Here is a 72,089-nt window from a genome sequence, read left to right as displayed (position 1 = left end):
TACACTCATTTTCAGTCTATTCTGAATACCTCACACCTCACAATATTATTTTTAGTCCTAAAATTTGCACCGAGGTCGCTGTGTGAGTAAGATAAGCGACCCTAGTGGCCGACACAAACACCGGGCCCATCTAGGAGTGGCACTGCAGTGTCACGCAGGATGTCCCTTCCAAAAAACCCTCCCCAAACAGCACATGACGCAAAGAAAAAAAGAGGCGCAATGAGGTAGCTGTGTGAGTAAGATTAGCGACCCTAGTGGCCGACACAAACACCGGGCCCATCTAGGAGTGGCACTGCAGTGTCACGCAGGATGGCCCTTCCAAAAAACCCTCCCCAAACAGCACATGACGCAAAGAAAAAAAGAGGCGCAATGAGGTAGCTGTGTGAGTAAGATTAGCGACCCTAGTGGCCGACACAAACACCGGGCCCATCTAGGAGTGGCACTGCAGTGTCACGCAGGATGGCCCTTCCAAAAAACCCTCCCCAAACAGCACATGACGCAAAGAAAAAAAGAGGCGCAATGAGGTAGCTGTGTGAGTAAGATTAGCGACCCTAGTGGCCGACACAAACACCGGGCCCATCTAGGAGTGGCACTGCAGTGTCACGCAGGATGGCCCTTCCAAAAAACCCTCCCCAAACAGCACATGACGCAAAGAAAAAAAGAGGCGCAATGAGGTAGCTGTGTGAGTAAGATTAGCGACCCTAGTGGCCGACACAAACACCGGGCACATCTAGGAGTGGCACTGCAGTGTCACGCAGGATGTCCCTTCCAAAAAACCCTCCCCAAACAGCACATGACGCAAAGAAAAAAAGAGGCGCAATGAGGTAGCTGACTGTGTGAGTAAGATTAGCGACCCTAGTGGCCGACATAAACACCGGGCCCATCTAGGAGTGGCACTGCAGTGTCACGCAGGATGTCCCTTCCAAAAAACCCTCCCCAAACAGCACATGACGCAAAGAAAAAAAGAGGCGCAATGAGGTAGCTGACTGTGTGAGTAAGATTAGCGACCCTAGTGGCCGACACAAACACCGGGCCCATCTAGGAGTGGCACTGCAGTGTCACGCAGGATGTCCCTTCCAAAAAACCCTCCCCAATCAGCACATGATGCAAAGAAAAAGAAAAGAAAAAAGAGATGCAAGATGGAATTGTCCTTGGGCCCTCCCACCCACCCTTATGTTGTATAAACAAAACAGGACATGCACACTTTAACCAACCCATCATTTCAGTGACAGGGTCTGCCACACGACTGTGACTGATATGACGGGTTGGTTTGGACCCCCCCCAAAAAAGAAGCAATTAATCTCTCCTTGCACAAACTGGCTCTACAGAGGCAAGATGTCCACCTCATCTTCACCCTCCGATATATCACCGTGTACATCCCCCTCCTCACAGATTATCAATTCGTCCCCACTGGAATCCACCATCTCAGCTCCCTGTGTACTTTGTGGAGGCAATTGCTGCTGGTCAATGTCTCCGCGGAGGAATTGATTATAATTCATTTTAATGAACATCATCTTCTCCACATTTTCTGGATGTAACCTCGTACGCCGATTGCTGACAAGGTGAGCGGCGGCACTAAACACTCTTTCGGAGTACACACTTGTGGGAGGGCAACTTAGGTAGAATAAAGCCAGTTTGTGCAAGGGCCTCCAAATTGCCTCTTTTTCCTGCCAGTATAAGTACGGACTGTGTGACGTGCCTACTTGGATGCGGTCACTCATATAATCCTCCACCATTCTATCAATGTTGAGAGAATCATATGCAGTGACAGTAGACGACATGTCCGTAATCGTTGTCAGGTCCTTCAGTCCGGACCAGATGTCAGCATCAGCAGTCGCTCCAGACTGCCCTGCATCACCGCCAGTGGGTGGGCTCGGAATTCTGAGCCTTTTCCTCGCACCCCCAGTTGCGGGAGAATGTGAAGGAGGAGATGTTGACAGGTCGCGTTCCGCTTGACTTGACAATTTTGTCACCAGCAGGTCTTTCAACCCCAGCAGACCTGTGTCTGCCGGAAAGAGAGATCCAAGGTAGGCTTTAAATCTAGGATCGAGCACGGTGGCCAAAATGTAGTGCTCTGATTTCAACAGATTGACCACCCGTGAATCCTTGTTAAGCGAATTAAGGGCTGCATCCACAAGTCCCACATGCCTAGCGGAATCGCTCCGTGTTAGCTCCTCCTTCAATGCCTCCAGCTTCTTCTGCAAAAGCCTGATGAGGGGAATGACCTGACTCAGGCTGGCAGTGTCTGAACTGACTTCACGTGTGGCAAGTTCAAAGGGCATCAGAACCTTGCACAACGTTGAAATAATTCTCCACTGCACTTGAGACAGGTGCATTCCACCTACTATATCGTGCTCAATTGTATAGGCTTGAATGGCCTTTTGCTGCTCCTCCAACCTCTGAAGCATATAGAGGGTTGAATTCCACCTCGTTACCACTTCTTGCTTCAGATGATGGCAGGGCAGGTTCAGTAGTTTTTGGTGGTGCTCCAGTTTTCTGTACGTGGTGCCTGTACGCCGAAAGTGTCCCGCAATTCTTCTGGCCACCGACAGCATCTCTTGCACGCCCCTGTCGTTTTTTAAAAAATTCTGCACCACCAAATTCAAGGTATGTGCAAAACATGGGACGTGCTGGAATTGGCCCAGATTTAATGCACACACAATATTGCTGGCGTTGTCCGATGCCACAAATCCACAGGAGAGTCCAATTGGGGTAAGCCATTCCGCGATGATCTTCCTCAGTTGCCGTAAGAGGTTTTCAGCTGTGTGCGTATTCTGGAAAGCGGTGATACAAAGCGTAGCCTGCCTAGGAAAGAGTTGGCGTTTGCGAGATGCTGCTACTGGTGCCGCCGCTGCTGTTCTTGCGGCGGGAGTCCATACATCTGCCCAGTGGGCTGTCACAGTCATATAGTCCTGACCCTGCCCTGCTCCACTTGTCCACATGTCCGTGGTTAAGTGGACATTGGGTACAGCTGCATTTTTTAGGACACTGGTGACTCTTTTTCTGAGGTCTGTGTACATTTTCGGTATCGCCTGCCTAGAGAAATGGAACCTAGATGGTATTTGGTACCGGGGACACAGTACCTCCAACAAGTCTCTAGTTGGCTCTGCAGTAATGATGGATACCGGAACCACGTTTCTCACCACCCAGGATGCCAAGGCCTCAGTTATCCGCTTTGCAGTAGGATGACTGCTGTGATATTTCATCTTCCTCGCAAAGGACTGTTGGACAGTCAATTGCTTACTGGAAGTAGTACAAGTGGTCTTCCGACTTCCCCTCTGGGATGACCATCGACTCCCAGCGGCAACAACAGCAGCGCCAGCAGCAGTAGGCGTTACACGCAAGGATGCATCGGAGGAATCCCAGGCAGGAGAGGACTCGTCAGAATTGCCAGTGACATGGCCTGCAGGACTATTGGCATTCCTGGGGAAGGAGGAAATTGACACTGAGGGAGTTGGTGGGGTGGTTTGCGTGAGCTTGGTTACAAGAGGAAGGGATTTACTGGTCAGTGGACTGCTTCCGCTGTCACCCAAAGTTTTTGAACTTGTCACTGACTTATTATGAATGCGCTGCAGGTGACGTATAAGGGAGGATGTTCCGAGGTGGTTAACGTCCTTACCCCTACTTATTACAGCTTGACAAAGGGAACACACGGCTTGACACCTGTTGTCCGCATTTCTGGTGAAATACCTCCACACCGAAGAGCTGATTTTTTTGGTATTTTCACCTGGCATGTCAACGGCCATATTCCTCCCACGGACAACAGGTGTCTCCCCGGGTGCCTGACTTAAACAAACCACCTCACCATCAGAATCCTCCTGGTCAATTTCCTCCCCAGCGCCAGCAACACCCATATCCTCCTCATCCTGGTGTACTTCAACACTGACATCTTCAATCTGACTATCAGGAACTGGACTGCGGGTGCTCCTTCCAGCACTTGCAGGGGGCGTGCAAATGGTGGAAGGCGCATGCTCTTCACGTCCAGTGTTGGGAAGGTCAGGCATCGCAACCGACACAATTGGACTCTCCTTGTGGATTTGGGATTTCAAAGAACGCACAGTTCTTTGCGGTGCTTTTGCCAGCTTGAGTCTTTTCAGTTTTCTAGCGAGAGGCTGAGTGCTTCCATCCTCATGTGAAGCTGAACCACTAGCCATGAACATAGGCCAGGGCCTCAGCCGTTCCTTGCCACTCCGTGTGGTAAATGGCATATTGGCAAGTTTACGCTTCTCCTCCGACAATTTTATTTTAGGTTTTGGAGTCCTTTTTTTACTGATATTTGGTGTTTTGGTTTTGACATGCTCTGTACTATGCCATTGGGCATCGGCCTTGGCAGACGACGTTGCTGGCATTTCATCGTCTCGGCCATGACTAGTGGCAGCAGCTTCAGCACGAGGTGGAAGTGGATCTTGATCTTTCCCTAATTTTGGAACCTCAACATTTTTGTTCTCCATATTTTAATAGGCACAACTAAAAGGCACCTCAGGTAAACAATGGAGATGGATGGATTGGATACTAGTATACAATTATGGACGGGCTGCCGAGTGCCGACACAGAGGTAGCCACAGCCGTGAACTACCGCACTGTACTGTGTCTGCTGCTAATATATAGACTGGTTGATAAAGAGATAGTATACTCGTAACTAGTATGTATGTATAAAGAAAGAAAAAAAAACCACGGTTAGGTGGTATATACAATTATGGACGGGCTGCCGAGTGCCGACACAGAGGTAGCCACAGCCGTGAACTACCGCACTGTACTGTGTCTGCTGCTAATATATAGACTGGTTGATAAAGAGATAGTATACTCGTAACTAGTATGTATGTATAAAGAAAGAAAAAAAAACCACGGTTAGGTGGTATATACAATTATGGACGGGCTGCCGAGTGCCGACACAGAGGTAGCCACAGCCGTGAACTACCGCACTGTACTGTGTCTGCTGCTAATATATAGACTGGTTGATAAAGAGATAGTATACTCGTAACTAGTATGTATGTATAAAGAAAGAAAAAAAAACCACGGTTAGGTGGTATATACAATTATGGACGGGCTGCCGAGTGCCGACACAGAGGTAGCCACAGCCGTGAACTACCGCACTGTACTGTGTCTGCTGCTAATATATAGACTGGTTGATAAAGAGATAGTATACTCGTAACTAGTATGTATGTATAAAGAAAGAAAAAAAAAAACACGGTTAGGTGGTATATACAATCATGGATGGGCTGCCGAGTGCCGACACAGAGGTAGCCACAGCCGTGAACTACCGCACTGTACTGTGTCTGCTGCTAATATATAGACTGGTTGATAAAGAGATAGTATACTCGTAACTAGTATGTATGTATAAAGAAAGAAAAAAAAACCACGGTTAGGTGGTATATACAATTATGGACGGGCTGCCGAGTGCCGACACAGAGGTAGCCACAGCCGTGAACTACCGCACTGTACTGTGTCTGCTGCTAATATATAGACTGGTTGATAAAGAGATAGTATACTCGTAACTAGTATGTATGTATAAAGAAAGAAAAAAAAACCACGGTTAGGTGGTATATACAATTATGGACGGGCTGCCGAGTGCCGACACAGAGGTAGCCACAGCCGTGAACTACCGCACTGTACTGTGTCTGCTGCTAATATATAGACTGGTTGATAAAGAGATAGTATACTCGTAACTAGTATGTATGTATAAAGAAAGAAAAAAAAACCACGGTTAGGTGGTATATACAATTATGGACGGGCTGCCGAGTGCCGACACAGAGGTAGCCACAGCCGTGAACTACCGCACTGTACTGTGTCTGCTGCTAATATATAGACTGGTTGATAAAGAGATAGTATACTCGTAACTAGTATGTATGTATAAAGAAAGAAAAAAAAACCACGGTTAGGTGGTATATACAATTATGGACGGGCTGCCGAGTGCCGACACAGAGGTAGCCACAGCCGTGAACTACCGCACTGTACTGTGTCTGCTGCTAATATATAGACTGGTTGATAAAGAGATAGTATACTCGTAACTAGTATGTATGTATAAAGAAAGAAAAAAAAACCACGGTTAGGTGGTATATACAATTATGGACGGGCTGCCGAGTGCCGACACAGAGGTAGCCACAGCCGTGAACTACCGCACTGTACTGTGTCTGCTGCTAATATATAGACTGGTTGATAAAGAGATAGTATACTCGTAACTAGTATGTATGTATAAAGAAAGAAAAAAAAACCACGGTTAGGTGGTATATACAATTATGGACGGGCTGCCGAGTGCCGACACAGAGGTAGCCACAGCCGTGAACTACCGCACTGTACTGTGTCTGCTGCTAATATATAGACTGGTTGATAAAGAGATAGTATACTCGTTACTAGTATGTATGTATAAAGAAAGAAAAAAAAACCACGGTTAGGTCACTGGTATATACAATTATGGACGGGCTGCCGAGTGCCGACACAGAGGTAGCCACAGCCGTGAACTACCGCACTGTACTGTGTCTGCTGCTAATATAGACTGGTTGATAAAGAGATAGTATACTACTAATATTATATACTGGTGGTCAGGTCACTGGTCACTAGTCACACTGGCAGTGGCACTCCTGCAGCAAAAGTGTGCACTGTTTAATTTTAATATAATATTATGTACTCCTGGCTCCTGCTATAACCTATAACTGGCACTGCAGTAGTGCTCCCCAGTCTCCCCCACAATTATAAGCTGTGTGAGCTGAGCAGTCAGACAGATATATAATATATATAGATGATGCAGCACACTGGCCTGAGCCTGAGCAGTGCACACAGATATGGTATGTGACTGAGTCACTGTGTGCTGTGTATCGCTTTTTTCAGGCAGAGAACGGATTATAAATAAAAGTGGTGGTCACTGGTCACTATCAGCAAAACTCTGCACTGTACACTACTGAGTACTCCTAATGCTCCCCAAAATTAGTAAATCAAGTGTCTCTCTAATCTATTCTAATTCTAAACGGAGAGGACGCCAGCCACGTCCTCTCCCTATCAATCTCAATGCACGTGTGAAAATGGCGGCGACGCGCGGCTCCTTATATAGAATCCGAGTCTCGCGATAGAATCCGAGCCTCGCGAGAATCCGACAGCGTCATGATGACGTTCGGGCGCGCTCGGGTTAACCGAGCAAGGCGGGAAGATCCGAGTCGCTCGGACCCGTGAAAAAAAACATGAAGTTCTGGCGGGTTCGGATTCAGAGAAACCGAACCCGCTCATCTCTAATAAATAGGAGACATTATTTATGGAATTGAAACATATTTGTATATTTTATGGCAGCTCTGTATAGGGCACAGTGGGTAGACAGAGAGATATACTCATAGTGAAATAGTATTGTGTATCCATCACATTCATTGGGTTGTGTATATATCTATGTATACTTACTCAGTTCGATTAAGAGCGAATACAGTATATATATTATAGAGATGTGTGGGTTCGGATTTATTCGGCTCTTAACGCGAGTTCGGATTTATCCGGATATTTCTTATTGGCTATCCAAAACACATAACATTCGAGAGTCAACAAGACGCCATTTTGAGATCCGAATAAATCCGGATAAATCCGAACCTACATATCTCTAATATATACAGTATATATATATATATATATATGGGGGGGACACGATAGGAGAAGGGGGTAGTGCGAGGTACATTTATGAGCTCCACATTTCTGGGAAAGGGACGTGGGCATCACGTCAAGTTATTGCATCTGGTTGGCTTCTCCCTCCCCCCCCACCCCCCCACCACGTGGATCCTCCTACGCACACAGATCAAATTGATCAGTGTAAGCTAGCAATGTCGTTTGGTCGCTCCCAGAGGTTTTATTTAATCATATAAGATGCACATTTTGAGCAAGAAAGCGGCTCGGCTTGAATTTGTCACCTTAGGCCTGGCGCGATGGGAGGGGCTGATTGGTGTTAATGAAGCCACTGTGTATCAGGGGAGATCTGCAGCTCCCGCCGGGCCATCCTTACCTTCAGTTTTATGTTGTTATATACAGGGCTGGATTAAGGTCTGTGGGGGCCCCATGGCAACAAACTTGTGGGGGCCCCTATCAATAAAAGTGATACAGTGGCAATGTTATAAAAAAAGAAAAAAGTATAATGTATCAAACAGCATTGTGATCTTATTCAATCCCTGCGCTTCTCCGCTTGGACGCCTGCTCTTCCTCATGGAAAGACTCTGATTTGGAACACAGCTATTTTTTGGATTTAGTATTCAGATGATGCAGCTAAAATATATAGGGAAATACAATATTTAGCCATTTTTGGGGATACATCTGGTTCATCATTGCCAGGATGGAAATCCTTTCATCTATTAATTCATTACTTCCGTTATAAGTATTGTCTTGGAATTAATAATAAATCATTGGAACAATAATTCCAAGACAATACAAATAACATACAGTAAGTAATGGATTAATAGATAAAAGGATTTCCAGCCTGGCAATGATGAACCTGAGTTATCCCCCCACATTATTGTATTTTCCCTATATATTTTTATTCACTTTCACCATCTGCAGATACCATCGCTCCTTTTATTCACTTTCACCATCTGCAGACACCATCGCTCCTTTTATTCACTTTCACCATCTGCAGATACCATCGCTCCTTTTATTCACTTTCACCATCTGCAGATACCATCGCTCCTTTTATTCACTTTCACCATCTGCAGATACCATCGCTCCTTTTATTCACTTTCACCATCTGCAGATATCATCGCTCCTTTTATTCACTTTCACCATCTGCAGATGCCATCGCTCCTTTTATTCACTTTCACCATCTGCAGATGCCATCGCTCCTTTTATTCACTTTCACCATCTGCAGATGCCATCGCTCCTTTTATTCACTTTCACCATCTGCAGATGCCATCGCTCCTTTTATTCACTTTCACCATCTGCAGATGCCATCGCTCCTTTTATTCACTTTCACCATCTGCAGATGCCATCGCTCCTTTTATTCACTTTCACCATCTGCAGATGCCATCGCTCCTTTTATTCACTTTCACCATCTGCAGATACCATCGCTCCTTTTATTCACTTTCACCATCTGCAGATGCCATCGCTCCTTTTATTCACTTTCACCATCTGCAGATGCCATCGCTCCTTTTATTCACTTTCACCATCTGCAGATACCATCGCTCCTTTTATTCACTTTCACCATCTGCAGATACCATCGCTCCTTTTATTCACTTTCACCATCTGCAGATACCATCGCTCCTTTTATTCACTTTCACCATCTGCAGATGCCATCGCTCATTTTATTCACTTTCACCATCTGCAGATGCCATCGCTCCTTTTATTCACTTTCACCATCTGCAGATACCATCGCTCCTTTTATTCACTTTCACCATCTGCAGATGCCATCGCTTCTTTTATTCACTTTCACCATCTGCAGATACCATCGCTCCTTTTATTCACTTTCACCATCTGCAGATACCATCGCTCCTTTTATTCACTTTCACCATCTGCAGATGCCATCGCTCCTTTTATTCACTTTCACCATCTGCAGATGCCATCGCTCCTTTTATTCACTTTCACCATCTGCAGATGCCATCGCTCCTTTTATTCACTTTCACCATCTGCAGATGCCATCGCTCCTTTTATTCACTTTCACCATCTGCAGATGCCATCGCTCCTTTTATTCACTTTCACCATCTGCAGATGCCATCGCTCCTTTTATTCACTTTCACCATCTGCAGATGCCATCGCTCCTTTTATTCACTTTCACCATCTGCAGATGCCATCGCTCCTTTTATTCACTTTCACCATCTGCAGATGCCATCGCTCCTTTTATTCACTTTCACCATCTGCAGATGCCATCGCTCCTTTTATTCACTTTCACCATCTGCAGATGCCATCGCTCCTTTTATTCACTTTCACCATCTGCAGATGCCATCGCTCCTTTTATTCACTTTCACCATCTGCAGATACCATCGCTCCTTTTATTCACTTTCACCATCTGCAGATGCCATCGCTCCTTTTATTCACTTTCACCATCTGCAGATGCCATCGCTCCTTTTATTCACTTTCACCATCTGCAGATACCATCGCTCCTTTTATTCACTTTCACCATCTGCAGATACCATCGCTCCTTTTATTCACTTTCACCATCTGCAGATACCATCGCTCCTTTTATTCACTTTCACCATCTGCAGATACCATCGCTCCTTTTATTCACTTTCACCATCTGCAGATGCCATCGCTCCTTCCCTATATTGTAATCATTGTGTGAGAACATAACACATTTTGTATATAGGATCATTTTCCCATAAATGTAAAAAAAAAAGTGACCACACATCTTAATGTGTTTTTGATATGTGCACATGCCCCTTTCACATTGCACACTGACCCGTGTCGACCAGGCAATATGCCGACTCGATACCGGGTTATTTTAGCGAAGTGAAAGGGGTAGTAGGAAGAATGACTGGTTCAATATGAATTAATATGTTACATTTTATCAAGAATTAGTGCATGTGCACATATCATAACCACAATAAGATGTATACTTAACATTTTTGCATTAATAGGAACGTCATTGCTATTTTATTTTCTAATAATAAAGGCTACCAAGCAGCAGAGCAATTTAAAAACTTCCCACACACGAGTGAATGTTATAATTTGTGCACTGTAGTGAGTGCACCGCACCAACACGCGTCAGCACTGTACCGGGGGGAAGGGAGGGGGGACCAACCTACCATTCCAATCCGCCACCGGCCACCAGCGACGCTGAGGTCGACTGAGCTCTGAATAAGATGGAGCCTCACTCAGCAGACAGTTTCCATCGGGCCGCTGTCTGCTCTCTGTGAAAGTCAGTGTCTCACGGGATCCAGTGCTCCTCGGCGGCCAAAGCCGGAAAGGGGATTTTAATAGTGCCGCCAACGTAATGTGTGGGGGCCCTGGGACGACCGCCCTTATCGCCCCTCCTTTAATCCGGCTATGGTTATATATAATCTGCTTGCGTCTTGATTCCTTCAATGTACAGTACTATGTCTCAGCACTTTATATATTATTAGTAATATAACAGCACAAGCATGTTATGCTTTGCATATAACAAACGTTTTAATAATGCACACCAGTCTCTGTCCTGTACAGGAATGCACTCTAGGATTCCTTTAATAAAATACTGAAACAGTGAGTTTTTGTTTGTGGGAGAACAATGAAGCACCCAGAGGAAAAACATGCAAACATGGAGAAAAAATGCAAACACGGAGAAAACATGCAAATGCCACAGAGACAATGTCCTGGTGAGAATAGAATGCTGGACCCCCCGCACTGCAAGCCAGCAATGATAGATCCTGCACCATCGTGCACTGGGTCACTGCAGAACACAGGACACTGGCCACGCTAGCGCAGTGAGGGTGCGCACCGGGAGAGAAGAGCAGGAGGAGTCTGTAACTGCTGTATGGTTAGAAAAAATTGCAACTAATTTTATTTATCCTATTCGGAAGTTATTTTTACATTTTGAGGTTGCACAATCGTGTTGGTAGCTGGTCCTTACTGTATATCCCGAGAACTCACTGTCACTGTTCTCTGTGTACAACAGAAGATGCAGCAATGGTGACTTCTATGTTGCAGGCTGTACTACAGCTCGTCACGTCATGTCTGGACACATGCAGCGTTTATTTGCAGCTGAATGATGTGAGTGGGGACTGCTCTGCTCTTCCTTACTGCTGCTCATTCAAATTTTCACGTATTTTAATTATTATTTTGTATTATTTTGGTTATTATTTTTCCTAGGGCCGTAACTAGGTGTGTGCGGCATGTGCTTCGCACATAGCACTGCAGGGTTAGGGACGCTGTTGGCAGCACTTGTCAATTATGAATTATCTAATTACTATCACTTGCATCTTCCCCCCTTTTTGAAGCCCAGCCTCTCCTGACCGCCCCGGTCTCCTACCCCCACCCCCTTTTTTGCTAATACCTATACAGTATTCATGGACTTGACTTGATAACTTGATAATTGTTCAGTCGCACTGTCCTTTAGTACATTTTGAGATGCTGATGTGCCCAGGATTTGAACCCATTGCCTACGACACTGCAGCCAGACACTCTATTCATTCAGCTATCTGCCCTTGCATAGAAAGCTAGAGAATTCCAAGCTAGAGAGTTGTAACTATGTGAAGCTCACCTTGTACTTTGTGAAGGGGGGATCAGCGCTGTGTTCTGGCAAAGTAGTAGTTGAAGAAGATAAAGGGGGAAAGGAGAATAATCTTTTTTCAGGTGCACTCATTCCCTTCCACACAATAACAATGTATTTCTGATATATCTTCCGTTATTATTTATTTCTCATATATATTATAAAAAATATCAACACCGACTGTATATGGAATCTATTTATTTTATTGTATTGATGTTCCACGTAGTGTGTCATATATAACCCAACAGGGTTACAGAAAGCGAAATATGTTTAAAACATTGTTAATATGTAAAAAAAAAATCTACATTAACAATACATACCTATTCCCTGTATAAAGTAATTCTTAGTGCGGGATTCTCTTTGGTCTACAGATCTATGTAGTGTGTGGCTGCAAGGGATTGGATGTTTGGATGCATGCTGCATGCACCCGCCTCGATTGTGGTGCTGGTTATTTTTTTACGTCTTACAGGTAGCTTCATATAGTTAGAAATCTCATAGTTTTTATGTGGTATCAAGTGACTCGGTGGGTGGGGTGTTTGGCTGGGATGCATTAGGTTGTGGGTTTGAGTCCTGGGTGTGGCAGTATATTGAAATGTGCTATTTAATGAGGGGTATTGTGGCTGAATGGTGGCAAGCTCTCGGGTTGAGTGTATGAATGTGGTATAAAGAGGATTTGTGTCCAAATCCATTTTCATGCAGTGTTCTATAGGTGTGTGGTGTGTGTGTGTGTGTGTGTGTGTGTCATGACACTTTCCGGCGAGGCCTGCTGCCCTGGGCTTAAGGCAACCCCCCTTACATATTTAAGGTAGCCGCTGCAGCTGGTCTCCAATGTTTAGATGAAGACCCTCTACATCTGGTGTAGCACGGTTGTATAATGGTTAGCATTACAGCATCACAGCCCCTCCAAACACATACTGGTAGGTTAATTGTGTGTATTTGTGTCCATGTGATAGGGAATATTGGCCCTCATTCCGAGTTGATCACTCGCTAGCTACTTTTAGCAGCCGTGCAAACACATAGTCGCCGCACACTGGGGAGTGTATTTTCGCTTTGCAAGAGTGCGAACGCCTGTGCAGCAGAGCGCCTGCAAAAACATTTTGTGTAGAACAAGACCAGCCCTGTAGTTACTTATTCCGTGTGATGATTGCTGCGACGAGTGAGGCGGTAATGACGTTGGATACCCAACCTGCAAACGCCCGGCCACGCCTGAGTTTTTCAAACACTTCCAGAAAACGGTCAATGGACACCCAGAAACTCCCACTTCCTGTCAATCTCCTTGCGTCCGCCATTGCGACTGAAAGCGTCGCTAGAACCTGTGCAAAACCATGATGCTCTTTGTACCCGTACGACGCGCATGTGCGTTGCGGTGCATACACATGCACAGTTTTGCCATTTTATCAACTGATCACTACACATCGAACAACAGCAGCTAGCGATCAACTCGGAATGAGGGCCATAGAGTGTAAGCTCCAGTGGGGCAGGGACTGATGTGAGTGGCTGACATACTGTACTCCCTATAAAGCGCTACTTAATGGGGGTCATTCCGACCCGATCGCTCGCCGCAGTTTGTTGCAGCGCAGCGATCAGGTCGGAACTGCGCATGCGGTGCATGGCAGCCATTGTTGCCTAGCAATCGCCTCTGAGGCAGAGGCGGTCACTGGGCAGGAGACCGCCGTTTAGGGGGAGAGGTCTGGCTAACGCAGGTGTGGCCGGACCATTGGGGGGGGGGGGGGGGGCGGGCCGCGGCGGCTGCGTGACGTCACACGCAGCCGCTGTGGGCCGGGGAGTGATGAGTAGCTCCCGGCCAGCACGCTAAAGCTGCGCCGGTTGGGAGCTACTCTTGTACGGGAGCTACTCCGTATGAGCATGGTGCTGTACCCTAGTGGTGGCCGGGGGAAGGGGGGGAGGATTTGGCCAATTAGCTTATGGTGATAGCGCTGGCCTTACTCCACCGGTCCCCACTGCCCTCGTTCTGTTTAGACCCCATAGTGTAATGTAAGCGCAGTCTCCAGCACATGTAAGAGAGTGATTGCAATTGTAGCACCTTCTATCAGCCTGCACCACTGTACAGAGCGAGGCCGGCGAGTAACTGTACCTCGGAGGTAGGGCGAGGACTGATGGGAAGGATTTATTCTCTCTTTACAGCGCTGTGTAATTAACGGTGACATTAAACACATAATAATAATAATAGTAGTAATAATAATAATAATACTGTCACTGTGCAAAACAGCCGCCACAGATCACTCGTCTGCCACTAGTACATAGTACAACTGTGATCCTTAGCTCTCCCCTACTTATCTCACTGAGAGGTCTATGTACTAAGCCTTGGAGATGGATAAAGTAGAGAGAGATAAAGTGCCAACCAATCAGCTCCTGGCTGTCATTTTCTAACATCCTGTAACATGGCAGCTAGGAGCTGATTGGCTGGTACTTTATCTCTCTCTGTTTTATCACTCTTGAAGGCTTAGTGCAATTGCCCCTTTATCTCTTTCTACGGCTTAGTCCATAGAACCTTTCATCCCTACTTCTTCCATTCTGATGATACATGTGTTACATCTGTACCATACTGTATATACCATATCTGCCATCTATAGTATACTGCATCGCTCAGTTGGCCCATAAGACGGACCTTCTCTGTGCATCTGCTGAACCACCTGCCAGGGGCACTTCTGACACCGCTGTGTAACGCCTGCGCTGTACAGGTTTTTAGGGACAGACATCTTCATTGCGTGTGATTCTTAATAAGGGCCCCCTGTGCTATCAGATTATCTGACATATATCTGTATGGACAAGGGCCCAGTGGGACACAGTCATTGTTTGTCTTCCAGGTCTGATCTTGGTTGAAGCGTGCACCATACCATAATTTGCCTAATGAACGTCCTATACTGTATAAGAATGTCTTTATGTTCCAGTTTGCAGTGAGTTTCCGGAGGATGGCAATCACATGGTGACTGGTATCGTCGGTGGCAGCGTAACATTACCCTGCTCCTTCACCATTCCGGACAACTGGAAAGACGGCAAATATCAGGTCACATGGTTCAGAAACTTTACCGACAAATTACTGAACTGCACGATGGAGGATGGACAACCTCCAGTGTGCGGGGAATTACTGGACTCATCCAGGACTCACCTCTCATGGAATGTCTTTGGAGATGCAGACCTACACATTTCCAGCCTCCAAATGGCAGATGCTGGATCCTATCAGTGCTGGTTATTCCTACCAGATGCCTACCGCCGACAGGACACCTTCCTCAGGGTGAAGGGTAAGGACTGCCCCTCCCTACTAAATGCCCCTCCCTGAGAATTACACCTTGATTTAGGATAAGGATCAGGGCCATTTCTAGACAATTGGGCTACCAGTGCGAACACTAAAAAAAATATGCCTCCCCCTATACATATAAAAATAACATTTGCACGTACCGTAGGTGCACAAGCCAAAGAGATAGTAATGCAGAGGAGAGGCAGTGGGTGACAGGGAGGGTTACAGTGGGAGATGGAAAGGCAGAGGGTGACAGTGAGGCAGTGGGTGATGCCAGGGTATAGGTGACAGGGGGAGGCATTGGATGACAGCAGGGAATAGGTGACAGGGGGAGGAAGTGGGTGATGCCATCAGGAGGCAACGGGTGATGTAGAGGGTCACACGGAGAGGCAGTGGGTAACAGGAGAGAGAGGTGATAGGAGAGATAGATGGACATGGAGACAGTGGGTGAGAGGCAGTGAGCAACTAAAAAGAGTGACGGGGAAAGCCATTGGATGACAGTGAGAGGAAGTGGGTGATTGTAGAGGCAGTAGGTGGCAGGTAGCACCAGAAGGTGACAAGGAGAATCAGAGGGTAACAGGAAGATAGTGGGTGACATAGAGGCAGTGGGTGACATGGGGAAGTAGGTGACAAAGAGAAGCAGGTGTGACAGATAGAGGCAGAGGGCTACAGGGAGATAGTGGGTGACTGAGGAGGCCGTGGGTGACAGAGAGAGGCAGGGGTGACAGAGAGAGGCAGATGGTGACAAGGAGATAGTGGGTGACAATTGTGGGTGTGATTTGCATTGGAAGCATAAAAGACACACGCCATTACATTGGTCAAGTTCCGAGAAAAAGTCGCACAGTATAATGTCCGACTTTTTCCCGGACACAAAACTCTCATGACATCTCGGCCATAGTTATTTTTGTCATAATCAGCTCCTGCATGCCTATTATAATGTACCGTTCTACTTTGTCTTTAGGCGTCCCCAGCTATGACCCAAGGAGAAACATGCCCCCTCGTGGTGGAGCTGCGCACTGGAAGAACCTGGCGCACCTTTCTGCATGGCACATCTTCCTGATCAGCGGCTGGCCGGTTGCCCTGTTACTCATGGTTTTCTTCTTGGCTCAGCTATTCAATAACCACAGAAGGAGAAAACATTTCCTCGTATGATTCAGTGCTGTCCACGTGTTTACAAGAAAACGGCTGCATACAGTGACTTGCGTATGGGCTGAAAATCATTTTTACAAATGACACTATATACTATAAGGTTCTCATCCGCAGTGCAATACCGTACATTTAGGAATAAGGCCCATTGTTACCTCTTGTGTGTATGACACTTTATTCAGTTACTATATTGTGTGTAAATACTGTAATGTGACTGTTGCATTTATTAGGAACACTGTAAAGCCGAATATCTGCTCTATCATTGTGCAGAAGTACAGTATGCACACTTGTTGGCCTGAAAGTAATTGTGGAGCATAGTCTAGTGCATGGTGACATGACCCCGACTGAACAGAAACACCTGTCCTCCTGCGCGCATGCTGCCTTCCTGCGCGCATCCTGCCTTCCTGCGCGCATCCTGCCTTCCTGCGCGCATCCTGCCTTCCTGCCTGCATCCTGTTTCCTGCCTGCATCCTGCCTTCCTGCGCGCATCCTGCCTTCCTGCGCGCATCCTGCCTTCCTGCCTGCATCCTGTTTCCTGCCTGCATCCTGTTTCCTGCCTGCATCCTGTTTCCTGCCTGCATCCTGCCTTCCTGCGCGCATCCTGCCTTCCTGCGCGCATCCTGCCTTCCTGCGCGCATCCTGCCTTCCTGCCTGCATCCTGTTTCCTGCCTGCATCCTGCCTTCCTGCGCGCATCCTGCCTTCCTGCGCGCATCCTGCCTTCCTGCCTGCATCCTGTTTCCTGCCTGCATCCTGCCTTCCTGCGCGCATCCTGCCTTCCTGCGCGCATCCTGCCTTCCTGCCTGCATCCTGTTTCCTGCCTGCATCCTGCCTTCCTGCGCGCATCCTGCCTTCCTGCGCGCATCCAGTCTTCCTGCGCGCATCCCGTCTTCCTGCGCGCATCCCGTCTTCCTGCGCGCATCCCGTCTTCCTGCCTGCATCCCGCCTTCCTGCCTGCATCCTGCCTTTCTGCGCGCATCCTCTCTTCCTGCGCGCATCCTGTCCTCCTGCGCGCATCCTGTCCTCCTGCGCGCATCCTGTCTTCCTGCACGCATCCTGTCTTCCTGCACGCATCCTGTCTTCCTGCCTACATCCTGTCTTCCTGTCTGCATCCTGTCTTCCTGCCTCCTGCGCGCATCCTGTCTTCCAGCACGCATCCTGTCTTCCGGCCTGCATCCTGCCTTCCTGCCTGCATCCTCTTCCTGCCTGGATCCTGTCTTCCTGCCTGCATCCTCTTCCTGCCTGGATCCTGTCTTCCTGCCTGCATCCTCTTTTCCTGCCTGCATCCTGCCTTCCTGCGCGCATCCTGTCTTCCTGCCTGCATCCTCTTTTCCTGCCTGCATCCTGCCATCCTGCGCGCATCCTGTCTTCCTGCGAGCATCCTGTCTTCCTGAAGTCATCCTGTCCTCCTGCGCGCATCCTGTCTTCCTGCGCGCATCCTGTCTTCCTGCGCGCATCCTGTCTTCCTGCGCGCATCCTGTCTTCCTGCGTGCATCCTGTCTTCCTGCCTGCATCCTGTCTTCCTGTCTGCATCCTGTCTTCCTGCCTCCTGCGCGCATCCTGTCTTCCTGCAGGCATCATGTCTTCATGCGTGCTTCCCGTCTTCCTGCCTGCATCCTGTCTTCCTGCGCGCATCCTGTCTTCCTGCCTGCATCCTGTCTTCCTGCTCGCATCCTGTCTTCCTGCGTGCATCCTGTCTTCCTGCGCGCATCCTGTCTTCCTGCCTCCTGCATGCATCCTGTCTTCCTGCGTGCATCCTGTCTTCCTGCGCGCATCCTGTTTTCCTGCTTCCTGTGTGCATCCTGTCTTCCTGCGCGCATCCTGTCTTCCTGCCTCCTGCGCGCATCCTGTCTTCCTGCGCGCATCCTGTCTTCCTGCCTCCTGCGCGCATCCTGTCTTCCTGCGCGCATCCTGTCTTCCTGCCTCCTGCGTGCATCCTGTCTTCCTGCGCGCATCCTGTCTTCCTGCCTCCTGCGTGCATCCTGTCTTCCTGCGCGCATCCTGTCTTCCTGCCTCCTGCGTGCATCCTGTCTTCCTGCGCGCATCCTGTCTTCCTGCCTGCATCCTGTCTTCCTGTCTGCATCCTGTTGATAAAGCCTAATATTTATCTTATTTAAAACACTCTAAAAGGTTAAAGAACACAGTACGCAATTGACGTATGGAATACCGTAAGAGTACGCACGTTGCGTATCAAACGCTTAGCCTTGGTCGAGACGCACGAGCGGCACGTTCGCTCACGGCTTAGAGCGTACAGGCAAGCACGCTATAGGCTGCCGACTAACGTAATGGTACGCTATCAGCGTACCGGACGCTTGAGACCACGAGGAGATCACAAGCGGCGCTGACGCTGACAGTGTTAAACTTTAACAACTATACCTTGAACAATGTACTTATACTGTAAACCCTTGTTTAGTGATAAGGTGTAAATGCAACAGAGTGTAACCTTGTTAGTTTAAAAGCTGTATGAGCGTATGTGACGCTCAGAGAACCCCTTAGCAATATAATAAACACTCAAATACCGGTCTAAGGGTCTAACGCCTTTTAAGGAAATGAATGAACGTTCAATCGCAAAAGAATAATACAATACAAGTTATACACTACCAAGATAACATAAAATACCTAACCAGGTAACTACACATAAAATACAATAAAGATACAATTACTTTTAAAGGGGAAGGAGAGAGAGAGAGAGAGAGAGAGAGAGAGAACGAGAGAGAATGGCTTATAACAATAAAGACAATATGATTGCAGAGAAACTTACGCACAAAGGGAAAACAATCGCATGCGCCTTCTGGATATCCAGCTCCCGATTATCAGTGATGAGAACCGTTGAAGAGAATAGAGAGCTGGCCCAGATCGGCTTGTCCTTTTATACACTACACACAATACAGTACAATGGTCCCTACATTCTTATTGTTCATTGGACACAGGAATTCATCTTCGCATTATAACAAAAGGTCATAGGTTGATTCATACAGGTTGGCTGTGACTATTCCTAACTGCTCAGGTGGGTGGGAAACTGGGTTTCCCGCCGCATGGGTAATAAAGTGCAAATACAGTAAATGTTCATAAACTTCTTATGTCCATAACTATTCGCACGAGCGAGTTATCCGCTTCAAACCAACACCGGAATATTGCTAATTAAATACTCTTCCGATGGATACTAAACACCACTGTATAACCCCTGTCTGACCCTTCGTATCAAACAAAGAGGGATCTCTTTGTCTATGAACATGCTACATTAACTAAACTTTCAGATTCTATCAAAGGGACCATAATCTACAAAATACATTATATGGTTAAAATATGTTACGATTGAGTCGCACGCTAGACGTATACAAACTCTACCGTAAATGCGCATACCGCGCGCCTGCGGGTGCTCGCAACTGAGAGTATGCGCACCCACGGGAGAGCTCATGCACGCGCAGCGGGGACACGCATGAGGTGCAAATATGGCAATGTGTAGCGTGATATTTTTCTGACTTTGACAGTCCACCCTTTGGCAGTCACCAATAACTGCCACTTTCTAAAACATTTAAAAAAGAGAAAAATATATGTCATGTGTAAATACATTTCTATGGTTGGGTAGGGGAGGAGAGGAGAAGGTAGGAAAAGGGTATGACCTAGTGAGATAGCAGAAGCATGTGTGTATGAATCCATGTTTGGGGGGGTCATGTATCATCGTGCCGTACGTGTTTTAAAATCAAGCTTCGAGGTATTGCGAAGTATACATTTGAATTCCTTCTTATCCCGTATTAAGGGTCTGTGGATGGGCTGTCAAACTTTACCGAGCTCTTTTCGGCTTTTGGTTGCAACAAAATGGGGGAGCACATTTTAGTCGATGATACATGAGTAGGGGGGATATGTGGGTGCTGATATCTGTGCCTGTATTCCCTATCGACTATGTGTGTCATTACCTGAAGGTTGTAGAGATGAAGATAAAGAACAATTATGGTAAATGCAGTGATAAACTATGTGAGTTTAATATACATTTGCCGATTGAGGTCTTGTCTTGTCTTGTCTCGATGTACATGTTGACTGTAGTCTCTTTGTGCTTTTGCCAATAAACGCAAGCAAAGCTTTATCAATGTCCATAGACTTACAAAAAGTGTTGGGCTAGCGGAAAATTAAAAGTACTAGGGATATGGGGGTCTATGGCATAGTCCATCAGTTGTCTGTGTAAAAGGTTATCAAATTCTTCTTCCAGGCGGATGTCTTTTTTACCTTGGAGGAAAACAAAGGAGAAATGGGTGAAAGAAACGGACCGTGGAATCACATTTTCATCACAACATTGTCTCTATCGTTGGGTCATAAATCAAATCAGTTGTTGTTATTACAGTATCTTCACTTCTTAAACTCATCACTCGGGCGCTACGTTTACACTTTGTTAAAACCCGAACGCATCTAAATATCAGACCGACCAATATGATGACACCCAGAATACACAAAAGGAATTTCCCTACATCCATGATAATTCCTTGAGTCCATTCTCCTAAACCAGAGAACCAATTTCGTGGGTTCAACCATGACACCCAACTGGTCAGCTCATTTCCCACAGCGGCAAGGGTGAGATTGTGTTTCCTTCGGAACTCCCATTTTAATTGCAAAATGTCGTCCATCTTTTGGTCTATGACCTCAACCGGGTCCTCGGTGCTGTTTGTAATATATGTGCAGCACTTTATTCCATACTGAGTCGCTAGGGTAACACAATACCCACCCGTCACAGCTGTGAGATAATTGAGAATCATCCTATGCTGAACCAGTTCTGTTTTATAAGCTTGGAGCTCCCTTCCAGTATACCTGAATGTGTCATCATACATTTCAGTGATATTGTCTAATAAATTTGCAAGCGCAGATATGTATTTATAATTTATCACTCCTCTGGCGGTACGAGTGATATCTAACGCGATTAGAACTTGAATCCCGGTGGATTCATTGATCAGGTCAGTGGCCGGATGCTCTGTTCTTTCTATTAGGTGCCGTTTAACGATGTGCTCGTAATGAGTGTGAGTATAAGGAGCTTGGGCACCGCGGTGAATATCTTTCATTTTAGTATGTGATACAGTCATTACTTCAGGCAGTACTTTTCCAATATAACACAATCCTTCTGAGTTTGGGGCAAGCCACTTATACGCCTTCCTCCCGCATATGAAATATGCATCATCGGGGAGAACATATGGGACGGAGTAGGACATAACCATATTACACATTTTCCATATGAAATTTCCAAACCCTAATTCTCCCATCTGTTTAGTACACGTATCGGTTTGTACGATATGTGCACAGTATCCTGGTGATACCTCTCCAACTCTCATCGTTCTACTTCCTAGGGTATACCTATATCATATAGCATGTCAGCTGTGCGTTCCACCATGTCAGCTGTGCGTTCCAATACTCAAAGCGTTCCTTCTCTAAGCGTCTGGAAAATGAACAGTTAAAAAATCAGTTCCTGCATTGGACTGAACTTAACCATCTCCTTTTTCTTCTCATCCTCAGGTATGTACAAATCTCCCCATGTAATCTGGCTATTGCTATCTGCACCTATGCAAAACATTCATATTTCAAATGTATGTACAAATCTCCCCATGTAATCTGGCTATTGCTATCTGCACCTATGCAAAACATTCATATTTCAAATGTATGTACAAATCTCCCCATGTAATCTGGCTATTGCTATCTGCACCTATGCAAAACATTCATATTTCAAATGTATGTACAAATCTCCCCATGTAATCTGGCTATTGCTATCTGCACCTATGCAAAACATTCATATTTCAAATGTATGTTCAAATCATTTGTTAGACAGTTTTGTGATTTTTGCTTTTGTTTGTAATGTAAAAAACCTGCGTTTCAAAGCTTGGTCAGTGCTGCATATTTACTGGTGTTTGTTTAGTCAATCACTGTGTAATGTAACACCTTTGATTAGTGGAACATTTGCCTCAGCTGTAGTTGGATCAATTTCCCATAGTATATCTGTAACTTCAACCATGCACAGCTGTGCATGTCAGCTGTGCGTTCCAATACTCAAAGCGTTCCTTCTCTAAGCGTCTTGAAAATGAACAGTTAAAAAAAACAGTTGAACAAACATTGACCAGCATCAAGAAAGAAATCTGGAGCATTATGTGGCCTCTCCTCACCTCTGCCATGAGAACACCAGGACCAATGCCTACTTATTCTGTGTCCAAGAACATCATGACTGGCCCCGGGACTACCCCCCAAGCTCAGCTGGGTACTGAGGGACGTGCGCATCAGGACCATACTTTGCTGGGTCAGTTCCATTGGACATTAGTGTGCACCCCACATTCTCACACCCACCCGCACTGCTCTCATGAGACCAGGACATTTATCTTTTTCACAAAATAATGTTAGTACAGTTTTTTTCCTGCAAATGTGTATTTCTCTTCTCTTTCTTCTTACAGGGTACTTTCCCCCCACTGTGTGCTATTCCCGTAATGTGTACCTCCATTGGTTGCACACCCTGCCAGCAGTAACCTATGCAGTGCGCCTCACATGGCTGCCTCGGATGGTTCCCCTGTGGGCGGGGTGTGCTTCATTTGGATCTTTCCATGCAGGGTATAGCATACGCCTACACACGTGTCAGTTCTCCCATACATGCATTTGGCCCCTGTATGGCTCATCTCCCACAGTGTAACCTTGTAGTGCGCCCAACATGGCTGCCTTATCTGGTGCGCTTGTGGATGGGATGAAAAATGCGTGGACCTGATGTTTCTATTGGAACCCTACTCTGAACTTAAGGACTCTGCAATCTCCCCATATTGTGTTCTCTTCTAGGGGTGGACTATTCCACCGTGGGTAATCCTACGCAGTGCGCCTTAGATGGCTGCCGCACCTGGTGCCTTGTGATGGTGGAATACACAACCCCTGGAGGTTATTACTCAAAATGCCTACACCAATCATGCATTATTCTTTCTGTGTCTTTGTCTGTGTGGTTTATCTTTTGATGTAATGCTTAATGCTTAAATCTTCTGTATTATGTGCATTATGTGAGTTCTAGTTGGTGCCGCGGATGGCTGCCTCGGTGCTGCTCTGCCAAGCAGCCTTAGTTTTTAGTCTTAAATGTATAATATGTCTACTGTACAGTTGCATATGTGCAGTATGAACTCATATGTGTAATGTTTGTAATGTATGCTACATTTTTTTCCTCCATGTTGCTGCTTGGCGATGCATTGTACCACAAAGAATTCCTAGTGTACGTGAGTACACCTGGCCAATAAAGCTGATTCTGATATCGGAAATATTTTCCACTACCGGCTATGTGGCGTATAAGTTCTGTATCTGTAGGCATTCTATCGGCTCTGTATGAAAAGGTCATGGTTTGGTTATTCCATGACACTTCCCAATTTCCCGGCTTTCGGGGATTGGAAATGTTAAAACATACTAGGGATCTATCCACATGATATTGGTGGAGCTTCAAACTAGGAGGACTGGAGATATTAAACCTCCTGTCCACCGGCCTCCCACCACTTAGCTCAAGTACCTCCCCTATAGTTAACGGGAAGGGCACTAATCCTGATTTGCTATGGCCTTGAGGTACTTGAGAGCATACCCAACAATCTGTCTGATTTAACACTTTACCCACTAAGGAGTGATAGTCACTCAATGGATGCCGGTCCATGTGGATATTAAAACTGGATTGGCATTTCTTGATACACCCATCCTCAACTAAGTTATCACAGAGTCTACAGATACAGTTCTCTTCAGCTAACAATCCTTCACAATTTCTTCTATTGTCAATGCTACCAGATCGTTTTCTGATACTCGCCTTTACTCGGTGATTATGTTGTTCTTGGAAATCTACGCCTCCATCTCTGTCATCAGAACCCATTCCAGAACCTCTCTCGACCTCCATGGTACTCTCGCCGGAACAGACTGCTCTGGTCAACATCATGGTCAACAGGAAAATCCGGATCACAGTCTCTTGGGGCAAGCCCATCTTATGGGAGGAAATGGAGAAAAATGAGAAGGGGGAAAGAAACAATTGAGGGAGATGGGATGGGAAGTGGGGAAAAACAATAAAAGGGAACAGGGAATCGACAACTGCCTCCGATCTTATTATTCTCAATGCTCAGGTGCCGTCTCAGTCCTCCTGAAACAGACACTCCATTGATACAACTTCCTCTACCGTCTGTTCTTTATCACGGGACCTCTCTGGATCAGCAACCTTCTTACAATGGGACGAATGAACCCAAGTCTCTCTCTCGGCAACCTTCAATGCTGTCGTGCTAATCAATAAGACTTGGTATGGTCCTTCCCATCTGTCAATAAGGCAACCTGAGCGTAGAAAATTCCGTATCATTACATAATCCCCAGGTTCAATGTCATGACAATTACTATCTGGCAAATCAGGAATCATTAACTTCAGATTGTCATTCTGATTCCTTAGCTGTTTACTCATGTTGACCAGGTATTTTACAGTCACTTCATTGTTACACTTCAAATCATCCTGAGGGTTAATCATAACATGCGGTTGTCGACCAAACAGAATTTCAAAGGGGGACAGATTAAGAGGGGACCTGGGAGTGGTTCTGATGCTGTATAGTACAATGGGTAAAGCTTCTGGCCATGTTAATCCTGTTTCTGCCATAACTTTGCTCAATTTATTTTTAATAGTGCTGTTCACTCTTTCTACCTTCGCACTCGCCTGGGGGCGGTACGGAGTGTGCAGCTTACTATCAATTCCCATCAACTTACACATTCCTTGGAAGACATCACCTGTAAAATGGGTACCCCTATCACTTTCAATTATTCTAGGGATACCATATCTACACACAAATTCCTGTACAATTTTCTTAGCAGTAAACGTAGCGGTATTTGTGGCCGCAGGAAAGCTTCGACCCAATTTGAAAACACATCTATACAAACAAGTACATATTTCAAATTTCGACAAGGGGGTAATTGTATAAAATCAATCTGTATTACCTGAAAAGGGCCGCCTGTAGGTGGGATATGAGATGGTTCTGTTGGTATTGCCTTTCCGATGTTCTTCCTCAAGCAGGTAAGGCATGACATTGCTCTCTTACCTGCATGGGATGAGAATCCTGGGGCGCACCAATATGCTCTTACCAACTTGCACATTCCTTCCTTGCCCAGATGAGTCAGCCCATGTGCTGCTTCAGCTAAACATGGAAGGTATGCTCTGGGTGCCACTGGTTTACCCTGTCCATCTGTCCAGAGTCCTGAGGACTCCTGGCCATATCCTTTTGACCTCCAAACTGCCTTTTCCTGTGTGGAACACAAATTTTGCATTTCACACAACTTCTGTGTGTTGATGGTATTGAATACCATCAATTGTGTGGTGTCTGTCTGTCTGGGGGTACCAGCTGCTAACTTAGCAGCTTCGTCTGCTCGGCTGTTACCAAGTGATACTGGGTCTTGGCTATATGTATGTGCTTTACACTTGATAACAGCCACTCTGTCGGGTTCCTGTATCGCTGTTAGAAGCCTTTTGATGTGAGCTGCATGCGCTACCGGTGTACCAGCTGCTGTCATGAAATTTCTGAGGCGCCATAGGGCTCCAAAATCATGGACTACCCCGAAGGCGTACCTAGAATCTGTGTAGATATTGGCTGACTTTCCCTTAGCCAATTCACATGCTCTGGTTAGGGCAACCAGTTCTGCAACCTGGGCTGAGTGAGGTGGGCCTAGCGGTTCTGCTTCTATGGTGCCTTGGTCATCTACGACTGCGTATCCAGTACACAAGTCTCCCGAGTCCGTCTGTCTGTGACAACTACCGTCAGTGTAGAAAGTAAAATCTACATCTTCCAGTGGGTTGTCACTGATGTCAGGCCTTGCCATGAAATTTTGGGTCAAATATTCCATACAATCATGTGTGTGTGTCATCCCTTGTATTAAATCCTCCTTCCCCATCACTCTCATCCTCCACCCTTTGTGCCTGTCCAGGCACACCTGGGTGATATGTTGCAGGATTTAATGCACTGCATCTCCTTATGGTGATGTTTACGGGGGCCATTAATGCCAATTCCCATCTTGTAAACCGCGCTGATGAGACGTGCCTGGTTTGGGCAGAATTCAGCAAGGCTGACACTGCATGTGGTGTATGAATTGTGAGGTTGTGACCTAGCACTACATCTTCACTTTTTGTAACTAGCAATGCTATCGCAGCGACACTTCGCAAGCATGTGGGGAGGGATCGCGCTACCGTGTCTAGCTGAGCGCTGTAGTATGCTACCGGCCTGCTGGCATCACCGTGCTTTTGGGTTAGGACGCCTGCCGCGCAACCAGCACTTTCTGTTCCGTACAGGTCAAAGGGTTTCCCATAGTCTGGCATACCTAATGCTGGTGCCTGCGTTAGGCACTGTTTAAGTCTCTCAAATGCCATCTCGGATTCGTCTGTATGCGAAATCCGATCAGGTTTGTTTGATGAGACCATCTCCTGCAACGGTAATGCTAGAATGGAAAACCCTGGGATCCAGTTACGGCAATACCCACACATTCCTAGAAATGTTCTGATCTGTTGCTGGGTTTGTGGCAGAGTCATGTCTCTAATTGCTTGAATTCTATCAGCGGTCAGGTGTCTCAGTCCTTGTGTTAGACAGTGTCCAAAATATTTTACTTTAGTTTGGCATAATTGCAACTTGTCTTTGGAAACCTTGTGTCCTGTGTCTGAAAGATGAAACAGGAGCTGTTTCGTATCCTTCAGGGACGCTTCCAATGAATCTGAACACAGTAGTAAATCATCCACATACTGTATCAATACTGATCCACTCTCTGGTTGGAAAGACTGTAAACAATCATGCAAAGCCTGTGAAAATATACTTGGACTGTCTATGAAACCTTGCGGTAATCGAGTCCATGTGTATTGGACTCCTCTGTATGTAAATGCAAACAAATATTGGCTGTCAGGATGCAGGGGTACTGAGAAAAAGGCGGAGCAGAGGTCAATAACAGTGAAAAATTTCGCAGTGGGAGGGATCTGCATAAGGATGACAGCTGGATTTGGCACTACGAGGAATTGACTCTCAACTATTTTGTTAATCCCCCTTAGATCCTGTACTAGCCTGTAACCCCTCCCCCCACTCTTTTTCACAGGGAAGATGGGACTATTGGCAGTGCTGGATGTTCTTACCAGAATGCCCTGTTGTAGCAAGCGCTCTATTACGGGGTATACTCCTAATTCCACCTCTGGCTTCAGAGGGTATTGTGGGATTTTTGGAGCTATCCTGCCATCTTTTACTTGCACAACTACTGGAGCTACGTTTGCCATTAATCCAGTGTCTTGTCCATCTTTAGTCCAAAGTGACTCTGGTATTTGGGATGTCATTTCTTCTACCTGGGATGGATTCCTATTTATCATAACAGTATGTGACATTAATTTTGATGGGGAGTCTAGCATGTCTCGCACTTCCTGAGCGTGATTCTCAGGTATGTCTAAGAATACACCTTCAGGAGTACAATAAATGACGCACCCCATTTTACACAATAAATCTCTTCCCAGGAGATTAGTCGGTGCCGATGCCGCCAGCAAAAAGGAATGCTTGGTATGCAAAGGCCCTATTGTAATCTCTGCTGGTTTGCTAACAGGGTAGTGCTGGACTACTCCCGTTACTCCCATGGCTGGAATTGTCTTACCAGTGGTTCTCATGCCCACTGTCGAATTTATCACTGATTTGGCCGCCCCCGTATCTACAAGGAAGTTTAATGATTTACCAGCTACATCAATTGTGACCTCGGGTTCACTTCCAAGGCTTGCAATCAATTTCACTGGCTGCAGATTACAGGTATGGCCACACCCCTATTGGGTATGGTGACCTCCCTGAATCGCGCTGGCAGCAACTACTTGAGAAGGGGGTAAATGGGAACTACCAGAGACTTGCCAGTCTCTTTTTGGGGGATACCTTTTTGTTTCCCCTGCATGTGGCTCATGACTCCGTCTCTGCGGTCCCTGATCCCAATTTCGTGTGTCATGTCGTTGTCTAGGGGGTTGATATGATTTTTGTGTGTTTTTCACTCTACAGTCTCGTGCAAAATGTCCCTCTCTATGACAGGAATAACAAGTTACCACATTTGACTTACCCACAGGGTTTGGAGATTTATACAAAGGTTGCCTTGTGGTCAGGGCCTGTATACTTACGGCCATTAACTTATCACTTTGTGACTCCCTGTGTCTGGTGATATTCCGATCGTGATCAATAGCAGCCTCTCTCAAAATAGCCACCGACAGACCTCGCCAACATGGTTGCGTGGTCTGTACCCTTGTCCTCAATACCTCCTTTAAACCATCCATTAACACAGATACTGCTACCTCTCTATGATTTGTATTTGTCTTAATGTCTTCTATGCCTGTATATAAAGCCATTTCCAGTAGTGCCCTATGAAAATACTCAGCAGCTGTTTCTGACTCTTTTTGCTCAATGGAGAAAATTTTGTTCCATTTAACTACAGCTGGAAAATACTCTTTTAACTGTAAATTTATCCTCTTTACATTGTCTTGGTTGTACACATCCGTAAGGGGTACATCTTCATCTAATTTACAGTCAGCTAAGAATTGTGCTGAGTCGACACTGGAGGGTAAACATGCCCTCAGCAATATCTGTCAGTCTTTGTTATTGGGCTCTACAGTATTCCCTAGATCTCTAATGTATTTCTGGCTAGCAACTAGATCCTTCCTAGGATCAGGGAATTCAGACACTATTGTTCTTAATTCCATTCGGGAAAACGGGCATTGCATGGCAATGTTTCTGACAGGAGTGACTCCTGAAGTGTCCGTTTTCCCATTTGGCACTGCTATTACCCTAACGGGATTAAGTCTAATAACATCATTCTGAGTAGATTCTACAGCTTGTGGTGAAATGGTTTCAGCATAGTGTATGGTGCCGTACTTACCCGTTGATACGACCTCACCTGTCCCTCCGCTAGGGGCCTTGGATACTAATCTTACGGGTTGGGTCATGCCCACTGCTGTTTCTGATATGGTGGCTGCTAGAGAGAGTGCCGATAGTGTTGTTGACTCGTCCTCTTGATCACACTCCTGGGGAAAGTTTAAAACAGGGTACAACTTGCACGGGTTAATATTTGCATTACTCATCTTATTCATATTATCCTTAACATTTATACAGTTACTAAGTGCCTGTTTATTACACATTAGTGCGTCATTCTCTGCAACCAACTTCTCTCCCGTTATGTAAGGTGGCGGTGGTGCCGTGGCTATCAGTTTCCTGATAGGGTTAGATCCAGCCGCCTGAGCCAATCCTCTCTGAATTTCACCCTCCTGTTGCCATAACTGTAAATAGTCATAATGTTTGATCCGTCTCTTTGTTGATTTAATGAGACATATCCTTCTCCTAAGATTTTGTAACACATCTGGGCTAAAGCTACCTACCCGGGGAAACTTCTCCCCGTCATGCACAGTCATTCTTTCCCATTCATCACATAAAACCTCTGTGTGTGAACCGTATTTTTCACACATTACATACCTTGCCGACCCGATTGGCCGGTTTACTGAATCAACCCGAACCGAGGTTGATCGTCCCCTACCTGAACAACTGGCCCCCATACTTGCAGGTGTTGCTTTCACTACCTCTGACCTTCAAATCAGGGTCTTCAGCGAACCCTTACAAAACCAAGATGTTCGGGGTAGGCCGACGGTGGCAGTTTACCGAGTACTCCACTCACTCCTCGTCCACGTTGGCCAGTACTGCAATCACTGATTCAGAGCTGCTGTACCCAACCTAGTGCCCCTATGAACCTTTACTTACTGGGGCGTGTTGGACCTACCAGTCCCCAGCAAGTATCGGTTGTTGGATAGTTCCCGAGTGACCAGCGAACCTCCCTTAAAATAAAAAAAATTACACAAATCACGTTAGAGTGTACAAATAGCGTTTATGACCCCTTTCGTACGCAAATGGTACTGGTCAGGTTACTAACTAATGCACACAATCACGTGCGGTACAATCGTTCTGCACATAAGCAACTAATCTTATGTGCGGAGCGACCAGTGGAATCGAAAATTGCGGCTGCGAATTCCTTCAGCCAGAGCTTTAATGGCCTATATGGGTTCCGCACCAACCCTTCCTGGTGTTGTGCTACTTTTCTCTATAGCGGACTTCTTAGTCTGCTGTACCTAGACCTCCTGGTCTGTTCCGGACCTCCTGGTCTGTGCTACAGTAGACCTCCTGGTCTGCTATACTCTAATGCTCAAATTTATGTTTAACAAGGGATGCCTCCCCAGCCACCATGCACGTCACTTACATGTATGTACCTCACGAGAACTCGACTTCTTGTGGTTCAACCCAAAAATTGTAAAAACTTATATATACAAACACTCACCACATGTACACTTTAATTTTATTTCTGCGCAGAAATTCCTTTCATTCAGTAAACAGTCTAGACCAGATGAGTCGCAAATTGGAGAAGGATCTATTAGCTTAAAATTTTGGACACTAACATTGACTTGCGCTATTTATCGCGTTGCCTCCTTTTCGCCTGTTAAAAATAATACTATCGTGTGATTTGAATTGTGTGGGCGTACCCGGACGCTCCGTTGCGTAATATACGCTACGTGCGTCAGCCTTTGTGTTGCGTAATCTAGTCTCACCCTTTTGTTAGAAACACGTGTATGCCAGCCAGATATGTCCACAGAAATACAATTAACACATTTATCAATGTAGATGATCTTTAATTGTATTCATCTACCGAGCACCACACAGGTCTCTCCTTGTATCTTAGGCAAAGCTGTGTGCGTGCTTTACAAATTACCCCTTAATGTATTACTTTTACTCTTTAACTACTAATAGCAACAAATCTTTCTTAGCACGTTATCAATTGTGAAATGGCAAACAGGAGAGTGATATGTGAAAATACACGAATGAAAAGAAATGCAGATGTATGCATGCGTGCGTACGCAAGATAGAACAGAAAAAAAAAAAAACAGTTTTAAAAGACACTAGCGTATTGTTCTTACCTCCGGTTCCGGATTCCTTCAGCACCCTTTACTAAGCGAAGCAGACGCTTATCTGGTCAGCACTACGAGGAATATTACCTCCCGCCCTTTGGTGACCGATAATGTCTGCTGAAATTACCTAGTGCAGATATGTGAAGGACGGACGAGCCGCCAATTGATAAAGCCTAATATTTATCTTATTTAAAACACTCTAAAAGGTTAAAGAACACAGTACGCAATTGACGTATGGAATACCGTAAGAGTACGCACGTTGCGTATCAAACGCTTAGCCTTGGTCGAGACGCACGAGCGGCACGTTCGCTCACGGCTTAGAGCGTACAGGCAAGCACGCTATAGGCTGCCGACTAACGTAATGGTACGCTATCAGCGTACCGGACGCTTGAGACCACGAGGAGATCACAAGCGGCGCTGATGCTCACAGTGTTAAACTTTAACAACTATACCTTGAACAATGTACTTATACTGTAAACCCTTGTTTAGTGATAAGGTGTAAATGCAACAGAGTGTAACCTTGTTAGTTTAAAAGCTGTATGAGCGTATGTGACGCTCAGAGAACCCCTTAGCAATATAATAAACACTCAAATACCGGTCTAAGGGTCTAACGCCTTTTAAGGAAATGAATGAACGTTCAATCGCAAAAGAATAATACAATACAAGTTATACACTACCAAGATAACATAAAATACCTAACCAGGTAACTACACATAAAATACAATAAAGATACAATTACTTTTAAAGGGGAAGGAGAGAGAGAGAGAGAGAGAGAGAGAACGAGAGAGAATGGCTTATAACAATAAAGACAATATGATTGCAGAGAAACTTAGGGAAAACAATCGCATGCGCCTTCTGGATATCCAGCTCCCGATTATCAGTGATGAGAACCGTTGAAGAGAATAGAGAGCTGCCCAGATCGGCTTGTCCTTTTATACACTACACACAATACAGTACAATGGTCCCTACATTCTTATTGTTCATTGGACACAGGAATTCGTCTTCGCATTATAACAAAAGGTCATAGGTTGATTCATACAGGTGGGCTGTGACTATTCCTAACTGCTCAGGTGGGTGGGAAACTGGGTTTCCCGCCGCATGGGTAATAAAGTGCAAATACAGTAAATGTTCATAAACTTCTTATGTCCATAACTATTCGCACGAGCGAGTTATCCGCTTCAAACCAACACCGGAATATTGCTAATTAAATACTCTTCCGATGGATACTAAACACCACTGTATAACCCCTGTCTGACCCTTCGTATCAAACAAAGAGGGATCTCTTTGTCTATGAACATGCTACATTAACTAAACTTTCAGATTCTATCAAAGGGACCATAATCTACAAAATACATTATATGGTTAAAATATGTTACAATTGATTCGCACGCTAGACGTATACAAACTCTACCGTAAATACGCATACCGCGCGCCTGCGGGTGCACGCAAATGAGAGTATGCGCACGCACGGGAGAGCTCATGCACGCGCAGCGGGGACACGCATGAGGTGCAAATATGGCAATGTGTAGCGTGATATTTTTCTGACTTTGACACTGTCTTCCTGCCTCCTGCGTGCATCCTGTCTTCCTGCAGGCATCCTGTCTTCCTGCGCGCTTCCCGTCTTCCTGCCTGCATCCTGTTTTCCTGCGCGCATCCTGTCTTCCTGCCTACATCCTCTCTTCCTGCCTGCATCCTCTTTTCCTGCCTGCAACCTGCCTTCCTGCGTGCATCCTGTCTTCCTGTGCGCATCCTGTCTTCCTGCAGTCATCCTGTCCTCCTGCGCGTATCCTGTCCTCCTGCGCGCATCCTGTCTTCCTGCTCGCATCCTGTCTTCCTGCGTGCATCCTGTCTTCCTGCCTGCATCCTCTTTTCCTGCCTGCAACCTGCCTTCCTGCGCGCATCCTGTCTTCCTGTGCTCATCCTGTCTTCCTGCAGTCATCCTGTCCTCCTGCGCGCATCCTGTCCTCCTGCGCGCATCCTGTCTTCCTGCTCGCATCCTGTCTTCCTGCGTGCATCCTGTCTTCCTGCTCGCATCCTGTCTTCCTGCGTGCATCCTGTCTTCCTGCGCGCATCCTGTCTTCCTGCCTCCTGCGTGCATCCTGTCTTCCTGCGTGCATCCTGTCTTCCTGCGCGCATCCTGTTTTCCTGCCTCCTGCGTGCATCCTGTCTTCCTGCGCGCATCCTGTCTTCCTGCCTCCTGCGCGCATCCTGTCTTCCTGCGCGCATCCTGTCTTCCTGCCTCCTGCGTGCATCCTGTCTTCCTGCGCGCATCCTGTCTTCCTGCGTGCATCCTGTCTTCCTGCGCGCATCCTGTCTTCCTACCTGCATCCTGTCTTCCTGTCTGCATCCTGTCTTCCTGCCTCCTGCGTGCATCCTGTCTTCCTGCAGGCATCCTGTCTTCCTGCGCGCTTCCCGTCTTCCTGCCTGCATCCTGTTTTCCTGCGCGCATCCTGTCTTCCTGCCTACATCCTGTCTTCCTGCCTGCATCCTCTTTTCCTGCCTGCAACCTGCCTTCCTGTGCGCATCCTGTCTTCCTGTGCGCATCCTGTCTTCCTGCAGTCATCCTGTCCTCCTGCGCGCATCCTGTCTTCCTGCTCGCATCCTGTCTTCCTGCGTGCATCCTGTCTTCCTGCGTGCATCCTGTCTTCCTGCGCGCATCCTGTTTTCCTGCCTCCTGCGTGCATCCTGTCTTCCTGCGCGCATCCTGTCTTCCTGCCTCCTGCGCGCATCCTGTCTTCCTGCGCGCATCCTGTCTTCCTGCCTCCTGCGTGCATCCTGTCTTCCTACGCGCATCCTGTCTTCCTGCCTCCTGCGTGCATCCTGTCTTCCTGCGCGCATCCTGTCTTCCTGCGCGCATCCTGTCTTCCTGCCTGCATCCTGTCTTCCTGTCTGCATCCTGTCTTCCTGCCTCCTGCGTGCATCCTGTCTTCCTACGCGCATCCTGTCTTCCTGCCTCCTGCGTGCATCCTGTCTTCCTGCGTGCATCCTGTCTTCCTGCGCGCATCCTGTCTTCCTGCCTGCATCCTGTCTTCCTGTCTACATCCTGTCTTCCTGCCTCCTGCGTGCATCCTGTCTTCCTGCAGGCATCCTGTCTTCCTGCGCGCTTCCCGTCTTCCTGCCTGCATCCTGTTTTCCTGCGCGCATCCTGTCTTCCTGCCTACATCCTGTCTTCCTGCCTGCATCCTGTCTTCCTGCCTACAACCTGCCTTCCTGCGCGCATCCTGTCTTCCTGTGCGCATCCTGTCCTCCTGCGCGCATCCTGTCTTCCTGCCTGCATCCTGTCTTCCTGCCTGCATCCTGTCTTCCTGCTCGCATCCTGTCTTCCTGTGTGCATCCTGTCTTCCTGCGTGCATCCTGTCTTCCTGCGTGCATCCTGTCTTCCTGTGCGCATCCTGTCTTCCTGCGCGCATCCTGTCTTCCTGCCTCCTGCGTGCATCCTGTCTTCCTGTGCGCATCCTGTCTTCCTGCAGGCATCCTGTCTTCCTGCGAGCATCCTGTTTTCCTGCCTCCTGCGTGCATCCTGTCTTCCTGTGCGCATCCTGTCTTCCTGCAGGCATCCTGTCTTCCTGCGCGCATCCCGCCTTCCTGCCTGCATCCTGTCTTCCTGCGTGCATCCTGTCTTCCTGCCTGCATCCTGTCTTCCTGCCTGGATCCTGGCTTCCTGCCTGGATCCTGGCTTCCTGCGTGCATCTTGGCTTCCTGCGTGCATCCTGGCTTCCTGCGTGCATCCTGGCTTCCTGCGTGCATCCTCTTTTCCTGCCTGCATTCTGCCTTCCTGCCTGCATCCTGTCTTCCTTTGCGCATCCTGTCTTCCCGTGCGCATCCTGTCTTCCTGCCTGCATCCTGCCTTCCTGCTTGCATCCCGTCTTTCTGCTTGCATCCTGTCTTCCTGCACAAGTGCAGCCAACACTACATAAACCATCCATATGCTGATCCGACTCCTTCACATGTTGTTTACACCCCTTCTCCTGGCCTTGGTACTAAAAGAGGAAGATGTCGGTGTGGCATGACTTTCTCCAGGTGTCGTGGTAACACCACAGAGGATACCGGTCGGAGGGTACAGCTATAATATCCCACAGCTGATGAGCAAATATAAGATTGTGTGAAGGATTCTATTCTATCCTCATAAACGTACATTTCATATTAGAGCCTGAGGATCTCGCTGGAATCATGGGATCACGTATGCAGCAAAATAGCCAACGCACGTTTCACAGCTAATGCTTCATCAGGGCAACCCGGGTGACCGCCAAAGCCGCCTTATAAACACTGCTCATTGTTCATCCAATCGTGGCCTGATAGGGTATATTATCCAATCTGTGTAAGCCACGGCTATAGAGCTGCGTGTGTGACCTGCTGCTTGGCATGATATAATTGCTACTATTTATGTGAATTGTGTTAATGTTACCTGAGAGGGGATACACACTAATGACTGGCAGAGTAAGGTGACGAGTATAAGAGGAGACATATATACACCATTGGGTGAGGATATGATTTACACACTATGACTGTATGTTACCTTATACATTATTGTGTGGGACAAAGGGATTCATTGCGAGTGGTTTTATACATACAGTATGTTAAAGAACACGTGTAGTATGTGGAAGTGTTTGTACACTGCTGTATGATCACAGGGAGGCAGGACATAAGAATTGTTTTCATCTTGTTAAATAGTGCTATGAAGCATATATGTCACTAGATGAGGTTATGATGTCACAGACCCTGATCCTGCACACTAGTGTGCACTCCCACTCAGGAATAAGTGACACCTGTTATGTGGGTAGCTGAGACGCTAATAAGAAAACATATACTTGCTATGTGGAAGAATATGCTCACTATTTAGTGATGATAGGGAGAGAATTACCGTTTTCATTTATTCCACTGAATTGAATTTATATATATATATATATATATATATATACACACACACACACACACACACACACACACACACACAGTACCCACAGGTCCGGATCTAGCCCTTGTGGCGCCCCGGGTGAAAAAAATAGGGGCATGGCTTCAAGAGGGGATGTGGTCAGTAATGCCCCCAGTAGTATTGCCCAGTAGAATTGTTGTGCCCCCAGTAGAGTTGTGCCCCCTACTTTGTGCCGCTTACAAAAAAAATAAATTAACACTCACCATCCCCGCTCTTGATTCCCGACCGCTGCTGCCCTCCGTGTCCGGCCGCCGGCGCCGCTCCTCTCATCTATGGGAGAGACGTCATGACGTCTCTCCCATAGCACCGCATAGACACTAGAGGTCAATCATGACCTCTAGTGTCTATGTGCCGCTCCCACAATGCAGTGCTGGTGCACGATGACTTCATTGCGCACCGCACAGTCAGCACCGCACAGCACCGGGGGGCACCACCAGTAGCGGATCTTGCCACGGCGGTGGCGCCATCTGGAAGGCGGTGCCCCGGGCAAAAATCCTGCGTGCCCGTAGCAAGATCCGCTACTGAGTACCCACAGAGGGAGTTTATGTTGCATCATAATTTCCTCACTCACCAGAGCAACAGTTGTGAAAGAACACTTTGTTACTGTAGTTTCCCCCTCTCTGAACACTTAGTGGATGCCTCAGTGGTTCTCAAACTGTGCGCCGTTGCACCGCGAAGCTTTTGCAGGGGGGCCCTGGGTTGGTGGTCCAGGACCTATTCACATTATTTATTGTCAATGTAATAGGTAAAACCGGTGCTGGTGGCTGTGAATCATACAATATGTGGAGAAACAGAAGCGAATCCTGTCCCTCACCACATAACTGACCCTATAAGATGGCATATAAACACAGTTTACTTCATTTTTGGCCTACGGGCACCTTGACAAAAATTCTGATATTCTAGGGGGCCGTGATTCAAAAAAGTTTGGGAACCTCTGGGATACATAGTATATCATTGTCCGGGGAAATAAGACAAATATAGAATTGTTATAATACGCAGTAAAAAGATCACCAGACATCTCTATAATCAATTCATTTATTTAATAATACGGATATTAACCTTATCCCGTACACAGTTATTTAAAATCACATTTACATTTTTTGACAATTTTATTTTTATTTTGCTGCTTTTAGTGACCATATTTTAATAGTGTTTAATAAAAGTTACTTTTTATTAGTTATTTCCTCTGTATGTGTACCGCTTCATACAAACCTTTATTTCTGTCCTCTCTTGTCCAATATTGTATATTTTTATTAGTGGTAGCACCCGCTATCAACATATATGAAACGCTATACAACTGAGTAATAATAAGGGATGATTTATCAATAGATGTTGTCTATATACAGATGTAACTGCGCTCATCCAGCCTGCAGCTTGGCGTATTTGCGGCAATCCAGGTGCGGCAAGTAAGGTAGGAAGTAATACACGGGTGGTGTACTAAGCCGCAGCTCAGCGTACTAAGTTGCACCTGCGCTACGTTTGCCCATGTGGCCGTGCAGCAACATGGATGAGCGTGGATACATCTGTATACAGTATATCCTGTGTGATTGGTTTTACACAAGCCTTTAAGATATGGTAATGCTGCAGCCACCGGTGTCTCAAATCCGCCATTAGTGTACAAAGATTCAGCATCAGACGCTCACGACTCTGACCAATCCCATGGCTGCTCAGAATGTCTGCTGCAACTAAACCGGTAACAATACGTAGAAGGACGCAGGTACCGGCTGCTACACGCCCACAAAGCTGCCATGGCAGCTGCAGTTTTGTAGCCCCCCACCTCCTCATTGCCCCCAATAAACGGTTACTGGGTGTCAACCACTCTAATCCACACTACAGCCACTGACGCAGGACCATCCTGGGGGTGAGAGCGACAGATATTATATGTAGCATGTACAGCACACACACATGTATGCTCTATAACACGCACATATATGGAACATAGACTAATGGCGCACTCTAGTCTAGTATATCAGTGAGACTGTGTAACAAGAAAAGAAGACATAGAATAATGTAATACTGATAATTAAATTTTCCAAATGTCTCTGAACCAATAAGAAGACAAGAAAAGTGCTCAGTAGAAACGTTTTACTTCCGCAGATGACCAGGAGGCAGTCATGGTTCTAGGCAAACACAAACCAAGGCACCCAACAGCAGCCGACAGTACGAGCGGCCTGGGTTCTTACATCCCAGATATGGACAGCGGCATCCAGCCTTCAGCAAGCTCATAAGGCTCCAAGTATAGAAAGATGAAACTAATGTAACACACAGAGTAATACATTTTATCACATTTATTACACCCCCCCCCCTTCCTTCCCCATAGAATATGTAGATTTAAAATATTACTGGTTATCTAAACAAAGGATCCCACTCCCGTACTGCGGAATGATGCAAATGTCCAAAAGGAGATGACATATATTTTATACATAGCCGTACCAAGGTGAAATTATCATAAACCCCATTAGAATCACAATAACAGTGTTATGAACATAGTAAAAGCCCTGGGTGTTAAATCACTCCATCTACTTGAAATGAACCCAACTGCCCACATTGATGGAACAAGACCAGGGAACCTTGTGGTATACGGAGGGGGACACCAGACATGACCATACTTGGACTGACATGTGATGTTTTGCACTTCCACGTTGACAGTCCTGATGTTAAAACACTCCTTTGTCCTACTTGATGGTATTAATTTTGGGTTGAAATACTGGGACTGGAAATGCCTATGGTCTAAGAAGAAAACACACAATAGGAGGAGGTTGTACTTGTTTGATGTCTGCTCCATTGGAAAGCCACACAAGCAACTAGATGGGACAGAAAACCCCAAAATCTGTGCACCGGTAGCCATGAAAGATAACGTGACCACATGAACAAATTGGTTGTCTTCACCCCTGTAGAAGAAGACCATGCCATAGGTGACTTATGGTGGCTGCACTTACAAAAGACACTGTGAGAATATGTATCAAACCAGTTCATCTCAACAAGGCCTCATCACCCTCTCAGGACTATGGAACAAGTAGTAGCGGATATGCTTGAGGTTAAGGATTTCAGTAACCCATAAAAGCAGATTTTGGTGAACTGACCTTCCTGCTGAATCCTCCAGGCTCGCTACTGTCATGACGCCTGTCGGTAGATATACCCAAGTTCCTACCACTGATATTGTGTTTCAGCAAAACATGCCACAGTTCTTTTGGTGGCTACCCACGTGGTTATCGTTCATATCCTGGTGTGGGAGAATACAACACATGGACACGATGAGCGTCTTGTACAGAGATACGTATAAAGCTCATTTTGCTTCAGAGCATCAGTCATCCCTTAACCAAAACTGGAGTCAATCCTGATCCAGTGCAAACAGCAGCCATGTGGCAAGTGGCACCAAGAGAGGACGAGCTTGTACTACAGCGATTCTTAGGTATGGCATATTACTCATCCATATGTATCAGCACCTGTATGGTGCTGGTTACAGGATGGTGTTGGCAGGTTCACCACCGTGCAGTGACACAGACAGAAGCTGGTGCGTCCACTCTAGCGCTCATTGCCAGAGCCGTCACATGACTGAGACATCAGAGGAGTTGCTCATCTCCCCCAACAGTCCTGGAGTCATTTTCAAAACAAGCGCAGCTTCATGGTTTTATCTTAGTCCAGTATTACATAACTAGGGACATTAAGCTTACATATGCAGACATAGCATATACATACTGTATCAATTAAACATACATGTAATAAACACATGGGGTTGCTGTTTGGAAGCAGAGTTATACATACTTGGAATACATATTTGTAGGAGACCAATGTAATAGAAAAAGCTTAAAGCACATAAAAGTGATAGAAGTAATACAGACAGTCCTGGTGTCCCCACACGCACAGGAAACATGCAACACAGACAGTCCCAGTATCACCACACGCTCAGGAGACATGCAATACAGACAGTCCTGGTGTCCCCACACGCTCAGGAGACATGTAATACAGACAGTCCCGGTGTCTCCTCACTCTCAGGACACATGTAATACAGACAGTCCCGGTGTCCCTTCGCTCTCAGGACACGTGTAATACAGACAGTCCCGGTGTCTCCTCACTCTCAGGACACGTGTAATACAGACAGTCCCGGTGTCTCCTCACTCTCAGGACACAGGTAATACAGACAGTCCCGGTGTCCCCTCACTCTCAGGACACATGTAATACAGACAGTCCCGGTGTACCCTCACTCTCAGGACACGTGTAATACAGACAGTCCTGGTGTCCCCTCGCTCTCAGTGCACATGTAATACAGACAGTCCCGGTGTCTCCTCACTCTCGGGAGACATGTAATACAGACAGTCCTGGTGTCCCCTCACACTCAGGAGACATGTAATACAGACAGTCCTAGAGTCCCCACACGCTCAGGAGACATGTAATACAGACAGTCCCGGTGTCTCCTCACTCTCAGGACACATGTAATACAGACAGTCCCGGTGTACCCTCACTCTCAGGACACATGTAATACAGACAGTCCCGGTGTACCCTCACTCTCAGGACACGTGTAATACAGACAGTCCCGGTGTCCCTTCGCTCTCAGGACACGTGTAATACAGACAGTCCCGGTGTCCCCTCACTCTCAGGACACATGTAATACAGACAGTCCCGGTGTACCCTCACTCTCAGGACACATGTAATACAGACAGTCCTGGTGTCCCCTCGCTCTCAGTGCACATGTAATACAGACAGTCCCGGTGTCTCCTCACTCTCAGGAGACATGTAATACAGACAGTCCTGGTGTCCCCTCACACTCAGGAGACATGTAATACAGACAGTCCTAGTGTCCCCACACGCTCAGGAGACATGTAATACAGACAGTCCCGGTGTCTCCTCACTCTCAGGACACATGTAATACAGACAGTCCCGGTGTACCCTCACTCTCAGGACACGTGTAATACAGACAGTCCCGGTGTACCCTCACTCTCAGGACACGTGTAATACAGACAGTCCCGGTGTTCCTTCGCTCTCAGGACACGTGTAATACAGACAGTCCCGGTGTCCCCTCACTCTCAGGACACATGTAATACAGACAGTCCCGGTGTACCCTCACTCTCAGGACACGTGTAATACAGACAGTCCCGGTGTCCCTTCGCTCTCAGGACACGTGTAATACAGACAGTCCCGGTATCCCCTCACTCTCAGGACACATGTAATACAGACAGTCCCGGTGTACCCTCACTCTCAGGACACGTGTAATACAGACAGTCCTGGTGTCCCCTCGCTCTCAGTGCACATGTAATGCAGACAGTCCCGGTGTCTCCTCACTCTCAGGAGACATGTAATACAGACAGTCCTGGTGTCCCCACACGCTCAGGAGACATGTAATACAGACAGTCCTAGTGTCCCCACACGCTCAGGAGACATGTAATACAGACAGTCCCGGTGTCTCCTCACTCTCAGGACACATGTAATACAGACAGTCCTAGTGTCCCCACACGCTCAGGAGACATGTAATACAGACAGTCCCGGTGTCTCCTCACTCTCAGGAGACATGTAATACAGACAGTCCTGGTGTCCCCACACGCTCAGGAGACATGTAATACAGACAGTCCTAGTGTCCCCACACGCTCAGGAGACATGTAATACAGACAGTCCCGGTGTCTCCTCACTCTCAGGACACATGTAATACAGACAGTCCCGGTGTCCCCTCACTCTCAGGACACATGTAATACAGACAGTCCCGTTGTCTCCTCACTCTCAGGAGACATGTAATACAGACAGTCCTGGTGTCCCCACACGCTCAGGAGACATGTAATACAGACAGTCCCGGTGTCCCCTCACTCTCAGGAGACATGTAATACAGACAGTCCCGGTGTCTCCTCACTCTCAGGAGACATGTAATACAGACAGTCCTGGTGTCCCCACACGCTCAGGAGACATGTAATACAGACAGTCCTGGTGTCCCCACACGCTCAGGAGACATGTAATACAGACAGTCCCGGTGTCTCCTCACTCTCAGGAGACATGTAATACAGACAGTCCTGGTGTCCCCACACGCTCAGGAGACATGTAATACAGACAGTCCCGGTATCTCCTCACTCTCAGGACACATGTAATATAGACAGTCCCGGTGTCCCTTCGCTCTCAGGACACGTGTAATACAGACAGTCCCGGTGTCTCCTCACTCTCAGGTCACGTGTAATACAGACAGTCCCGGTGTCTCCTCACTCTCAGGACACATGCTATACAGACAGTCCTGGTGTCCCCACACACTCAGGAGACATGTAATACAGACAGTTCCGATGTCTCCTCACTCTCAGTACACATGTAATACAGACAGTCCCGGTGTCTCCTCACTCTCAGGACACGTGTAATATAGACAGTCCTAATGTTCCATCACTCTCAGGGCACATGTAATACAGACAGTCCCGGTGTCTCCTCACTCTCAGGACACATGTAATACAGACAGTCCCGGTGTCCCCTCACGCTCTGGAGACATGCAATGTATTCAGTCCCGGTGTCCCCTCACTCCCAGGACACCTGTTATACAGACAGTCCCGTGTCCCCTCACTCTCAGGAGACATGCTATACAGACAGTCCTGGTGTCCCCACACGCTCAGGAGACATGTAATACACACAGTCCCGGTGTCCCCTCGCTCTCAGGACACATGTAATACAGACAGTTCCTGTGTCCCCTCACTCTCAGGATACGTGTAATACAGACAGTCCCGGTGTCCCCTCACTCTCAGGACACATGTAATACAGACGGTCCCAGTGTCTCCTCACTCTGAGGACACATGTAATACACACAGTCCCGGTGTCTCCTCACTCTCAGAACACATGTAATACAGACAGTCCCGGTGTCCCTTCGCTCTCAGGACACATGTAATACAGACAGTCCCGGTGTCCCCTCACTATCAGGTCACGTGTAATACAGACAGTCCCGGTGTCTCCTCACTCTCAGGACACATGTAGTACAGACAGTCCCAGTGTCCCAACAGGCTCAGGAGACATGTAATACAGACAGTCCCGATGTCTCCTCACTCTCAGGACACATGTAATACAGACAGTCCCGGTGTCTCCTCACTCTCAGGACACGTGTAATATAGACAGTCCCGGTGTCTCCTCACTCTCAGGGCACATGTAATGCAGACAGTCCCGGTGTCTCCTCACTCTCAGGAAACATGTAATACAGACAGTCCTGGTGTCCCCACACGCTCAGTAGACATGCAATACAGACAGTCCTGGTGTCCCCTCGCTCTCAGTGCACATGTAATACAGACCGTCCCGGTGTCCCCTCACGCTCAGGAGACATGCAATGCATTCAGTCCCGGTGTTCCCTCACTCCCAGGACACCTGTGATACAGACAGTCCCGCGTCCCCTCACTCTCAGGAGACATGCTATACAGACAGTCCTGGTGTCCCCACACGCTCAAGAAACATGTAATACACACAGTCCCGGTGTCCCCTCGCTCTCAGGACACATGTAATACAGACAGTCCTGGTGTCCCCACACGCTCAGGAAACATGTAATACACACAGTACCGGTGTCCCCTCGCTCTAAGGACACATGTAATACAGACAGTCCCAGTGTCCCCTCACTCTCAGGGCACATGTAATACAGACGGTTCCTGTGTCCCCTCACTCTCAGGATACGTGTAATACAGACAGTCCCGGTGTCCCCTCACTCTCAGGATACGTGTAATACAGACAGTCCCGGTGTCCCCTCACTCTCAGGAGACATGTAATACAGACAGTCCTGGTGTCCCCTCACTCTCAGGACACATGTAATACAGACAGTCCCGGTGTCTCCTCACTCTCAGGACACATGTAATACAGACAGTCCCGGTGTCTCCTCACTCTCAGGAGACATGTAATACAGACAGTCCAGGTGTCCCCTCAATCTCAGGACACATGTAATACAGACAGTCCCGGTGTCTCCTCACTCTCAGGAGACATGTAATACAGACAGTCCTGGTGTCCCCACACGCTCAGGAGACATGCTATACAGACAGTCCTGGTGTCCCCACACGCTCAGGAGACATGCTATACAGACAGTCCTGGTGTCCCCACACGCTCAGGAGACATGTAATACACACAGTCCCGGTGTCCCCTCGCTCTCAGGACACATGTAATACAGACAGTTCCTGTGTCCCCTCACTCTCAGGATACGTGTAATACAGACAGTCCCGGTGTCCCCTCACTCTCAGGACACATGTAATACAGACGGTCCCAGTGTCTCCTCACTCTGAGGACACATGTAATACACACAGTCCCGGTGTCTCCTCACTCTCAGAACACATGTAATACAGACAGTCCCGGTGTCCCTTCGCTCTCAGGACACATGTAATACAGACAGTCCCGGTGTCCCCTCACTATCAGGTCACGTGTAATACAGACAGTCCCGGTGTCTCCTCACTCTCAGGACACATGTAGTACAGACAGTCCCAGTGTCCCAACAGGCTCAGGAGACATGTAATACAGACAGTCCCGATGTCCCCACACGCTCAGTAGACATGCAATATAGACAGTCCTGGTGTCCCCTCGCTCTCAGTGCACATGTAATACAGACCGTCCCGGTGTCCCCTCACTCTCAGGAGACATGCTATACAGACAGTCCTGGTGTCCCCACACGCTCAAGAAACATGTAATACACACAGTCCCGGTGTCCCCTCGCTCTCAGGACACATGTAATACAGACAGTCCTGGTGTCCCCACACGCTCAGGAAACATGTAATACACACAGTACCGGTGTCCCCTCGCTCTCAGGACACATGTAATACAGACAGTCCCAGTGTCCCCTCACTCTCAGGGCACATGTAATACAGACGGTTCCTGTGTCCCCTCACTCTCAGGATACGTGTAATACAGACAGTCCCGGTGTCCCCTCACTCTCAGGATACGTGTAATACAGACAGTCCCGGTGTCCCCTCACTCTCAGGAGACATGTAATACAGACAGTCCTGGTGTCCCCTCACTCTCAGGACACATGTAATACAGACAGTCCCGGTGTCCCCACACGCTCAGGAGACATGTAACACAGACAGTCCCGGTGTCCCCTCACTCTCAGGAGACATGTAATACAGACAGTCCTGGTGTCCCCTCAATCTCAGGACACATGTAATACAGACAGTCCCGGTGTCTCCTCACTCTCAGGAGACATGTAATACAGACAGTCCTGGTGTCCCCACACGCTCAGGAGACATGTAATACAGACAGTCCTGGTGTCCCCACACGCTCAGGAGACATGTAATACAGACAGTCCCGGTGTCTCCTCACTCTCAGGACACATGTAATACAGACAGTCCCGGTGTCCTTTCGCTCTCAGGACACGTGTAATACAGACAGTCCCAGTTTACCCTCACTCTCAGGTCACGTGTAATACAGACAGTCCCGGTGTCTCCTCACTCTCAGGACACATGTAATACAGACAGTCCTGGTGTCCCCTCACTCTCAGGACACATGTAATACAGACAGTCCCGGTGTCTCCTCACTCTCAGGGCACGTGTAATATAGACAGTCCTAATGCTCCCTCACTCTCAGGGCACATGTAATACAGACAGTCCCGGTGTCTCCTCACTCTCAGGACACATGTAATACAGACAGTCCCGGTGTCCCCACACGTTCAGTAGACATGCAATACAGACAGTCCTGGTGTCCCCTCGCTCTCAGTGCACATGTAATACAGACAGTCCCGGTGTCCCCTCACGCTCAGGAGACATGCAATGCTTTCAGTCCCGGTGTCCCCTTGTGATACCCTGAAACTGCAGCCCAAATCAACTGTGGCACTACAGGTGCCAGCATGACTTTAAAAAAAATAAAATGTTTGCTGGAGTTGCATAGCACTGTGCCAGCAGCCTACAGCTTGCAGCACAGAAGGAGTTAACAGCACAGCTCATAGCAATACAGATCAGTCTGCAAAATGCAAAGTGCATGACTCACCCATTTGCAGACTAAGAGCGGGAAATCCCAGATAGAATGTGTTCCTGGGAATGCAAAGTTATAAAAGGGTTGTCCTGCAGCAGCCTGCAGAACAGTGAGCTGAGGAGAGTGAGCAGGCAGTGAGGAGACTGAGAGAACAGTGAGCTGAGGAGATCGGGGCAGAGGCGGGAAGACGGAGAGAGAGAGGACCGCGGTGTGAGGGGAACGAAGAGAGCGCGCCCACCCGCTGGAATCGCTGCTGCCTGCCACGGCCGGAGAGAAGGAACAACACCGCCGCGTGGAAAAGAGAGGGAGGTGGCTCAGGTCACGGAGGCTTCCTGACACCTGCCCAACATCAAAGACGCCACGGCACAAGGGCTCGAGATCCGGAAGGGGGAAGATCGCGTGGGAAGAGGATTCCCCTAACAACAGTCATACGGGAGAGGCTGCAGTGATTGGGAGCACGGCTGCAGACAGCAGGAGCAACGAATATACCGCAGGTACTCTCACTTATCCCCAATATCCCAGCTATCCGGGTTACAGGAACCCCAAGTACAGAAGTACTGTACCTGGGTCTTCATAGATGTTTCCACGTAAAGTAGAGGGTTATCATTAACTGCCGCCTGTCAGAAAGGGGGACGCCCCTAACCCTAAACAGCTCCGTCAAAGACTCCCCTATGTAATAGCGCCTCCTAACGGGTCCATGTTATGACCTTCACACTTATACTGCACCCGGTTGTTACAACACAGTTCAACAAAAGGTAACAGGACTGTGCAAACCCCTGTTCTTACTGTGCAAACCCCTGTTCTTACTGTGCAAGCCAGAACTGGTCTGTTTACTAGTTTATATCACTGGATGATAACTGACTTACCTTTCTGTGGATACAAATGCGGTTGGTACCGTGAGACATTACTGCTGTTCTGTATTATGGAGAAAGTGGTTTTGCATGCCTGTTTACAACTGTTTACCTTGCGTCCACTGACGCCTCCTTAGAAGTCCTCTGTTTCAGTATAAGCAGCAGAGGCGGAACTACCGGCAGTGCAGGCAGTGCACTGCACTGGGGCCCGCCTCTGTCCAGGGGCCCAAGCATGTAATGAGTCAAACTGACTCATTACATGCCGCTGTGCGCTGCGGGCAACCGCTGCCCGCAGCGCACAGCCGCCCGGCGAAGAGAGGAGAGGAGCAGCGGTACTACAGACGGGGGAAGGAGGAGGAGGGAGGCTGAGAAGGGAGCCGCAGCAGCGCTTTGTTACTGGTGGAGGCGCTGCTGCTGCTGCCCCTCTGCTTCCCTATAGGCTGTCTTCCGAGAACAGCCTATAGGGAAGCAGAGGGGCAGCAGCAGCAGCGCCCCCACCAGTAACACAGCGCTGCTGCGGCTCCCTTCTCAGCCTCCCTCCTCCTCCTTCTCTCCAGCCCGGGAATCGTCTCTGACGCTGCACCAAGGAGCCTGAGCCAGCGGAGAGGGTAAGTATAATTCTTCCTTCTTTCTTTCTTTCTTTCTTTCTTTCTTTCTTTCCTTCTTTCCTTCTTTCTTGTGCCTGCCTGCCGCAATGTGTAAAAATGGGGGACTACCTGCCGCACTGTGTAAAAATGGGGGACTACCTGCTGCACTGTGTAAAAAGGGGGGAATACCTGCCGCAATGTGTAAAAAGGGGGGACTGCCTGCAGCAATGTGTAAAAAGGGGGGCATACCTGCCGCAATGTGTAAAAAGGGGGGACTGCCTGCAGCAATGTGTAAAAAGGGGGGACTGCCTGCAGCAATGTGTAAAAAGGGGGGACTGCCTGCAGCAATGTGTAAAAAGGGGGGACTGCCTGCCGCAATGTGTAAAAAGGGGGAATCAGCCTGCCGCAATGTGTAAAAATGGGGGACTGCCTGCCGCTATGTGTAAAAAGGGGTAATCTGCCCGACGCAATGTGTAAAAAGGGGAATCTGCCTGCCGTAATGTGTAAAAAAGGGGGACTGCCTGACGCTATGTGTAAAAATGGGGAATCTGCCTGCTGCTATGTGTAAAAATGGGGAATCTGCCTGCCGTAATGTGTAAAAATGGGGACGCTGTCTGCCGTAATGTGTAACAAGGGCACGCTGTCTGCCGTAATGTGTAACAAGGGCACGCGGTCTGCCGTAATGTGTAACAAGGGCACGCTGTCTGCCGTAATGTGTAAAAAGGGCACGCTGTCTGCCGCTATGTGTAACAAGGGCACGCTGTCTGCTGTAATGTGTAAAAAGGGCACGCTGTCTGCCGTAATGTGTAACAAGGGCACGCGGTCTGCCGTTATGTGTAAAAAGGGCACGCTGTCTGCTGTAATGTGTAAAAAGAGGAATCTGTTCGCTGTAAGGTGTAAAAGGGTCTCTACCTGGTGTAGTGGTGCTACTGTGCGGCGTAATTTGAATAATGGAGACTACTGTGTTGGTATTATTTTGTGGCCACACCCCTTCCCCACGAAGCCACGCCACTATGTATTTTTGCGCGCGCCTACGGCGCGGACTGCCCCTGGGGTGGACTTGGATGGGGGGGGGGGCCCAAAGCATTTTGTCGCACCTGGGCCCACCACTTGCTTGTTCCGCCACTGTGGCGGAGATCCAATAGTTCTCAGTCATTGGTGTCAGAGAGGAAGCAAAGTTTAATTTTTAACTTTCCCTGGCACAGGGGGCACGGTGCTTAGCCCAGTCCCATCACATGGTTTAGGCTCATCCCCTTCCCTGATTGGCCCGTCGTGTCACACTGCAGGGAGGTTTATTGAATTTCCAAACCATCACTGGTTTCTTACCATCATTGTTAAACCACAATGGCACTATGGATGGAGTAGGGATGGCCATCGATCATCGATGATTCAAAATCATCGATGGTTTATGGCCGATGTAGAATACTTTTGCCATCGATGAGGGAGCACCAGATGGTTTCTCTCCATCGATGGAAAGGTATAACCAAATACTTTTTTTGTTTTATTTTTAAATTAGGTTTCGGGACACGCCGCTAAGCCCCGCCCCTGGTTTTTTATTTTCCGCAGACCAGCCAGCACCTTTCAGTGGTGGCCATCGAGTGGTGCAAACCATCGATGGATCACCATAGATGGTTTGTGTACCATCAATGGTTATCATCGAAGGTATCATCGATGACAACCATTGATGGACACCCCACCGATGGCCATCCCTAGGATGGAGAACACCATTCAATGGCCATCCCTATGCATAGATGTGAACAACTCATCACATAGGGGTACTGTATATCAGCAATTTTCTCCGGTGCATGGGAAGCGGGCGTCATGCATGTGTCAGCCCCATATACTGAATTTGGGTTACACATGTTTTATCCACACTGTATTTTGTCCTGTCTGCTTTGAGAATACTGTTTGGCTTAAAGTGATCTGTAAACCCATGCATAATGCAGTCTTCAATTAATGTGAAATCATTGCCTATTAATGCAGATATTAGAACAACACATGGGATTGGAAATGGATAAACAGAAAGAGGCAAAGAAATAGCTAAATAATTAAATAAGAAGAAAATGGGTCTCAGAGGTGAGCAGAGGCGGAACTACCGGCAGTGCAGGCAGTGCACTGCACTGGGGCCCGCCTCTGTCCAGGGGCCCAAGCATGTAATGAGTCAAACTGACTCATTACATGCCGCTGTGCGCTGCGGGCAACCGCTGCCCGCAGCGCACAGCCGCCCGGCGAAGAGAGGAGAGGAGAGGAGCAGCGGTACTACAGACGGGGGAAGGAGGAGGAGGGAGGCTGAGAAGGGAGCCGCAGCAGCGCTTTGTTACTGGTGGAGGCGCTGCTGCTGCTGCCCCTCTGCTTCCCTATAGGCTGTCTTCCGAGAACAGCCTATAGGGAAGCAGAGGGGCAGCAGCAGCAGCGCCTCCACCAGTAACACAGCGCTGCTGCGGCTCCCTTCTCAGCCTCCCTCCTTCTCTCCAGCCCGGGAATCGTCTCTGACGCTGCACCAAGGAGCCTGAGCCAGCGGAGAGGGTAAGTATAATTCTTCCTTCTTTCTTTCTTTCTTTCTTTCTTTCTTTCCTTCTTTCCTTCTTTCTTGTGCCTGCCTGCCGCAATGTGTAAAAATGGGGGACTACCTGCCGCACTGTGTAAAAATGGGGGACTACCTGCTGCACTGTGTAAAAAGGGGGGAATACCTGCCGCAATGTGTAAAAAGGGGGGCATACCTGCCGCAATGTGTAAAAAGGGGGGACTGCCTGCAGCAATGTGTAAAAAGGGGGGACTGCCTGCAGCAATGTGTAAAAAGGGGGGACTGCCTGCCGCAATGTGTAAAAAGGGGGAATCAGCCTGCCGCAATGTGTAAAAATGGGGGACTGCCTGCCGCTATGTGTAAAAAGGGGTAATCTGCCCGACGCAATGTGTAAAAAGGGGAATCTGCCTGCCGTAATGTGTAAAAAAGGGGGACTGCCTGACGCTATGTGTAAAACAGGGGGACTGCCTGACGCTATGTGTAAAAATGGGGAATCTGCCTGCTGCTATGTGTAAAAATGGGGAATCTGCCTGCCGTAATGTGTAAAAATGGGGACGCTGTCTGCCGTAATGTGTAACAAGGGCACGCTGTCTGCCGTAATGTGTAACAAGGGCACGCGGTCTGCCGTAATGTGTAACAAGGGCACGCTGTCTGCCGTAATGTGTAACAAGGGCACGCTGTCTGCCGTAATGTGTAAAAAGGGCACGCTGTCTGCCGCTATGTGTAACAAGGGCACGCTGTCTGCTGTAATGTGTAAAAAGGGCACGCTGTCTGCCGTAATGTGTAACAAGGGCACGCGGTCTGCCGTTATGTGTAAAAAGGGCACGCTGTCTGCTGCAATGTGTAAAAAGAGGAATCTGTTTGCTGTAAGGTGTAAAAGGGTCTCTACCTGGTGCAGTGGTGCTACTGTGCGGCGTAATTTGAATAATGGAGACTACTGTGTTGGTATTATTTTGTGGCCACACCCCTTCCCCACGAATCCACGCCACTATGTATTTTTGCGCGCGCCTACGGCGCGGACTGCCCCTGGGGTGGACTTGGATGGGGGGGGGGGGGGCCCAAAGCATTTTGTCGCACCTGGGCCCACCGCTTGCTTGTTCCGCCACTGATAAGCAGTCTATTAGAGAGACATTGGCTGCAAACGCCCCCCTCGTGGACAGTTTAGGGAGGGCTCCCGCGTTACTGCCAGGACATACTTTACCCTAATAGGACATTATTCTCCAAATGATTGGTAGTACGGGTGAAGTATTTGATTGTTTGATTTGGTCAAAGTTACACCTTCGAGGTGTTAAAACTGTGAATGCTGTTATAAGACAGGGAAAGACTCAGGATATTGTAATAATGTTCAACCTATGCAACTGTGTTTAATGAAAATTGAGTTACAGCGGTGACTGATATCGTCAGTGCAATAAATGGTTGTCACCGTCTCCATGTGTCGTGGTCCTTGAGCACATTGGGTTTGGGTTGCCCTTCCGGGGTTCTCCTGGTCCTTCTGCCCCAGCCTTACAGGTGAGGAGAAGAATAGACGCTGGCCAAGACATCGTTGAAGAGTGGATACGGCCGATTACGAGACCGACAGAGTTTCAGGTACGAACCCTTTTATAGAGATATTACACCCTCACTCCCAGGACACCTGTGATACAGACAGTCCCGCGTCCCCTCACTCTCAGGAGACATGCTATACAGACAGTCCTGGTGTCCCCACACGCTCAGGAGACATGTAATACACACAGTGCCGGTGTCCCCTCGCTCTCAGGACACATGTCATACAGACAGTCCCGGTGTCCCCTCACTCTCAGGGCACATGTAATACAGACGGTTCCTGTGTCCCCTCACTCTCAGGAGACATGTAATACAGACAGTCCCGGTGTCCCCTCACTCTCAGGACACATGTAATACAGACAGTCCCGGTGTCTCCTCACTCTGAGGACACATGTAATACAGACAGTCCCGGTGTCTCCTCACTCTCAGGACACGTGTAATACAAACAGTCCCGGTGTCCCCTCACTCTCAGGAGACATGTAATACAGACAGTCCCGGTGTCTCCTCACACTCAGGAGACATGTAATACAGACAGTCCCGGTGTCTCCTCACACTCAGGAGACATGTAATACAGACAGTCCCGGTGTCCCCTCACTCTCAGGATACGTGTAATACAGACAGTCCCGGTGTCCCCTCACTCTCAGGACACATGTAATACAGACAGTCCCGGTGTCTCCTCACTCTGAGGACACATGTAATACAGACAGTCCCGGTGTCCTCTCACTCTCAGGACATGTGTAATACAGACAGTCCCGGTGTCTCCTCACTCTGAGGACACATGTAATAGAGACAGTCCCGGTGTCCTCTCACTCTCAGGGCACATGTAATACACACAGTCCCGGTGTCTCCTCACTCTCAGGACACATGTAATACAGACAGTCCCGGTGTCTCCTCACTCTCAGGACACATGTAATACAGACAGTCCCGATGTCTCCTCACTCTCAGGACACATGTAATAGAGACAGTCCCGATGTCTCCTCACTCTCAGGACACATGTAATAGAGACAGTCCCGGTGTCTCCTCACTCTCAGGTCACGTGTAATACAGACAGTCCCGGTGTCCCCACAGGCTCAGGAGACATGTAATACAGACAGTCCCGATGTCTCCTCACTCTCAGGACACATGTAATACAGACAGTCCCGATGTCTCCTCACTCTCAGGACACATGTAATACAGACAGTCCCGATGTCTCCTCACTCTCAGGACACATGTAATAGAGACAGTCCCGGTGTCTCCTCACTCTCAGGGCACATGTAATACAGACAGTCCCGGTGTCTCCTCACTCTCAGGACACATGTAATACAGACAGTCCTGGTGTCCCCACACGCTCAGGAGACATGCAATACAGACAGTCCTGGTGTCCCCTCGCTCTCAGTGCACATGTAATACAGACAGTCCCGGTGTCCCCTCACGCTCAGGAGACATGCAATGCATTCAGTCCCGGTGTTCCCTCACTCCCAGGACACCTGTGATACAGACAGTCCCGCGTCCCCTCACTCTCAGGAGACATGCTATACAGACAGTCCTGGTGTCCCCACACGCTCAGGAAACATGTAATACACACAGTCCCGGTGTCCCCTCGCTCTCAGGACGCATGTAATACAGACAGTCCCAGTGTCCCCTCACTCTCAGGGCACATGTAATACAGACGGTTACTGTGTCCCCTCACTCTCAGGATACGTGTAATACAGACAGTCCCGGTGTCCCCTCACTCTCAGGACACATGTAATACAGACAGTCCTGGTGTCCCCACACGCTCAGGAGACATGTAATACAGACAGTCCCAGTGTCTCCTCACTCTCAGGACACATGTAATACAGACAGTCCCGGTGTCCCCACACGCTCCGGAGAAATGTAATACAGACAGTCCCGGTGTCTCCTCACTCTCAGGACACGTGTAATACAAACAGTCCCGGTGTCCCCTCACTCTCAGGAGACATGTAATACAGACAGTCCCGGTGTCTCCTCACACTCAGGAGACATGTAATACAGACAGTCCCGGTGTCTCCTCACACTCAGGAGACATGTAATACAGACAGTCCCGATGTCTCCTCACTCTCAGGACACGTGTAATATAAACAGTCCCGGTGTCCCCTCACTCTCAGGAGACATGTAATACAGACAGTCCCGGTGTCTCCTCACACTCAGGAGACATGTAATACAGACAGTCCCGGTGTCTCCTCACACTCAGGAGACATGTAATACAGACAGTCCCGGTGTCCCCTCAATCTCAGGACACATGTAATACAGACAGTCCCGGAGTCTCCTCAATCTCAGGACACATGTAATACAGACAGTCCCGGTGTCTCCTCAATCTCAGGACACATGTAATACAGACAGTCCCGGTGTCCCCTCACACTCAGGATACATGTAATACAGACAGTCCCGGTATCCCCTCACACTCAGGACACATGTAATACAGACAGTCCTGGTTACAGCAGAGGCACCATTAACCATTTCCTTGCTGCGTAGTGAGACAGGGCTTACTCTCACTCACCACTGCTCACTGGTGTATGTGCTTTATATATTAGTCACACTCAGTACTTGTACTCCATACTATTAGCCTCGTGCACATCCTATATAATAAATAAGCAAACGCTGCTCCTCACCTCTACAGAAGGAATTCAAGTGTTTTGCACGCCGGCGGCCACTAGATGGCGCCCGACGGAGCAATTCAAGTGTTGCTCTGTTCGGATGCACACAGCCGCCGGCGCTGGCATTACGGTTATAGTTTTGTTACACCGTGATGTATTTGCTGTGATGTCCCTGTGTCACCTATGGGGGCTGTAAGAATACAGGTCAGACAATCTTACAGAGAACAGTGGACTCTGCTCTGTGAGCGCTCAGTCTTATTGCCTGGTCCCCGGTAGCGTGTGTGTGTTGGCTATGGGCAGGGTTATGTGTGTGCAGATATTACTAGGGGGCGGCTGTCAGTGGGAGGTATCACACCCACAGCAGAGACCTCAGGAATCAGACAGATCAGACTTGGGAATCACCCTCTAAGACAACGAGCTGTGCACACCCCAAAATTATAAAGAGCCAGGATCACCAGGTAATAGGGCCTGCGGGTGTCCCAGCATCTATCCCATTACTGACAGGGACTGACACAAGGGAGATTCAGAAGGGAGGAGGGGAGGAAGTAAGTGAAAATGAAAGTAACTTGTACAGGATACAAAGTCCTCAACATTCCAGCGATCATTAACCCCCTCGTTTCCTGGCTGTGCTGCAGCATATATGTGTCAGTAATCAGTGAGATGAGCGGGTTCGGTTTTACTCGGTTCTCAAAACGGCATCTAATTGGCTCACGGATGTCACGTGTTTTGGATAGCCAAAAAGATTCGGTTTTGAGAACCGAGTAAAACCGAATCCGCTCATTGTATTACTGCTTCAAAGTAGGCTTACCATACTATCCCTTTATACCGGACCCTCATGAGTTACACAGGTTCCGTGGCTGCTGACTGCAAGCCTGCATGTCACCTGGTTGTAATCAGCCACAGAACCTGTGCATACCTCCCAACATGACCATACCCTCCAATATTTTACACATAAAAAGCAGTACAAATTAGAAAAGGAGGCGTGGCCATGGATGACCTTTTCCTATACTTTCAATGGAAGTTTGGAGAGCCAAAAATCGGTACAGAACATAAAAAAAGGTACTGTACATGCCAGAAAGGTCCAGCTGGAGGGTATGCATAACACAATGCTCTGCTTCTGGACTTTTCCCTTAATGTATGATTGCTGGCACCTGTATTGAACAGGTTAATGGATAGGAAAGGTGTTACAGCACAGGTGATGGCAATCATACAGTATGAGGGAAGTGCAGGAGCAGAACATTCTGTCCTTTCTGGAGAGGGTCATGTTGGGAGGTACAGTATGTGCAGTGGGATAAGTAGAAATATTTTCTTAGTGGTACTGAGTGCCGAAAAATGAGCGTGGTCATGTGTTATGAGGTGGTGTGGCCACATGCTGCTAGTGGGAGTAACACTAGCAGCGAGGCCACACAACAGCCCCCCTTTATTTTTGGTAATCTGGCTAAAAATATCTAGTAATGCCTCCAGTATAATAGAAATATATAGTAATGCCTCCAGTATAATAGAAATATATAGCAAACTTGCCTACCTGACCCGCTCCATGAGGGAGAAAATACTCTGTTCCTGGACTTTCCTGGTAATGTATGATTGCCATCACCTGTGGTGAGCTAGTTAATTGATAAGAAAGGTGTCTCACCACAGGTGAGGGCAATCATACATTACCAGGAAAGTCCAGGAACAGAGCATTTTCTCCCTCATGGAGAGGGTCAGGTAGGCAAGTATGATATATAGTAATGCCTCCAGTATAATAGAAATATATAGTAATGCCTCCAGTATAATAGAAATCTCCTATATATTTGCCTTAATCTGTGACTCTGTGCTCGTAACGCTGGGCGGAGTCACAGAGCTGGGCGGAGTCAACTGCATCTGCTGAAGGGAGCTACTCCATACCCAGCGCCAGCAGCAGTCAGGTGCAAGACCCTACCTTACAGTATAGGAGGTGAGGATGGCCACTAGCTGCCGGCTGCTGTGCCTGTCCTCCCCCCCCAATTCACCTGTGACAGCGGGCTGTGTGCTGTGCAGAGCGGGCCCGGAAAGGGGGCGGAGCTACGGCGTCACGAGGGGGCGGAGCTACACGGAATAGAGGGGCGGAGCTACACAGGACCAGACAGCTGAACAGTGGTGGAATCAGCATTGCAGTGACGGCCAGCCAGACTTGGTAAGTGGAGGGTGAGAGAGAAATGTGTGTGTGTGTGTGTGTGTATAGTGGGGGTGTGTGTGTATATATGGTGGTGTGTGTGTGTTTGTATATATGTGTGAATTGCGTGTGTGTGAGGTATGTCTGTGTGTGCGCACTTTATGGACGCCACTGCTGGGGGGGCCATTACATGCAAGGACGCTACTAATATAGGGGGGGGCATTACGTATAAGGACGCTACTACTATAGGGGGGGCATTACGTATAAGGACGCTACTACTATAGGGGGGCATTACGTATAAGGACGCTACTACTATGGGGGGGCATTACGTATAAGGACGCTACTACAATAGGGGGGGCATTACGTATAAGGACGCTACTACTATGGGGGGGCATTACGTATAAGGACGCTACTACTATAGGGGGACATTACGTATAAGGAGGCTACTACTATGGGGGGGCATTACGTATAAGGACGCTACTACTATAGGGGGACATTACGTATAAGGACGCTACTACTATAGGGGGGGCATTACGTATAATGACGCTACTACTATGGGGGGGCATTACGTATAAGGACGCTACTACTATAGGGGGACATTACGTATAAGGAGGCTACTAATACTGGGGGGCATTACATATAAGGACGCTACTACTGGGGGGGCATTATGTATAAGGACTCTATTACTTCTGGGGGGCATTATGTATAAGGACGGTGCTACTACTACTGGGAGGGCATTACATGTAAGGATGCTACTACTACTGGGGGGGGGCATTATGTATAAGGACGGTACTACTACTGGGGGCACATTATGTATAAGGATGCTACTACTACGGGTGGGGCATTACGTATAAGGATGCTACTATTACTGTTGGGGGGCATTATGTATAAGGACACTACTACTATTGGGGGGGCATTATGTATAAGGATGCTACTACTACTGGGGGGGGCATTATGTATAAGGATGCTACTACTACTACTACTGGGGGGGGCATTATGTATAAGGATGCTAATACTACTGGGGGGGCATTATGTATAAGGATGCTACTACTACTGGGGGGGCATTATGTATAAGGATGCTACTATTACTGTTGGGGAGCATTACATATAACTGCTACTACTACTGGGGGGGCATTATGTATAAGGACACTACTACTATTGGGGGGGGGCATTACGTATATGGACGCTACTACTACGGGTGGGGCATTACGTATAAGGACGCTACTACTACGGGTGGGGCATTACGTATAAGATGAATAAGATTGTGCTACATTGTGGCGTAATTTTAAATGGGGGTACTATTGTGTGGCCATGCCCCTTAGTTGTGAGACCACACCACTTTTCCCGATGCACAACAAAGGAATATGGGAGGGCGCAAAATTCATAGTTTGCAGGGGGGCGCCGAACACCCTAGCACCGGCCCTGGCCACCAGTAGCAAAAGTACACCACGGCCACTGACACTATCTGCAGGGAGGGGAACAGCGCTGATATGGAGGGTACTTGCAGGCAGCGAGTCGCCGCCCGCAGCTCCTCTCCCACCTACACACCATACCTGCCGCCTGACACCCACACCCCAGGGAGAGGGCGCTAGCTCAGGCACCGCTAGATCAGCATCTGCAGCATACAGACAAGGGCTGCCATGCTCAGCGGCAAGCGGTGCGGAGCATGTGCAGCGGGACAGCGCCAGGACGGGACACGCACTAATCAACATTGCTGCTGGGCCGGAGCTCCCTCCGTCTGCAGCCTAAGGACGCGCGCCGCACCTCTCCTGGGAAACACCATGCCTGCCCGCCCACAGGGCTCCGGACGCTTACCTATGCTCCGCGATCACAGCAGCTGACGCTGCCATGCAGGATGGAGGAATGACGCCCGTCAGACGGGGCGGACAGTGTGCGGCGGAACGGGGCCAGGAAGGAATGCTGACCACGACCCATTGCTGCTGGGTCTGAGCTCCCTCCCTCTGCAGTCACCATCTCACAGCAGCAGCCTGGAGGTAAGTGGCCACCACGACCCGCACATCCTTACCTCAAACATACCTCACACATACCTCACACATACCTCACATATACCTCACATATACCTCACATACCTCACACATGAGAGCAAAGGTACACACACTGTGACATCACACCTGTAGCCCACCCCTATATCTGCTAAGTACTCCCCGTCACTATGCCCTGTCACCCTCATCCTGCTCTCTAACTGCCTGTCTGTGTACTGGCCTTCACCCCTCTCACACCATCACCAACCCTCACTAACTACCACAGAGACTATGTGCACTGATATCTGCCCCTCCACCACCTGCAGCGCCCCTGGACCCCTCCCCATTACCCGCAAACCCCCGCACCTGCCCCTCCACCACCCGTGGCACCCCCACCCACTGCGCCTTCGGATCCCCTACCCCACCCGCAGTGTCTTCCAAACCCCTCCCCCATCTGCAGCAGCCCCTCCCCCATCCGCCACACCCCGCATCTGGCTCTCCCCCGCCCGCTGCACCTTTGGATCCCCTACCCCACCCACGCAGCAGGCCCTTCCCAATCCGCATCGCCTACACCATTCGCAACAGCACCGCACCCGCCACTCCCCCACCCATGTTACCCCCGCATCCACCCCTCCCCCACCCACCGCGCCCCCTGGACACCTCCCCCATCCACTGCACACCCGCACCCACCCCTTCCCCAGCGCCTTCGGAACCCCTCCTCCATCCGCAACAGCCGTGCAGCTGCCATCCCCCACCTGCGACACCCCTGCTCCTACCCCACCCACAGCGCCTTCATACCCCCTCCCCCATCCGCGGTCTCCACTCCCCAAACCCATTCCTGTTGCAAGGGACTACGCCCCCTTCACCATCGGACGCCCTATCATTGTGCAATATTCAAACACTAACAAAATTAGGAATGCAGGTAATACTCCATATATTGATCCCCAGAAAGGCGTGCAGGGGTTAAGGGGGCGTAGCCCCTTCCGACGGTGTGAAGAGCGCCCGTAGGGCGCGATGAAGCACCTAGTATATAGTAAAGACCCCAATTTAATAACAATATATAGTATTGCCTCCATTATAACAGGAAAATACAGCCACCGTCGCACTCCCAGTAACCCTGACATAGTGCGAGGAGCCATCATGCTGCCAAGCACCATGGTCTTGTTGCTTTGTGACACATTATAATTGCGGTAATGGCAAAGTGTGTGGCAGGTGGTGCTGCATACCCGCTGCCAAATTCTTAAGGGTACTCTGTACCCGAGCGTACCTGCATACTTGCACCGCTGAATCATACTTGCGTACCTGACCCTCTCCATGAGGGAGAACATGCTCTGTTCCTGGACATTCCTGGTAATGTATGATTGCCATCACCTGTGGTGAAACACCTTTCTTATCAATTACCCAGCTCACCACAGGTGATGGCAATCATACATTACCAGGAAAGTCCAGGAACAGAGCATTTTCTCCCTCATGGAGAGGGTCAGGTAGGCAAGTATGCTCTGAGTATGTGTATGCACCAGGAGGGACAGAATGCTCTGCTCCTGGTCTTCCCTCTTATTGTATGATTGACATCACCTGTGGTGTAACACCTTTCTTATCCATTAACCTGTTCAGAACAGGTGCCGGCAATCATACATTAATGGGGAAGTCCAGAAGCTGAGCATTGAGTCCCTCCTGGAGAGGGTCATGTTGGGAGGTGTGCCTGTGTAATCCATGAGCGTCCCAGTGTGAAGGGATAGTATGGTCAGAGGCGTAACTAGGGGTTTTGGAGAACAGGGCAAGATCAAAAACGGCGCCCCCCCAAAAAAAAAAAAAAAAATACAAAAGGAAAGTATGTGCTCACGCTGATGGCGATGTGCCAACATGACACGCCAGCTGTTTCAGGTCATGCTGGGAACATTCTTTTCAATTCCACATGCACCTTACCATCATCATCTCCTGCACAAATAGGTGTCACTGTGTATAAAGATGTCAGGGTGTGTATGTATAGATGTAGGTGCAGTGGTTGAAGTGTAATTTTTGAAGGGGGCGTGACCACTCAGAAGGTGGCGTGTCCTTCAGTGTAGTAGGACCCATTATACTATCTAGTACTGGTGCCCCTTTCACATTATAACATACAGTAGGAGCCAAAATTCACATTATAGAGTAAGGGGATCCTACCCCCTTAATTAACAAGGCCTGTGGGGCACTGTGGTGAGGGGAGCCTACCCCCTTAATCGACTAATTGCAGAGTTTAGCAGCGGAAGGGTTGCAGCGATTTCTCCCCCCAAGCTGCGGCGCTTTACCCCAAGCTCCGACACTCCACGTCTTTGGCGCCACCCGGGAGGCAGAGCACCGCACCGGGGATGCACCGTTTTCAGTGTGGTCTGCTGCTCTCCGAAGGGTAATCTCTCCTGCTGCAGGATCTCGATCTGCGCCGTCCTCCCCGCTGTTCCTTGTCGTCTTCTTTAAGCCAGCCAGGGTCTTCTACCGGTGCTCCCATCGCTGGTCAGCCTCCTCCCTTGCTACAGTGTCCCGGTCCACCAAAGGTTGGATGTCCTTCCCCGGTCCTGCGGCTGGCTGGACTCCTCTTCTGCGGCATCTTCTCCACTGAGCGCGGACGGCTCTGGTCGCTCCGGTGACAGGTGCAGGCGTGAGTCCTCCAGGGCCTCCTTCCTACGTGCTGCTGCTGTCTGCTAATTAGAAAATAAGTTAGTTAGTTAGTTACGCCTCTGGTTGTCTCTCACACCATCACCTCTCCCTGTGTCGTCACTCAGCACACCTTCACCTCCCCCTGCGTCATCACTCAGCACACCATCACCTCCCCCTGCGTCGTCACTCAGCACACCATCACCTCCCTCTGCGTCAACACTCAGCACACCATCACCTCCCCCTGCATTATCACTCAGCACACCATCACCTCCCCCTGCATCGTCACTCAGCACACCATCTCCTCCCCCTGCGCATCACTCAGCACACCATCACCTCCCCTGTGTCGTCACTCAGCACACCATCACCTACCTCTGCGTCATTGCTCAGCACACCATCACCTCCCCCTGCATCGTCACTCAGCACACCATCACCTCCCCCTGTGTCGTCACTCGGCACACCTTCACCTCCCCCTGCGTCGTCACTCAGCACATCATCACCTCCCCCTGCGTCGTCACTCAGCACACCATCACCTCCCCCCTGCGTCGTCACTCAGCACATCATCACCTCCCCCTGTGTCATCACTCAGCACATCATCACCTCCCCCTGTGTCGTCACTCAGCACACCATCACCTACCCCTGCGTCGTCACTCAGCACATCATCACCTCCCCCTGTGTCGTCACTCAGCACACCATCACCTCCCCCTGCGTCATCACTCAGCACACCTTCACCTCCCCTGCGTCGTCACTCAGCACACCATCACCTACCTCTGCGTCGTCACTCAGCACACCATCACCTCCCCTGCGTCGTCACTCAGCACACCATCACCTCCCCCTGTGTCATCACTCAGCACACCATCACCTCCCCCTGCGTCGTCACTCAGCACACCATCACCTCCCCCTGCGTCGTCACTCAGCACACCATCACCTCCCCCTGCGTCATCACTCAGCACACCTTCACCTCCCCTGCGTCGTCACTCAGCACACCATCACCTACCTCTGCGTCGTCACTCAGCACACCATCACCTCCCCTGCGTCGTCACTCAGCACATCATCACCTCCCCCTGTGTCATCACTCAGAACACCATCACCTCCCCCTGCGTCGTCACTCAGCACACCATCACCTCCCCCTGCGTTGTCACTCAGCACACCATCACCTCCCCCTGCGTCATCACTCAGCACACCATCACCTCCCCCTGCGTCGTCACTCAGCAGACCATCACCTCCCCCTGCGTCGTCACTCAGCAGACCATCACCTCCCCCTGCGTCGTCACTCAGCAGACCATCACCTCCCCTGCGTCGTCACTCAGCAGACCATCACCTACCCCTGCGTCGTCACTCAGCACACCATCATCTACCCCACTGTGTCTTCTCTCAGCACACCATCACTGAAACTTGTAGTTCAACAGAATAGCTCTGGCAGGTAGTCAGACAGCATGGGAAGGGGAGAGGGCGGCACTCTTCTGCTCAGGGCCTCAGGCACTTTCCACCACAGTCAGACACGCGGGCTGCGGATATTCAAGCAGGCTGGCGGGCGTTCGCTAGTGGGAGGGGCCATCATTCAGGCAAGTCCACGGCTCCACCTCAGCGGATGAGGGCGGAGGGCGACGTGACATCATGCAGTGCTGCAATGGTTGATACGAGGTGGTGAGGGGGGGGGGTTGCCTGGAAGCTGCAGCATGTGGAACGTCCTCCCGGTCAGCAAATGCATTACTGACCGGTTGGTGCGTGTCTGTCAGAGAGGAGGAGGGGAGTGAAGGGTAGTGGTCTCACTCCTGCTCCTCCAGCCGGACCGCCTCCTCCTGTTCGTAATGGCCCGCGGCGGTGCACAGCGATATAAAATTCAGTGTAGAGCAATAGCGGGGGCGAGTGGGCATGATGCCCTGGCCGCCTGCGGCTCCCCCCTCTGCTCGACCCCCCTTAGTTACACCTCTGGTGTGTGTGTGGGACAGTGTGAGTGCACACACAGACTGGCCACCCCCCAAACCCCACACACACCCACTCAGACTACACACACATTCTCATACTTTCCCCTCCCCCACACACACTGGACTGCAAAAATTCACATACACTCACACTGTCCCACACACACACACAATTAACACACACGCACTGACACTGTACCGCACCCCTCCCGACAGTAAACTGCTGCTGCCTGCCTGCTCACCTGCCACCTCTGAGGCCGCCGCGAGATAAAGATACAGCTTGGGGGGGGAGTAGGGGGAGGCTCCTAATTGCTGCTGCCTGTACAGTGTGACAAGCACAGCAGCCGGGGCTGGGGAGACAGGGAGAGCGCCGGCGGGTAGCGCTGGCGGAAATCCTGGCGCATGGGGCGAGCAGGCCGTGCAAGTGCCGGTCGCGCCCCCCTCTGCTGGGGCTGCCACGGCGCCCAGGGCACGTGCCCTGCTCGCCCCATGCTACTTACGCCTCTGAGTATGGTAAACCTACTCTACTTCTTAATCAGATACACCAAACATTAGACTGACCCAAGGGTGACATGCCTTATTCAGAGCAGCATTTTGCAACCTGTCCAGAGTTGGCCTCACAGCAAATCTGCATCCGCATCTCAGTCCCCTTCCATACCCTCCAATACTGCCGTGAGGAAAACCTGTACATATTCGGAACAGGAGCATGGCCACTGCGAAAGGGTGTGTGGCCTGCAATGCTCCCATAGGAATAAATAGGATTCGGAGACGCCAAAACCCGGTACAAAGCCCTTTTTGACCAGTACAGACCATAACAAAACGGTTCTGTACCAACCAAAAAGGTACGGTTGGAGGGTATGGGGATCAGTATGATATGCCAGCGCAGGGGATCCTGGCATTTGTAATACCAATGCCGGAATCCCGACGACAAGAAGCCTGACGTGGGTAAGGGGTGTTCTCCCCTCTCCTCACCCCACTAACCCACCCTTCTCGCTGCCTAACCCTAACCTCCTCCTTTAGTGCCTAACCCTAACCCCTCCTGTGGATGTGCCTAATCCTTTACCCCGCCCCTGCTGCCTAAACCTAACACTCCCTCCCCTGCAGCCTAACCCTAACCCACCCTCCCCGCAGCCTAACCCTAACCCACCCTCCCCGCAGCTTAACGCTAACGCCCCCGCCTTTAGTGCCTAACCCTAACCCTCCCGCGGAGTTGTCTAATCCTAACGGCCCCTGCCTAAACCTAACCGTCCTTACCCCCGCAGCCTAACCCTAACCTCCCCCAGTGGAGCCTAACCCTAACCCACCCTCTCCGCAGCCTAACCCTAACTCCTCCGCCTTTTGTGCCTAACCCTAACCCTCCCGAGGAGGTGCCTAATCCTAACCGCCCCTGCCTAAACCTAATCTTCCCACCACCGCAGCCTAACCCTAACCACCCCCGAGGGAGCCTAACCCACCCTCCCCGCAGCGTAAGCTTAACCTTCCCCCCCCCCCATGACCAAACCCTAAACCCCTGCCTGATGCCTAAACCTAACACCCCCTGGCTCGTTGTGCTCGCCGCCCATTCTGGCAGCCAGGATCCCGGTCACCGGTAAAGCATACCCAATGCCTTCACGTACCTGTGTCAGATGTGGCTGGATCAGAAGAATTGCGGCTTCACTGTGAGTGCACAAAATGCTACAAACCGCGATACAAAATGCAGACATTACCATACGCCCCAACATTACCCTCTCCAGGAGGACACAATGCTCTGCTTATTTATTGTTATTATTATCCTTTATTTATATGGCACCACAAGGGTTCCGCAGCGCCCAATTACAGAGTACATAAACAAATAATCAAAACAGGAAAACAGCAACTTACGATTGAAGACGGGAAGCATTCGATATCCTGGCTGTTGGGTTCCCGGCGCTCAGCATACCGGGCGCCGGGATCACGACCGCTGGGATGCCGACAATATTATCCCTCTTTTGGTGTCCACCACTGGAGGGAGAATAAATAGTGTGCAAGGGGCTCTTTTGTGCTCTCCCCGCTGCCGGCATTCCGGTTGTCAGTATCCCGGCGCCGGTATGCTGGGCGCCGGGATCCCGACAGCTGGGATATCATAGTACACCCGTTGAAGACAATTATAGGACAAGTACAGGGTAACTAAGCATAACTACATCGGGAGATGACACCGAGATAAGTATTAAGGTTGCTGAGAACCACAGGATTTGGGGCAGTTGATGACTATTAAAGTAAGAAAAGGATAAGCACATGAGGGAAGAGGGCCCTGCTTGTGAGAGCTTACATTCTAAAGGGGAGTGGTAGACAGACAGGGGTGACACAGATGGGGTAGACCGAGCATGGGACAGAGGGTTAGAATGAGATTTGGCTGGGTTTGGTAAAGAAGTGGGTCTTAAGAGCCCGTTTGAAGTTCTGTAGAGAGGTGGAGAGTCTGAGGGAGAGAGGGAGAGAATTCCAGAGTAAGGAAGCAGCACGTGAAAAATCTTGTAGGTAGGAGTGGGAGGAAGTAATCAGTAGGCAGGAGAGACAGCGTGTATTAGCAGAGCAAAGAGGATGATAAGAGAACAATAAGGTCAGAAATGTAAATGGGAGAAGAGTGGGTGAGGGCTTTGTATGAGTGTGAAAAGTTTGAATTGGATTCTCGAAGGGGAGCCAGTGAAGGTCCTGCAAGAGGGGGGATGTGGATGTATTGCATTTGGTGAGGAAGATGAGCCGGGATGCAGCATTGAGGATATATTGGAGTGGAGAGAGGTAATTGTCAGGGAAGTCACTCAGGAGGAGATTACAGTAGTCCAGTCTGGAGATGACTAGTGAGTGGATAATGGTCTTGGTGGCATCCTGGGTGAGAGTGTCTGATCCTGGAAATGTTTTTGAGATGAAAATGACAGGTTTGTTAGAAGAGCTGAATGTGTGGTTTGAAGGATAGAGAGGAGTCAAGGATTACAAGACAGCGTACTTGGGGGTTAGAGGAGATAGTCGTGACATCAATAGATAATGAGATTGTGGGAGGTGAGGTTGTGTGGGAGGGTGGAAAGATGATCAGCTCAGTCTTAGACATGTTGAGTTTAAGAAAGTTGTGGGACATCTAGGAAGAGGTAGCAGAGAGACAGTTGGATACACGAGTGAGGAGAGCAGGGGAGAGGTCAGGGGAGGATTTGAGTATCATCAGCATAGAGGTGATATTGGAAGTTAAAAGAGCTAATGAGTTCACCTAAAGAGGACGTATAGAGAGAGAAAAAGAGAGGACCAAGAAAAGAACCTTGGGGGACACCAACAGTTAGTGGAAGTGAGGGGGAGTGCTTATGGACTTTTCTCTTAATTTAAGATTGCTGACACCTGTTTTGAACAGGTTAATGGAGAAGAAAGGTGTTTCAGCACAGGTGTCGGCAATCATACATTAAGAGGGAAGGAAGTCCAGGAGCAGAGCATTCTGTCCTGGACAGGTTGGGATTCCGACTGTCGGTATTTCATACTGAACCCATCCTCCATCATTCCAACAGTAAAACATCCTGAGACCATTCATGTGTGGGGTTGTTTCTCAGCCAAGGGAATGAGCTCACTCACAATTTTGACTAACAACACAGCCATGAATAAAGAATGGCACCAAAACATCCTCCAAGAGCAACTTCTCCCAGCCATCGAAGAACAGTTTGGTGATGAATGCCTTTTCCAGCATGATGGAGCACCTTACCATGAGGCAAACGTGATAACTAAGTGGCTTGGGCAACAAAACATTGAAATTTTGGGCCCATGGCCAGGAAACACCCCAGACCTTAATCCCATTGAGAACTTGTAGTCACTCCTCAAGAGGCGGGTGGACAAACAAAACCCCACAAATTCTGACAAATTCCAAGCATTGATTATGCAAGAATGGGCGGCCATCAATCAGTATGTGGCCCATAAACAGATTGACAGCATGTCAGGGCAAATTGCAGAGGTCTTGAAAAAGAAGGGTCAACACTGCAAATGTTGACTCTTTGCATAAACTTCATGTAATTGACAATAAAAGTGTTTCATCGCTTGGAAAGTGATAAATTGGAGAAAGAAAAAGTACCAGCTAATCAGCTCCTAACTGCCATTTTTCAAACACAGCCTGTGACATGGCAGTTAGGAGCTGATTGGCTGCTACTTTTTCTTTCTCCATTTTATCACTCTCCAAGCGAAGATGCTTCCAGCCCTTTGACACTTAAGAAGTGCTTGTAATTTTCCTTCAGTACACCATAGTAACATCTGACAAAAAGGTCTAAAAACACTGAAGCAGAAAACTTTGACTTTTGACCATGGCTTGTAGCCTCTTTCCCCACCGCACAGCTCAGCTCTGTGCCCTTCCCTGATTGACCCATGGTTCTCTGACATTGGTTTCCTGCCAGCAATGTAATGCTAAGCACTGTTCATCAACCATTAGATGGCCATATCTACAGTAGTTCTACACTGGTGCAATGAGCACATCTGCTGTAAACAGTACAGTTCTAAAAGTGAATGCAAATGGTTTATTCTTGATTGCTATGATGTAAAACACCTTTTCGTAGTGTACCAGCTGTCATTAATATCCGCCATTGTTGTGCCATCTTACCAACCAGTGGACTTTACCCATTACGAGAGTGTGCTAGTGATTGCATTAATAGCAGAGAAGTAACTCTGACCTTTGAGAGCTCTGGGGAGAGGCAGGACCACCAGTGATTGACAGGTACAGCGTGAATGGTGGGTGGCTACTATGGAAATAATAATTGAAATGGATTTACTATACATTACTAATCCACCTTGGAGAGGTGTACGGCCAACATAATATTAAACACCCAACAATACCCGTGAGCGTTGAGGGTGCCTTACATCAACTTGTAGCTGTGTGTCAATGGAACACTTAAATAGCATCTAGTGTAGTATTGGTGTCCCAGCTTATTCCCCTTGGAGGAGATGAGGGATGTTCCTGAGTAATGACCCTCAGCCTGGTACTGGAAGCACTACCTTACTCATACATCCCAACGTTTTCACGTCAACTTGGGAGAATAAAAAACGGGATGTGATCACACAATGGGATGTGGTCATACCACTTCTATGGTTCAAAATCACCCCCATTTTCTTTTGCCTGTCTAAAAAAAATATTGTTGCTCACACCTGTGGACTTACTTTACAACAGTTCCAACAATTGGAACAATGATAATCCCAATGCAAATCTTTAAACCTAACATAAAATATGGCCCTTTAGAAAATGTTCACCTTCTACAGTATTTCTGTCTTCAATGAAGCAGCCATTTTTTATTGTAGCTGCTCTTGGTACTCTAGCTAGTCGGGAATGCCTGGGGTGGTACACCTGTCACACCATAATGTAGGAGTCCTAAGGTGAGCACAGCAAGGACGGACACCTCCTGTGGTGCAGAAGGGCATAAGTCGAAGACTTGGCTTGTGTATATAATAAGTGGAGCAGTGACTATGTGCCGTGCAGGTGAAATTCAGATATACTGTAATAATTAAATTTTTGGCTGCCATGGAATCTGCAGGGAGTGAGTGTCTGAAGGACATCTAGTGACCAGGTTCTGCTCATGTATGCTTGAAATTAATGGTGGGAGGAGCGTTCGAATGCCAATTTACACTTCTCCGTGGTGCCCACACCCTTCCTCCCATCACTATCACCCTGACCCATGCTACGAACACAGAAAGGTGGAGTGCAATGTGTGTATGTACAGTCTCTGTATGCTAAGAGGCCCCCTCTATATACAGGGCAGAGCAGGGGAGTTCGGCAGGGACACTGTCCAAATTTTTTATTGGGAGTCGTGTGGTGCCCTCCTCCTACTGCTCCACTGGATGCTTAGGGGTGTAATCAATAAGTGTCAGATCCATTCCAACATGCATTTGTCAGAATGGATCCAACAAGGGCTATTCATTGGATGGACAAATCCGACTGTCGGATTTGGCCATACCCGGGGTCCTGTCCTGCCGCTGCTGTCAGCGGCTGCCGGGTGCGCTGACAGTGGTGGCGGGGGGTGCAGATGGTGGCGGCTGGCGGAGGGAGTAACGGCGGCGGGCATGAGCTGGACGTAGGGGGTGAGCTGGATGGCGGCGGGGGTGTGCTGAATGGCGGCGGGCAGCGGGGGGAGTTGAGATCGGCGGGGGGACATGTCTGCGGCGGTGGGGGGAGGTGCTGCAGGGAAAGAGGTGCCATGCCAGGTACCTCTAATCCCCGTAGCCCGCTGCACCGCTCCCTGTCTCCTCACCTCAAGTCGAATTGAGTTTGTCGGAAAGGGGGCCAAAACCTGTCGGATTTGCCCGTGTTTCCGACAGAAGCACGCGGATCTGCGGCTGTTCTGCCAATCCACGTGTTTTCCCAACTTGTCGGAAAAAAATCAGCCCTTGTTGAATAGATCGGAACCCCTTCTGACCTAAATCAGTTGGAGACGGCAGCTTCCGACTCTTATTGAATACACAATATATTCAATATTCAATAAGATTTGGATCCATTCCGACATGCATTTGTTGGAATGGATACGACAATCCCTGTTCAAAGTTTTGCCAAATACGACTGTCGGATTTGGCAGCTGCTGCTGCTCCTCTCGCCCCGCCGCCGCTCCACTCAATCCTGGCACAGCTACCCTCACCCCGGCGCCGCTCCTCACCCCAGTGCCGCTTTCTTCACCCCGGCACCGCTCCCCTCAGGGTGGACGGAGGAGACGGCGGTGGCGGCAATGTCAATCCGACTTTTTACAAAGAAAACGGGACCAAAAACCTGTTGGATTTGGTCCCCTCTCCAACAGAAGCACGCGGATCCACGTGCATTCCGACAGCTTTCTGACAAGTCGAGTTTCCCGACTTGTCGGAATAAACAGGGCTGCATTGAATAGGTTGGAACCCCTTCTGACCTAAACCTGTAGGAAACTGACATCTTTCCGACAGGACGGCAGTTTCCGACAGGTATTGTATACACCTCTGAGGCTCATTCTACCGTATAGTATTAGAATTGGGCAACATGTGGTTCTCTAGCTGCAGTGGAATCACATACTGTATAGCAACACAACCCAGGGATTGCTGAGACTTTTAGTTTCACACTGTTATTAGGACATGCATTACAAGGGAAAGTGATGTCATAAGTAGATTGGTTAGGCAGCACACTAAGGGGAGAAGTGTTGCTTCATGTATTCTATTAGCAATAATATATGTAGGGCACCTCTGGGGCTGTGCAAGGTGTTGCAGCATGTTCGGACGTAGCGCGCTCAGGGGGACTCCTCTGGGGTTGTGCTGCATAGCATGCCCACAAACACCAGCGGTCTGCACACTCTGCCACAGAAGAGTCATTGGGTTTATACCTTTGGCATGCGGTTCCTCCACTGGACATAATAAATAAGAAGCCAGGAGAGGCCATCCAGCACTTGTGTCCTCAGTGGACAGGAGAGACGCCCTCCGTAGGGTAATGCTGCAAATGTGATGTCACTGAGGGGTAACTGTGATATATTACCTATAGGATGCGGTCAATTTACCTACAATCAAAATCCCAATGGTCAAAATACCAACAACCATTAACCGATGGTAAAAATCCAGACAAGGTCAAAATACCAACATTTAAAATACCAACAAGGTCAAAATACCGTCATTTAAAATGTCGACAGGTCAAAAAGTCGACATGAGTTTTTCATTGAAACAGACTTGTTCATACTTTACCATCCCGGTGGACCTGGAGGGGAAATATAATAGTGCCCAAAGCTCGGTAAACACAGCGAGCCATGCGAGGGGCCGCAGTACACTTATACGGTGTCCATGTCGACCTATATTGACATACACAGAAAAAAAATCAATGAAAAACTTGTGTCGACTTTATGATCTGTTGACATTAAAAATGTCTTTATTTTGAACTTGCCGGTATTTTAAATGTTGATATTTTGACCTTGTCGGTATTTTAAATGTCAGTATTTTGACCTTGTTGGTATTTTGACCGTCGGTTAATTGTTGTCGGCATTTTGACCGTCGGGATTGTGATTGTAGGTGCTTCATACTAAACCTTTACCTCTAACGTCTTTGTCCTCTTACAGGATCTGTCCTCCATAATACATAGAGATGGTCTCACGTAAGAAAATCATAGTCGGGATCTTCACCAGAGAGTCGGAGGACACCTACCAGTCGCTCACCAACCTACTGCTTTCTACGCAGTTTAAGTCAGTGGTTCAAGATGTTCGACCAGTTCATGTGTCCGACCACGTCGGGGGCGGCTCGTTTCTCCTGGATAGTGAGATATCCAAGTGCACGTTTGCTGTCTTGTATCATACTCGGAACAGAGGGAGGTTGAACATCACAGACGTGACAGACTCTGTGTACGATGACGAGCTCCGTGATTTGTCCAACAGGCTGGGTAAGAGATGAGCCTCATCCAATGCAACATTGCGCAATTGTTTCAGTGGTATATAACAAGAATGTGCAACTGTTCGGGCATGGAGACAAGGTACAAAACAAGACTATGCTGTGTAATTGTATATAGCACACAGGGGCACCACAATGTTTTTAGGTTGCGGGAAACAAGATATTATTTCATTTGGTGCCCCTAAATCACCAAATGTCACCCCCTGAGGGGCAGCTGGAGTTAGATGCCACATCACAAGGGGGCTGCTAGAGGAGTTTCGGTGCAGTGAAGAAGGAAGGGGGGGGGGGGGACAGAAAGGTTGAAGGGGGAGCTGAGGGGGAAGAGGGGTGGAATCTATATAGTGGGAGATGAGAAGCACTGGTCTGGTCCCAGTGGAGAGGCCAGACCACAGTAACTAGCCACACACTGTAGGAGCTGGGTGCAGGGCAGAGGAGGGCCCTGGAGGTGGGCAGAGAAGGGTTGTGAGGAGGGAGAAGATGGAGCAGCCAAAAATGGTATTATCACCATCCTGACACTTCCCGTGATAACTCTAGATGTCAGCATTGACTGGCACCTCTCAAACTTTTTTTTTTTTTTTTTTTGGGGGGGGGGGGCAATGTTTTAAAGGGTCAGTCATTTAAAAGGCAAAACCAGCCTTTCAGTAAATGAATGACCACAATCCAGCCCCACAAATCCATGATAGCCCTCTA

Source organism: Pseudophryne corroboree, chromosome 7 (genome assembly GCF_028390025.1).
Source record: "Pseudophryne corroboree isolate aPseCor3 chromosome 7, aPseCor3.hap2, whole genome shotgun sequence".
Classification (NCBI taxonomy): Eukaryota; Metazoa; Chordata; class Amphibia; order Anura; family Myobatrachidae; genus Pseudophryne; species Pseudophryne corroboree.
This window is presented reverse-complemented; position numbering follows the sequence as displayed.